This window comes from Neomonachus schauinslandi, chromosome 11 (genome assembly GCF_002201575.2).
Source record: "Neomonachus schauinslandi chromosome 11, ASM220157v2, whole genome shotgun sequence".
Lineage (NCBI taxonomy): Eukaryota > Metazoa > Chordata > Mammalia > Carnivora > Phocidae > Neomonachus > Neomonachus schauinslandi.
This window is the reverse complement of record NC_058413.1, coordinates 8739514-8811602: the sequence shown is the minus strand read 5'-3', so window position 1 is coordinate 8811602 and position 72089 is coordinate 8739514. Positions and strand designations below refer to the sequence as shown.

The 72089-nt window shown below is 38.7% G+C and overlaps 1 protein-coding gene across 1 annotated transcript; it reads left to right on the top strand.

Annotated features, from left to right (window-relative positions):
* The first annotated feature begins 20596 nt into the window (after window positions 1–20596).
* LOC110576179 (solute carrier family 22 member 10-like) lies at window positions 20597–55106 on the top strand. Its single transcript, XM_021685251.2, is given in 10 exon segments — window positions 20597–20920; window positions 20922–21002; window positions 22272–22375; window positions 46531–46685; window positions 46788–46956; window positions 48410–48533; window positions 49788–49903; window positions 51748–51960; window positions 54103–54213; window positions 54899–55106. Coding segments are annotated over 10 exon segments (1605 nt in total).
* Window positions 55107–72089: the final 16983 nt, after the last annotated feature.

The window sequence follows — 72089 nt, the reverse complement described above, 5'->3', positions numbered from 1 at the left end:
TTGGATACTAGCCCTTTATCTGACGTGTCATTTGCAAATATCTTCACCCATTCTGTCGGTTGTCTTTTGGTTTTGTTGACTGTTTGCTGTGCAGAAGATATTTATCCTTGATGAAGTCCCAATACTTCATTTTTGCTTTTTTTCCCTTTGCCTCTGGAGACGTGTCTAGCAAGAAATTGCTACGGCTGAGGTCAAAGAGGTTGCTGCCTGTGTTCTCCTCTAGGATTTTGATAGATTCCTGTCTCACATAGAGGTCTTTCATCCATTTTGAGTCTATATTTCTGTGTGGTGTAAGGAAATGGTCCGGTTTCATTCTTTGATATGGCTGTCCAATTTTCCCAACACCATTTGTTGAAGAGACTGTCTTTTTTCCATTGGCTATTCTTTCCTGCTTTGTTGAAGATTAGTTGACCATAGAGTTGAGGGTTCATTTCTGGGTTCTCTATTCTATTCCATTGATCTATGTGTCTGTTTTTGTTTGTTTTATTTTTTATTTTTTTAATTTTTAAAAAGATTTTATTTATTTGACAGAGAGAGACACAGTGAGAGAGGGAACACAAGCAGGGGGAGTGGGAGAGGGAGAAGCAGGCTTCCCGCTGAGCAGGGAGCCCGATATGGGGCTCCATGTGGGGCTTGATCCCAGGACTCCCGGATCATGACCTGAGCCAAAGGCAGACGCTTAATGACTGAGCCACCCAGGTGCCCCTATGTGTCTGTTTTTGTGCCAATACCACACTGTCTTGATGATTACAGCTTTGTAATAGAGCTTGAAGTCTGGAATTGTGATGCTACCAGTTTTAGTTTTCTTTTTCAACATTCCTCTGGCTATTCGGGGTCTTTTCTGGTTCCATACAAATTTTAGGATTATTTGTTCCAGTTCTGTGAAAAAAGTTGATGGCATTTTGATAGGGATTGCATTGAATGTGAAGATTGCTTTGGGTAGTACAGATATTTTCACAATATTTGTTCTTCCAATCCATGAGTATAGAACATTTTTCCATTTCTTTGTGTCTTCCTCAGTTTCTTTCATGAGTATTCTATAGTTTTCTGAGTACAGATCCTTTGTCTCTTTGGTTAGATTTATTTCTAGATATCTTATGGCTTTGGGTACAATTGTAAATGGGATTGACTCCTTAATTTCTCTTTCTTCTGTCTCATTGTTGGTGTACAGAAATGCAACTGATTTCTGTGCATTGATTTTATATCCTGCCACTTTACTGAATTCCTGTATGAGTTCTAGCAGTTTTGGGGTGGAGTCTTTGGGTTTCCCACATAGAGTATCATGTCATCAGCAAAGAGTGAGAGTTTGACTTCTTCTTTGCCAATTCAGATGTCTTTTATTTCTTTTTGTTATCTGATTGTTGAGGCTAGGACTTCTAGTACTATGTTGGATAGCAGTGGTGATAGTGGACATCCCTGCCGTATTCCTGACCTTAGGATGACATTTGCTGTGGGTTTTTCATAGATGGCTTTTATGATATTGAGTATGTTCCCTCTATCCCTACACTGTGAAGAGTTTTAATCAAGAATGGATGTTGTACTTTGTCAAATGCTTTTTCTGCATCTACTGAGAGGATCATATGGTTCTTGTCCTTTCTTTTATTTATGGAGTGTATCATATTGATTGATTTGCAGATGTTGAACCAAACTTGCAGCCCAGTAATAAATCCCACTTGGTCGTGGTGAATAATCCTTTTAATGTACTGTTGGATCCTGTTGGTTGGCATTTTGGTCAGAATTTTTCCATCCATATTCATCAGGAATATTGGCCTGTAATTCTCCTTTTTGGTGGGGTCTTTGGTTTTGGGATCAAGGTATTGCTGGCCTCATAGAAAGAGTTTGGACATTTTTCTTCCATTTCTACTTTTTGAAAGAGCTTCAGAAGAATAGGTATTAATTCTTCTTTAAATTTTTTGTAGAATTCCCCTGGGAAGCCATCTGGCCCTGGGCTCTTGTTTGTTGGGAGATTTTTGATGACTGATTCAATTATTTGCTGGTTATGGGTCTGTTCAAATTTTCTATTTCTTCCTGGTTCAGTTTTGGTAGTTTATACATCTCTAGAAATGCATCCCTTTCTTCCAGATTGCCTAATTTGTTGGCATATAGTCGCTCATAATATTCTCTTATAATTGTTGTATTTCTTTGGTGTTGGTTGTGATCTCTCTCCTCTTTCATCCATGATTTTACTTATTTGGGTCCTTTCTCTTTTCTTTTTGGTACGTCTGGCCAGGGGTTTATCAATCTTGTTAATTCTTTCAAAGAACCAGCTCCTAGTTTCATTGACTGTTCTACTGTTCTTTTGGTTCCTATTTCATTGATTTCTGCACTAATCTTTGTTATTTCTCTTCTCCTGCTGGGTTTAAGCTTCATTTGCTGTTCTTTCTCCAGCTCCTTTAGGTGTAGGGTTAGGTTGTGTATTTGAGACCTTTCTTGTTTCTTGAGAAAGGCTTGTATTGTTATACTTTCCTCTTAGGACTGCCTTTGCTGCATCCCAAAGATTTTGAACAGTTGTGTTTTCATTTTTATTTGTTTCCATGAATTTTAAAAATTCTTCTTTAATTTCCTGGTTGACCTATTCATTCTTTAGTAGGATGCTCTCCATGTATTTGAGTTCTTTCCAACTTCCTTCTTGTGATTGAGTTCCAGTTTCAAAGCATTGTAGTCTGAAAATACGCAGGGAATGATCCCAATCTTTTGGTACCTGTTGAGACCTGATTTGTGACCCAGTATCTGGTCTATTCTGGAGAATGTTCCATGTGCACTAGAGAAGAATGTGTATTCTGTTGTTTTGGGATGGAATGTTCTGAATATATCTGTGAAGTCCATCTGGTCCAGTGTGTCATTCAAAGCCCTTATTTCCTTGTTGATCTTCTGCTTAGATAATCTGTCCATTTCAGTGAGGGGGGTGTTAAAGTCCCCTACTATTATTGTATTATTATTGATGTATTTCTTTGATTTTGTTATTAATTGGTTTATATAATTGGCTGCTCCCATGTTAGGGGCATAAATATTTACAATTGTTAGATCTTCTTGTTGGATAGACCCTTTAATTATGATATAGTGTCCTTCCTCATCTCTTATTATAGTCTTTGGTTTAAAATCTAGTTTATCTGATGTAAGGATTGCTATCCCAGTTTTCTTTTGATGTCCATTAGCATGACAAATGGTTCTTCACCCTCTCACTTTCAATCTGGAGGTGTCTTTGGGTCTAAAATGAGTCTCTTGCAGACAGTATATTGATGGGTCTTGCTTTTTTATCCAATCTGATAGCCTGTGTCTTTTGATTGGGGCATTTAGCCCATTTACATTCAGAGTAACTGTTCAAAGATGAATTTAGGGGTGCCTCGGTGGCTCAGTCAGTTAAGTGCCTGCCTTTGGCTCAGGTCATAATCCCAGGGTCCTGGGATCGAGCCCCATGTCGGGCTCCCTGCTCAGCAGGGAGCCTGCTTCTCCCTCTCCCTCTGCCTGCTGCTCCCCCTGCTTGTGCTCTTTCTCTCTCTCTCTGTCATTAAATAAATAAAATCTTTAAAAAAAGAGAAAGATATGAATTTAGTGCCATTGTATTGCCTGTAAGTTGACTGTTACTGTATATTGTCTCTGTTCCTTTTTTGGTCTATGTTACTTTTGGGTTCTCTCTTTGCTTAGAGGACCCCTTTTAACATTTCTTGTAGGGTTGGTTTGGTGATCACAAATTCTTTTAGCTTCTGTTTGTCCTGGAAGATTTTTATCACTCCTTCTATTCTGAATAACATCCTAGCTGTATAAAGTATTCTTGGCTACATATTTTTCTCATTTAGCACCCTGAATATATCATGCCAGTCCTTTCTGGTCTGCCAGGTCTCCGTGCATAGGTCTGCTGCCAATCTAATGTTTCTACCCTTGTAGGTTACAGACCTCTTGTCCTGAGCTGTTTTCAGGATTTTCTCTTTGTCTCTGAGATTTGTAAGTTTCACTACTATATGTTGGGGTATTGACCTATTTTTATTGATTTTGAGGGTGGTTCTCTGTGCCTCCTGGATTTTTAAAAATTAATTAATTAATTTAAGAAAATTATTATGTTATGTTAATCACCATACATTACATCATTAGTTTTTGATGTAGTGTTCCATGATTCATTATTTGCGTATAACACCCAGTGCTCCATGCAGAATGTGCCCTCTTTAATACCCATCACCAGGCTAACCCATCCTCCCACCCTCCTCCCCTCTAGAACCCTCAGTTTGTTTTTCAGAGTCCATCGTCTCTCATGGTTCGTCTCCCCCTCTGATTTCCCCCCCTTCATTCTTGCCCTCCTGCTATCTTCTTCTTCTTCTTCTTTTTAACATATAATGTATTATTTGTTTCAGAGGTACAGATCTGTGATTCAACAGTCTTGCACACTTCACAGTGCTCACCATAGCACATACCCTCTCCAGTGTCTATCACCCAGCTGCCCCATCCCTCCCACCCTCCACCACTCCAGCAACCCTCAGTTTGTTTCCTGAGATTAAGAATTCCTCATATCAGTGAGGTCATATGATACATGTCTTTCTCTGATTGACTTATTTCGCTCAGCATAACACTCTCCAGTTCCATCCACGTCATTGCAAATGGCAAGATTTCATTCCTTTTGATGGCTGCATAATATTCCATTGTATATATATACCACATCTTCTTTATCCATTCGTCTGTCGATGGACATCTTGGCTCTTTCCACAGTTTGGCTATTATGGACATTGCTGCTATAAACATCGGGGTGCACATACCCCTTCGGATCCCTACATTTGCATCTTTGGGGTAAATACCCAGTAGTGCAATTGCTGGATCGAATGGTAGCTCTATTTTCAACTTTTGCCTCCTGGATTTTGATGCCTGTTTCCTTCCCCAGATTAAGGAAGTTCTCCACTATAATTTGTTCCCATATACCTTCTGCCCTCCCCCTTTCCTCTTCTTCTGGGATCCCAACTATTCTAATATTGTTTTGCTTTATGGTATCACTTATCTCCCGAATTCTCTTCTTGTGATTCAGTAATTGTTTTATCTCTCTTTTTCTCAGCTTCTTTATTCTCCATCATTTGGTCTTCTATATCACTAATTCTCTCTTCTGTCTCATTTATCCTAGCAGTTGGAGCCTCCATTTTTTATTGCATCTCATTAATAGCATTTTTTATTTCAACTTAGTTAGATTTTAGTTCTTTGATTTCTCCAGAAAGGGATTCTCTAGTGTCTTCTATGCTTTTTTCAAGAGCAGCTAGTATCTTTATAATTGTTATTCTGAACTCTGGTTCTGACTTCTTACTAATGTCCATATCTATTAGGTCCCTGGCAGTTAGTACTGCCTCTTGTTCTCTTTTTTTGAGGTGAGTTTTTCCATCTTGTCATTCTGTCCAGAGAAGAATAGATGAATGAGAGAACAAAATACTAAAATGGCCACAATGACCCCAGAGAAATATACACTAAACAAATCAGAAGAGACCTGAAACTGGGGGGGGGAAACAAGAAAGGAAAAAGAGAGAGAGAGAAAGAGAGGGGGAAAAAAAGAGAGAAAAAAAAGAGAAAAGGAAAAGAAAAAGAATATAATTAGAAAGGTGAGCAGAATAGAGCAATGCCCTGGATTCTGTGTGTATTTTGGTCTGTTTTTTAGAAAACTAGATTCCAAAATTATAAAGAAAGAAATACTTATATATGTCCAAAAATAAAATTAAATACCATGAAAGGATAGAATGTAACTGTAAAAATGGAAATTAAAAGACAAGAAAAAACAAAAGAGAAAAAAAAACAACAACAACAAAAAGGAAGGGATATAAACAGACAGGTGAACAGAACAGAGCAATATTCTATCTCCTGAGTGTATTTTGGTCAGTTTGTTAGAGGAAACTACATCTCAAAATTGTAAAGAAAGAAAAATTTATATATATAAAAATAAAATTAAATACATTGAAAGGATAGAACGTAGCTATAATGATGAAAATTAAAAAGCACTTTAACAAAACAAAACAAAACAAAAAGGCAAAAAGAAGAAGAAGAAAAAAGAGAATATGATCAGATGGGTGAATAGAACAGAGTCATACACTAGATTTTGGGTGTATTTTGGTCTGTTAGAAGAAACTGCATCCCAAAACTTTAAATAAAGAAAAAATATATATATACACAAAAGTAAGATTCAATACACTAAAGGGATAGAATGTAAGTGTAAAATGAAAATTTAAGAAGATTTAAAAAAGGAGTTGATAAAATGAGAAGTTGCTTGAAAAAAGAAAGAAAAATTTAAAAAAAGAGAAGAAAAAAAATTAAAGTTGAAAGACTAAAGAATCATGGGAGAAAAGCCATGAATTCTATGTGCTGTCTTCCCCTAGTGCTGGAGTTTTGCAGTTCTCATTGATGGGTAAACTTGGTCTTGGCTGGATGTTCTTGCTGAAATTCTGGGGGAGGGGCCTGTTGTGTTGATTATCAAGTGTCTTTGTCCCAGGCAGAATTGCACTGCCCTTGCCAGGAACCAGGCTAAGTAATCTGCTTCTATTTATTCTATGTGGCTTTTGTTCCCTGAATGCTTTCCTCACAGCTTTAGAGGATGAGAATGAAAATGGTGGCCTCCCAATCTCCAGCCCCAGAGCTGAGAGCTCGGGGCCCCACTCCTCATTGCACCCTCAGAGAAAAGCAGTCAATCACTCCTGTCCCCCTGGTCTCTGGCCACACTCCATGCTCACCCAGCCTGTGACTGAATGTTTCTATCCCAGGCACATGATAGGAGTCTCAAAACCCAGCAGACTCCTGCGGCATGCTCCTATGCCACTCCTTCTGGGGGAAGAAGGGGTGGTCTTGCTGGTTCTGCTGCTTGTTGGGCCCCTGCTCAGAGAGCAGTCTGAAACTGTGCTGCAGTTCATGGTTTATGGCAACCCTGAGCTGAGGGCCCACTCCTGGGCTCATTCTTTGCAGCTGGCTTCCCTGCTCAAATGCCTGGAAGCTCTGCTGACTCAGGTACCCCCGGTCTTCCTGTGACCCTGAGGATCCTGAGACCACACTGTTCTAGCTAGGGTTCTGTCCTGGGATAGCAGCCTGAGCGCTGTCCCTCACCGGAGCAGATGTCTAAAAGTTCCATTTTTGTGCTCTGCTGCTATATCACTTGCCGGTAGCTGGCTGATGGAATCTCCCTCCCCCTGCAGTCTATCTTCCCATAGATCTTGGATTCACTTCTCTGCACCTCCTGCCTTGCAAAAAGTGGTTGCTTTTCTATTCATAGAGTTGTAACTATTCTTTTCTTTGATCTCCAATTGAATTTGAAGGTGTTCAGATGATTAGATAGCTATCTAGCCAAATTCCTAGGACCAGATAAAATTAAGGTCTCCTACTCCTCTGCCATCTTGGACTCTCTCTCTGCCCTCAAATCTTTTGAGGCAGCTAGATAGTTTCAATAAAGTCACAGATATAATTATTTGGCAAAAGACTTAGTTGTTGACAACTAAACTTGCTTAAAAGACTACTTTGTGAATGATCCTGACCTTACAAGTTTCTGAGAAGTCAGTAGACTTTAGATGGAAATACACCTGTTCAATGATCTGCTATTATTTTCAGAAAAGGGATGTGTGAATATTCAAAGGTGAACTGCTTTGTGATGTTTCTGTGCAAAGAGCACAGAGAAGGGATTTTTCTTGATTAAGACTGAATTTTGGTTAAAAGTTAATGAAAACCATCCTTAGTTAAATTAAACAAACTGGAATGTGAATAAATGCTGACTTTTGGTAACTGAAGTTCTGCTTCAGTTCAGATCATACCATAACAGTGATTTTAAGATTTTCAAAATGAGGAAATTTTAAAATGGAGGAAGGAAATAATATTATTCTATAATAGTTTATTTTACCAGATTTATTGAGTCATCCAAATATCATCTGGTACTAACTTTCCCTGCTATCGCTATAAATAAAAGAATGTCATGTGTTTATGTGTATTTGTATATTATATATTTATTTATGTTTACAAATGAAACATGAGGTCAGTGTTTCAAGGTCTCATAATCTGGTTAATAAGAGACAGGTACATAAATAGTTACACTGCAATGTCATAAGATAGTTATAAGGAAGATTAATGTGCTGAGGAAAAATTAAAAAGGCAATGTTTAATGACTCCTGGGGAGGTGCCATGGGCCAGGGCAATGATCTTTACAGAAGTGAACTTTACTCTTGAAGGAAGATACTTGAGACAATAAAGCAGTGGGTGAATGTTTGGGGGGGGAAAAGTATCTAACCAAGAGAATAATAAGCACACAATTATAGTAAAAGTTAAGTAATATTTTTGCACTTACAAGATATTCAAAAGTTAGAACCCAAAGATATATCAGGGCAATAATGGGAGAAGGTTGGTTTGTTTGTTTAAGTAGGATCCACACTGGGTGCCAAGCTTGAACTCATGACCCTGAGATCAGGTTCAAAATTCAATGTATTTGGATAAATTCACATACTAGTGTAAAACCACAATCCTATCAACAGACAGATCAGTTGCATTATCCCAGAATTCTTCAGTCAAGGTGTCCTCTAGCCCTCACTTCTCTGCTATAAATTTTATTATGAATTAATTTTGCTTGTTTTTCCCCTCAGTATAGTATATGTGAGATTCATGCATATTTGTACCAGTATTTTATTTCTTTTTATTGTTGAATAGTATTATATAATATGGATGGAAAAATATTTACAAATCATACATTTGATAAGGGGCTAATATCCAAAATATATAAGGAACTTATACAACTCAATAGCAAAACCCCCCAATTTAAAAATAAGCAAACATTTCTCCAAAGAAGATATAGAAATGGATAGCAGGTATATGAAAAGTTGCTCAACATCTACTAATCATCAGGGAAATGCAAATCAAAACCACAATGAGATATAATTTCACACTTGTTAGAATGGTTAAAATAAAAAACACAAGAAATAACAAGTGTTGAGGGAACGCTCATGCACTGTTGGTGGGAATGCAAACTGGTGCAGCCACTCTGGAAAACAGTATGGAAATTCCTCAAAAAATTAAAATAGAACTACCATATGATCTAGTAATCCTACTACTGGGCCTTTGCTCAAATTACTCACTCATCAGAAAGGATGAATACTTCCATTTACAATGACATGGATGGAACTGGAGGGTATTATGCTGAGTAAAATAAGTCAGTCAGAAAAGATAATTATCATATGGTTTCACTCATATGTGGAATATAAGAAACAGCACAGAGGATCATAGGGGAAGGGAAGGAAAACAGAACGGAAAGAAATCAGAGAGGGAGACAAACCATGAGAGACTCTTGACTATATGAAACAAATTGAGGGTTGCTGGAGGGGAGGTTGGTGGGGGGATGAGGTAATTAGGTGATAGGCATAGGAGTTATGCCAGCATTGTCCCTCCTCTAAGGAGGCACATGCCAGTGCTAAATCAGCTAGAGTTGATTTCTCTTGCAGCAGGAAAGAGAGAGCAGATGTGATGAGCACTGGCTGTTTTTATTTATTTATTTATTTATTTATTTATTTATTTTTAAAAGATTTTATTTATTTATTTGACAGAGAGAGACACAATGAGAGAAGGAATACAAGCAGGGGGAGTGGGAGAGGGAGAAGCAGGCCTCCCACTGAGCAGGGAGCCCAATGCAGGGCTCGATCCCAGGACCTTGGGATCATGACCTGACCCGAAGGCAGATGCTTAACAACTGAGCCACCCAGGCGCCCTGAGCACTGGTTGTTATATGCAACTGATGAATTATTGAACTCTACATCTGAAACTAATGATGTAGTATATGTTGGCTGATTGAATTTAAATTAAAAAAAGAAAACAAAAACACTAATTCAAAAAGATGTATGCATTCCTATGTTTACTGCAGCATTTACAATAGTTAAGATATGGAAACAATCCAAATGTCAATTCACAGATGAATGGATAAAGAAGATGTGATATATATATATATATACAATGGAATATTACTTTGCCATAAAAATAATTGTATCTTGTCACTTGCAACAACATGCATGGATCTAGAGGGTGTAATGCTAAGTGAAATAAGTCAGAGAAAGATAAATACCATGTGATTTCACTCATATGTGGAATTTAAGAAAAAAAATGAGGGGCTCGGTCAGTTAAGCATCCAACTCTTGGTTTTGGCTCAGGTCATAATGTTAGGGTTTCAAGATTGAGCCCTGCATCAGGCTCCACGCTGAGTGTGGAGCTTGCTTAGGATTCTCTCTCTCTCTCTCTGCCCTTCCCCTACCTGCTCTCTCTTTCTTTAAAAAAAATAAAGAAACTAAACAAATGAACAAAGGAAAGAAAAGATAAACAACAACAACAAAAAGATTCTTAAATATACAGAACAAACTGGTGGTTGCCAGAGGGGAGGTGAGTTAGAGGTATCACTACACATCTATCAGAAGAGCTAAAATAAAACATAATGATAACATCAAGTGGTATTAAGGATGCAGAAAAACTGGAACACTCATATATTTCTTATAGGAGTGTAAAATTGGACAGACATTCTGGAGAGAAGTTTGGCAGTTTCTGTTAAAACTGAACATACAATTACTATCTCCCAACAATTTTCCTTTAATAAATAATATACACTTAGTATGTGACTTAGCAATAGCACTTTGGGGAATTTGTTCCAGAGAAATGAAAATTTATGTCCACCCAAAAACCTACACATGCATGTTCATAGCAGCTTTATTCATCAGTCAAAAATTAGAAACAGGAGACAGCATCATGGTGACATAAGATGTACCTCTTTTTGTCTCCCTTTTTAAACAACTAATTCTGCACCCATCCAATGAAAAGAAGTATGTCTGTGGAAGTCGTGCAATCCAACACAACATGACAAGGTATCTGGAGGGATCTTGTCCACCTGTGCATCAGATAACAGGCAGATAGATATGCCTTGGTATGGGCTGTGAAATCAGTGGGAACTTGTGAACTGGCAACAGTCCCTCTTAGGCCTGGTTGAGGAAGACCAGGAGAGTGCTGATTTGGGCAGATGCCCATAGATAAGAGAGGCTTTGTAGAAGTCCAGCCTTCCCAAGGAGAAATTCTTTTTTTTTTTTTTTAAGATTTTATTTATTTATTTGACAGAGAGAGACAGAGTGAGAGAGGGAACACAAGCAGGGGGAGGGGAGAGGGAGAAGCAGGCTTCCCGCGGAGCAGGGAGCCCGATGCAGGGCTCAATCCCAGGACCCTGGGATCATGACCTGAGCCGAAGGCAGACGCTTAACAACTGAGCCACCCAGGTGCCCCCCAAGGAGAAATTCTAATGCAAACAAAACAAAACAAAACAAAGATGTGAGTTTGGATGCATTGGAGAGGGTAAGAGGAGCTCTGCCAGCATTGTCCCTCCTCTAAGGAGGCACATGCCAGTGCTAAATCAGCTAGAGTTGATTTCTCTTGCAGCAGGAAAGAGAGAGCAGTGAGTGAGTGCCTGGCTACCCCAACTGTGCAGGACCCTGCTAAAGAAGGCTGCTTCTCTCTCATAGCACCCAGAATATTGAGGCATGAATTTCATGACTAGGGTGAGAGAGATCAGGAAGAGGCAGATAAGAATATCAAAGGGCATTAAAAGGATGCAGTTCCTGCTAGCTGCTTCCAGGGCTCCAGGAAATCCTGCCCACAAGCCACTGGGAGAACATCACCCAAGGATCCCCCTCCTGGCCTGTTCCCCCGTCCATGCCCCAAGTAATAAACCCATTCCTCCCCCAGCTCTGAGGCCAACTGCTTGTGTGGCAGAAGAGTAAGCTCTGATAAATGCGAGTGCCCTCAGAAAATAGGCCAGGTCAACAGGCAAGGGAGAATCCATAAACTTCAGCTGTAGTGCCACTTTTGGGAAAACAAAAGAGAAGTTTCCAGCAGCCAACCTGGCATGTTGTAAGAACCAGAGAAGACATAGTGAGTTTAAGAATTCTGCCACAGAAGGAAGCAAGTGTGTAACAGATGTATCCATATAAGGTTGGAGAAAGTCCCAGATATAAGCAGGACTAATGGAAGTATCTCCCACCAAAAGACAACAAGTAAGGATTTGAGGTGTTTGCAATTCAAATGTGAAAACAGCAGTGCAAAACTTTAATGAACTTGAAGAGTCAAGAAACATGTCTTCACCAAAAGATCAGAATAATCCTCCAGTAATAGAATTCAAAGACAAAATTTTGCAAGTTACCTGATGAAAAATTCAAAGTAGCTGTTTTGAGGAAATTCAATGAGCTAAAAGAAAACACAGAAAGACAATTCAGCAAAATCAGGAAAACAATACATGAACAAAATGAGAAGTCTAAGAAAAAGACAGAAATGATTAAAAAATAACAACACAGAAATTCTGAAGCTGAAATATTCAATGGATAAAATGGAAAAAAAAATGCAATAGAGAGCATCTACAGCAGAATAGATCAAACGGAGTATAGAATCAGTGAGACAAAAGATAGGAACCTTGAAAACCCAGGCAGAGGAGAATAACAACAACAGAAGAATGAAAAAGAGTGATTAAAGACTATATGATCTATAGGACACCATCAAATGTACAAATATTAGAGTAATCGGAGTTCCAGAAAGAGTGGAGGGGGAGAAGAAGACAGAAAGTCTATTTAAATAAATGATAGTTGAGAACTTCCCAAAACTGAGGAGAGACTTGGATATCCAGGTTCACAAAACTAATCACCAAACGTCTCAATTCAAACAACATTCTCAAGACATGTTATAATGAAATTGTCAAAAATCAAAGACAAAAGAGAATTCTAAAAGTATCAAGAGAAAAAAAAAGATTGTAACTTAAAAGAAACCCTCCTTATGCTATCAACAGATTTCTCAGCATAAATCTTACAGGACAGGATAAAGTGGAATGATATATTCAAAGTGTTGAAAGAAAAAAAAAAAAAAGCCAAACAAGAATACTCTATCTGGCAAGATTAACCTTCAGAGGTGAAAGAGAAACTGAGACTTATACAGAGAAACAAAGGCTGAGGCAATCTATCACCACTAGACTTACCTTCAAAGAAATATTGAAAGGAGGTGTTTTGTTTTTTTTTTAAGATTTTATTTATTTCTTTGTCAGAGAGAGAGAGAGCACAAAGCATGAGAAGCGGCAGGCAGAGGGAGAAGCAGGCTCCCTACTGAGCAAAGAGCCTGATGTGGGACTTGATCCCAGAACTCTGGGATCATGACCTGAGCCAAAGGCAGATGCTTAACTGACTGAGCCACCCAGGCACCCCTGAAAGGAGTTTTTCAAGCAGAAATGAGAAGATTCTTTTAGTAACATGGAAACATACATAAATATAAAACACATTGGTAAAAGTAAATACGCAGTCAGATTTAGAAGACTCCAATTAAAAAATATGAGGGTGTGTTAACCATTTAGCTAAGGTATTAAAATAACTATAGTTACTATAATTTGTTAACAGACACACAATATTAGTAGAGAAATACTGTGACATCAAAACATAAGAGGGGGCACTAATTGGATAGAGCTTCAATATATGATCAAAGTTGTTATCTGCTTAAAATGGACTGCTTTATCTATAAGATATTTTATGTAAGCCTCATGGTAGCCACAAAGCAAAAACTATAGTACAGTCACAAAAGATAAAGAGAGGGGAATCAGAGATTACTGCCATGGAAAATGGTAGGAAAGTAGGAAGAAAGAGAGGTAAAAAAAAAACAAAAACAAAAAACCTGTGGAAATACAAAAGAGCCAGAAAGCAATTAATAAATTGGCATTAGTAAGTCCTAATATCAGTAATTACTCTAAATGTAAGTGGAATGGATTCACCAATCAAAAGGCATGTATAAAAACCCAAGACCTAACTATATTCTACCTACAACACACTTCAAGGACACACATAAGCTCAAAGTGAAGAAATGGAAAAAAGATATTCTATGCAAATGGAAACGAAAAGAAAGCAGGATAGGTATACTTATATCAGGCAAAACAGACCTTGAGCTAAAAAAGGTAACAAGAGGGCGCCTGGGTGGCTCAGTTGGTTAAGCAACTGCCTTCAGCTCAGGTCATGATCCTGGAGTCCCTGGATCGAGTCCCGCATCGGGCTCCCTGCTCTGCAGGGAGTCTGCTTCTCCCTCTGACCCTCCCCCCTCTCATGTGCTCTCTCTCATTCTCTCTCTCAAATAAATAAATAAAATCTTTAAAAAAAAAATAATAAAATAAATAAAAAAAAAATAAAAAAGGTAACAAGAGACAGAGATCATCATATAATGATATACAGGTCAATTCATCAAGAAAATATAATAATTGTAAATATATATGCACCCAACATCAAAGCACATAAATATCTTAAGCAACTACTAATAAAATTGAAGGTAGAAAAATACAATAATACAGTAACGGACTTCAGTACTCCAATTTCAACAATGGATAGATTATCTAGACGGAAAATATAAAAGGAGTCATTGGATTTGAACTATACATTAGACCAAACGGATCTTATGACATAGATAAAACATTCCATTCAACAGCAGCAGAATAAATATTCTTCTCAAATGCACATGGAACATCCTTCAGGCTAGATCCTAACACAGAACATAAGAGAAGTTTAAGCAAATTCAAGAAGATATCAATTTTTTTAAAAGATTTTATTTATTTATTTGACAGAGAGAGACACAGCGAGAGAGGGAACACAAGCAGGGGGAGTGGGAGAGGGAGAAGCAGGCTTCCTGCGGAGCAGGAAGCCCAATGCTGGGCTCGATCCCAGGACCCTGGGACCATGACCTGAGCCGAAGGCAGATGCTTAACGACTGAGCCACCCAGGCGCCCCAAGAAGATATCAATCTTGAGGATTGATACCAAGTATCTTTTCTGACCACAATGGAATGAAACGAGAAATCAACAAAAAAAAATAAAGCTATTTTTTCTTTTTAAGTTTTTATTTAAATTCCAGTTAGTTAACATACAGTGTAATATTAGTTTCAGGTGTACAACTTAGTGATTCATCACTTCCATATAACACCTGGTGCTCATCACAAGCTCCTTAATCCCCATCACCTATTTAATCCATCCCCAGCCGGATTCTAGCATGTACAAAGCAATTATATCTGAGATCCTCTGTTTCCCTACCTATAAAATGTTAATAGTAAGACCTGCCTTATCTCACAAAGTATTTATGAGGACCAAAGCAGATCCAAAAACACAGCATAAATACTAAAACATCATATACAAACAAAAACTTGTATATGAATGTTCATAGCAGCATTATTTGTAATAGCCAAAAAGTGAAAATAACTAGCTCAAAGATCCATCAACCAATGAACGGATAAACAAAGATAGCATAGCCATATGATTGACTATTATTTGGCCAAAAAAGGAAGGAAATACTGATACGTGTTACAACATGGAAGAACCTTCAAAACTTTATACTAAGTAAGAGAAGCCAGATCACGAAAAGCCATATTATATGACTCCACTTATATGAAATATCCAGAGTAGGTGAATCCACAAAGAAACCAGATTAGTGGTTGCAGGGTGGGGCAGGGGAGGGGGGAGGGGAGAGGTAGGACTAGGGAGTCACTGCTAATGGGGATAGAGCTGATGAAATGTTTTGAAATTAAGATCATGGTGATGGCTGCAGAACTCTATGAATATACTAGAAACCACTGAATTGTACACTTTAAAAGTGTCAATTTATGGTACATGAATTATATCTCAGTTTTAGAAATTATACAATAAAAATACAATATACAAATTTTTAAAAAAGAAAGCTGGAAAATTTAAAAGCATGTGGAAACTAAGCAACACACTCCCAAACAACCACTGGATCAAAGAAAAAATCAAAAGGGAAATAAAAACAATCTTGAAACAAACAAAAATGGAAACACAACACATCAAAACCTATGGAACCTGCAAATCAGTTCTTAGAGGGAAGTTTATAGAGATACATGCATATATTAAGAAAGAGAAAAATCTCAAGCAACCTAATTTTACACCACAAGGAACTAAAAAGAGAGAAACAAATGAAGCCGAAGTTTGTAACAGAAAGAAGGAAAGAATAGAGCAGAGTAGAAATAAATGAAATAGAGACCAGAAAAACAATAGAATTCCATCCCAGAGCAACAGAATACACATTCTTCTCTAGTGCCCATGGAACATTCTCCAGAATCAGTCACATCCTATGTCATAAATCAGGTCTCAACCAAGATCGGGATCATTTCCTGCATATTTTCAGACCACAATGCTTTGAAACTAGAACTCAATCACAAGAGGAAAGTCGGAAAGAACTCAAATACATGGAGGCTAAAGAGCATCCTACTAAAGAATGAATTGGTCAACCAGGAAATTAAAGAAGAATTAAAAAAATTCATGGAAACCAATGAAAATGAAAACACAACTGCTCAAAATCTTTGGGATACAGCAAAGGCAGTCCTAAGAGGAAAGTATATAGTAATACAAGCCTTTCTCAAGAAACAAGAAAGGTCTCAAGTACACAACCTAACCCTACACCTAAAGGAGCTGGAGAGAGAACAGCAAATAAAGCCTAAACCCAGCAGGAGAAGAGAAATAATAAAGATCAGAGCAGAAATCAATGAAATAGACACCAAAAGAACAGTAGAACAGATCAACGAAACAAGGAGCTGGTTCTTTGAAAGAATTAACAAGATTGATAAACGCCTGGCCAGACTTATCAAAAAGAAAAGAGAAAGGACCGAAATAAATAAAATCATGAATGAAAGAGGAGAGATCACAACCAACACCAAAGAAATACAAACAATTATAAGAACATATTATGAGCAACTCTATGCCAGCAAATTAGATAATCTGGAAGAAATGGATGCATTCCTAGAGATGTATCAGCTACCAAAACTGAACCAGGAAGAAATAGAAAACCTGAACAGACCTATAACCACTAAGGAAATTGAAGCAGTCATCAAAAATCTCCCAACAAACAAAAGCCCAGGGCCAGATGGCTTCCCAGGGGAATTCTACCAAACATTTCAAGAAGAATTAATTCCTATTCTTCTGAAACTGTTCCAAAAAATAGAAATGGAAGGAAAACTTCCAAATTCGTTTTATGAGGCCACCATTACCTTGATCCCCAAACCAAAGACCCCATCAAAAAGGAGAATTACACACCAATATCCTTGATGAGCAGGAATATGTTCTGTCAAGATCTAAGCACTATCCATTTTTTGATTTGATTATTTATTTTTTGGGTGTTGGGTTTGAGAAGCTCTTTATAGATCTTGGATACCAGCCCTTTATCTGCAGAAGACATGGAAAGACACTTCTCTGAAGAAGACATACAAATGACTAACAGACACATGAAAAAATGTTCATCATCATTAGCCATCAGGGAAATTCAAATCAAAACCACATTGAGATACCACCTTATACCAGTTAGAATGGCAAAAATGGACAGGGAAAGAAACAACAAATGTTGGAGAGGTTGTGGAGAAAGGGGAACCCTCTTACACTGTTGGTGGGAATGCAAGTTGATACAGCCACTTTGGAAAACAGTGTGGAGGTTCCTCAAAAAATTAAAAATAGAGGTACCCTATGACTCAGCAATTGCACTCCTGGGTATTTACCCCAAAGACAGAGATGTAATGAAAAGAAGGACCATATGCACCCCAATGTTCATAGCAGCAATGTCCGCAATAGCCAAACTGTGGAAAGAGCCGAGATGCCCTTCAACAGATGAATGGATAAAGAAGATGTGGTCCACATATACAATGGAATATTACTCAGTCATCAGAAAGGATGAATACCCAACTTTTACATCAACATGGATGGGACTGGAGGAGATTATGCTAAGTGAAATAAGTCAAGCAGAGAAAGTCAACTATCGTATGGTTTCACTTATTTGTGGAATATAAGGAATAGCATGGAGGACATTAGAAGAAGAAAGGGAAAAATGAAGAGAGGGAAATAGGAGGGAGAGATGAAACATGAGAGACTATGGACTCTGAGAAACAAACAGGGTTTTAGAGGGGAGGGGTGTGGGGTGATGTGTTAGCCCGGTGATGGGTATTAAGGAGGGCACATACTGCATGGAGCACTGGGTGTTATACGAAAACAATGGATCGTGGATCACCACATCAAAAACCAATGATGTATTGTATGGTGACTAACATAACATAATAATAATAATAATAAAAAGATCTAAGCACTACTAGGTATTTACCCAAAGGATATAAAAATACAGATTCAAAGAGGCACATGAATCCCAATGTTTATAGCAGCATTATCAACACTAGCCAAATTATGGAAAGAGCCCAAATGTCCACTGACTGATGAATGGATAAAGAAGATGTGGTATGGGGCACCTGGGTGGCTCAGTTGGTTCAGCCGCTGCCTTTGGCTCAGATCATGATCTCAGGGTCCTGGGATCAAGCCCCACATCAGGCTCCCTGCTCAGCTCTGTTCTCTTTCTCTCGCTCTTACTCACTCTCTCTCAAGTAAATTAAAAAAATCTTAAAAAAAAAGAAAAAGAAAAAGAAAAAAGATGTGGTATATATATGCATGGAATATCACTCAATTGATGTCTTAATTTAGGGTATGGACTAAATGGGTGATGGTGTTAAGGAGGGCACTTGATATAATGAGCAGTGGGTGTTATATGTAAGTGATGAATCACTAAATTCTACTCCTGAAACCACTATTATACTATAAGTTAACTAACTAGAATTTAAATAAAAGTTTGGAAAAAAGAGATGTAAGCACTGGTTAATGTAAGCTTTGCCCCTTCTTCATCTCTATCTGATTCCCAGTGGTTGAGCCCTACAGTTTCCCCCGGTAATCCCATGAGATGAGACCTGACTGGGGCTTCTGGGAAGCAAATCCTAATGCTGAGGAAACTGATGTCTACCTTGGGTTCTCTTTTTCTCACTGGAGAAACTGTAGGATCGGGGTGGAGGCTTCTCGGTGTGGTGTTGTGTTGGCATGGAGGAGGGGCAATATGGTCAGAGTGTAGCCACTCCTCTTGCTCTTCTAATGTGATCTTGTCAGTCCCTGTGGTTCAAAGATTGCTTCAGCCTGACCTCTGGGTTCTGGGATTTTCACAACGGTGTCTTTCTATGGACAGTTGGTAGTTGGTCTTCTTTTGAGGCGGACTGAAGGTAAGAACAACCTATGTTACCATCTTGATGATATCACTCCCCTATATTATTATTTGTATATAACAATTTTTAATTAGCAGAAGTTGAAAAAAGTGGAAAATAGTTTAGTAGTTGCCAAAGGTAGAAAAGAAAATGACAGGAGCAGGAGGGAGTTGCGTATACACGAGGGATGCCAGTGGAGATAGAACTGTTTGGTATTTTGATTGAGCTGGTGAGAACACTAACCTGCACATGTGATAAAACCATATAGTACTAAATACACACACATACACATAAGTACTGGTGAAACTGAGGAAATCTGAATAAGATTAGTGGATTTGATTAGTATCAATATCCCAGTGTGATATTATACTATAGTTTTGCAAACTATTACTATTGGGGGAATCCAGGGGGGCTGCACAGAGCTTCTCCTTATTTCTTACATCTGCATGTGATTTTACAATAATCTCAATAAACATGTCAATTAAAAAATACCTAAAGGATTAGAAGTTTATACCATACAAACTGTAGGTACAAGAAACTTGGAATGGCTATATTAGTATGAGAAAACACATGCTTCTAAAGAAGCCTCATTCATAATGATGAAATCACCAATTAAGGATTCTAAACACGAGCACAGAAAAGATCCTCAAATATATTATGTAAGTGAATAAATAAACCTGAGGAAAAAAAACCCTTGCATGGACTTACCATGTCCTTCCTCCTGTATCTACTTTGCAAGGAATCTAAAATTACCATGAGTTCCTGGTGTGATTTATTTTATTTAATTAATTTATTTTTTTAAAGATTTTATTTATTTTTTTGAGAGAGAGAGAATGAGAGACAGAGAGCATGAGAGGGAAGAGGGTCAGAGGGAGAAGCAGACCCCCGCTGAGCAGGGAGCCCGATGTGGGACTCGATCCTGGGACTCCAGGATCATGACCTGAGCCGAAGGCAGTCGCTTAACCAACTGAGCCACCCAGGCGCCCATCCTGGTGTGATTTAAACAGAAGTGCATTATCAGTCACTTTTCAGTAGTAATTGCACCACATTCCACTTTGTTCTAATTAAAAACAAAGGATAGTATATCTTAACTATTTTAATTTAAATTCAGTACCAAGCAAGAAAAACACTTGCTTTTTATTCTTTCCACAGAAAAATCACACAGCCATTCACTTTTTGTCTCTCAAACTCCATATTCTGGAAATGACTGAAGATTGCATGGCAAGCTTATTTTAGTTTATTTGGAGAGTTGTGTACATGCCAAAGTCCAATGCTCACTCAGAAGATCACTGAGGACAAGCACAGAGTAAAATTTTCAAAGAGTAAAATTTTAAACAGATTTCTTTGTCAACGTTAGAAGTGTCTCAGGTAAATAAATTTCTCTGTGACTTTATTAAAAAATTAACATCTCCTGATTCTAGGACTGGGGATACTGCTTCCACTGCTCTGTTGTAGGAATGATTGATAAGAAACTGGCACTGACTTAGTGTGAATTAATGAAAGGAAACTGTTTTCTCTCTTTGAACTTCTCTCCATAAAGTCTCCTCTTGAGGACAACCTGTGTTCACACTCAATGGCCTTTCAGGAGCTCCTGGATCAAGTTGGTGGCCTGGGGAAATTCCAGATCCTTCAGATGGTTTTAATTCTTCCCTCTTTTATGATGATAATCTGTCAAATATTGTTGGAGAACTTCACTGCAGTCATTCCTAGTCATCGCTGCTGGGTGCACATCCTTGACAATGACACAGTTTCTGATAATGATACTGGGATCCTTAGCCCTGATGTCCTCCTGAGAATCTCCATCCCACTGGACTCAGACCTGAGGCTGGAGAACTGTCACCGCTTTATCCATCCCCAGTGGCAGCTTCATCATCTGAAGGGAACCTTCACCAACATGACTGACCCAGCCAGACAAAGAGACTTGTCTGGATGGCTGGGTGTATGACCAAAGCTCCTTCCCATCCACCATTGTGACTGAGGTAAGAGGCCCCATTTACCTCTTATGAATATACAGTCTGGGTGTTTATTTTTTTGTTTATTTATTCATAGAATTTCTTTTCTTTTCTTTAAGATTGTATTTATTTATTTGATAGCGAGCGAGCGAGAGAGAGAGTAAGAGAGAAGGCAAGCACAAGCAGGGGGAGCAGCAGAGGGAGAGGGAGAAGCAGGCTCCCCCCTGAGTATTGGGGCTAGAAGTGGGGCTAGATCTCAGGACTCCTGAGTCATGACCTGAGCCAAAGGCAGATGCTTAACTGACTGAGCCACCCAGGTGCCCTGGGTGTTTAGAATAACAGGATAAATATGGTTCAAGTCTTTTAGTTATTGTGTAGATACTGTAGTCAGCTCTCTTTCATTCTTTCAGCAAATAGTGATTGTTTTATCTTTTTTTTTCATTTAAATTTTAGCTAGTTAACATATAGTATAATATTGGTTTCTGGAGTAGAATTCAGTGATTCATCACTTACATACAACACCCAGTTTTCATCACAACTAGTGCCCTCCTTAATACCCATCATCCTTCTAGCCCACCTCCCACCCACCTCCTTCCATCAACCCTCAGTTTGTTCTCTATAGTTAAGTGTCACTTATGGCTTGTTTCCCTCTCTCATTTTTTTCTTTTCCCCTTTCCCATATGTTCATCTGTTTTGTTTCTTAAATTCCACATATGAATGAGAGCATATGGTATTTGCCTTCTTAACTGCCAAGCACTTACGTTGAATTTGAGGCCAGTGAAATCAACCAACTAGACATGAATTCCACTAAATATAGTGTGAATACTAATGATTAGACAAGTAAATACTTGATAAAATGTGTGAAAAGTTATTTTTGGTCACTTGTTCTCAGCCTAGTTGCAAATTGGAAGTACCTGTATTAATTAAAAAAAAAAATCTCCATGCCCTGGCTACTTCTCAGAGAAGAAAACCAGGGTGTTACACTCAAGGTAGGAAATGTAGGCATCAGTATTTTAGACAATCTCCTCAGTGTTTTTAGTGTGTGGCAAAGATTGAGAACCACGGAGGTATGGAGTGCTAAGCGAGTATAAAGATTGGCCCTAATATAACCTAGAAGATTTAGTTGAGGATTTCTAGAGAAAGTCATGCTTAAATTGAGACTTGGGTGATACAGGTAAGTAAATGTAGGGAAGGGAGGCTGGACAGTGTGTCCACTGACTGCTGTTGCAGCAGGTGAACACTGAGGGACTGTAAGCTGCTGTGAAACTCCTCTGTGCTGATTTCCTTCTCTTCCAGTGGGACCTAGTATGTAATTTTCAGTCACAGAAATCAATTGTTCAATTCTTATTCATGGCTGGAATGCTGGTGGGAGGCCTCATAGGTGGTCATCTTTCAGACAGGTGAGTGTCTCCCGATCACTACTGCCCTTATTCTATGGTGTTTTCATCAGCTTATGATTAACTCTTTCATAAAGAAGTGTTTATTGGGTTCCAATATGCAATTTATACTGTTGTGGGTGGCCTTGGTTCCCATGGAGCTAGAGAAGGAAGTGGAGAATTAGAGTCTGTATGATAAGTGCCATTTTGTTGCCACAAATATCTTTGTACAGGACATAGAAATGATATCTCCATAAAACCCATGGGCATTTCAGAACAGTACTTATCAGGAGGTACCATAATACTTCATTTAGAAAGATGAGAAGGAGTTACCTATGGGCAGGGAAAGAAAGATACTCCAAGACAGGGCGTTCAGCTTATTTAAAGGCTCAGATATGGAGAATAGCATTGAAAGCCTTCACCAGGGCTTCTGTGTTAAGTCCCTACTGGACCCACTGAGTTAAGTGCTTGTAAGTTTTCAGACTGATCATCATGCCATGGTTGCCTCACTGTAATTAGTAGACATTTGTATAAAACATAATGAGGTGGTATTGAATTTATATTAAGAAATAATTGTGGTTTGGGGCGCCTGGGTGGCTCAGTCATTAAGCATCTGCCTTCGGCTCAGGTCATGATCCAGGGTCCTGGGATCGAGCCCTGCATCACTCTCCCTGCTATGCTGGAAGCCTGCTTCTCCCTCTCCCACTCCCCCTGCTTGTGTTCCTGCTCTCACTGTCTCTCTCTCTGTCAAATAAATAAATAAAATCTTAAAAAAAAAAAAAGAAATAATTGTAGTTAAATCTGGCTGTTTGATTTTGTAAAAAAAAAAAAGAGGGGGGAAGTGAGGCTTTTTAGAGGTAAATTTTTGCAACCATATGAAGTCATTAATCTAAAGACCTCGGGTGTCATGATTTGTGTTGTGAGAAATTTGAGGTATCCTGTGCCTGGCAATGCCCATCAAGAAGTGGCAGCCAACCATGGCAGGCACACACTCAGGTCTCCCATAGAGGAAATGGGAGACTTAGAGTATCCCTTATCAGCTATTAGAAAAACTTAACTTAATCTTTCAGCTGAAAATTGAGAACTCTGGGTATATCACCCTAAATGTAATTCATAAAATATTACAGGGTCAAAGTGTTGATATTGACCAATCTTTTGACTGAGTCCTTTTTGATAATTCACCATAAAATGCTGATTGATGAGTTTATATGAGCATAGGGTAGTAGATGTGTGTGTGTGTGGGGGGGGGGAGGAAGTGGATATGGCAGGATAGGAGAGTAGAAAATTTGGTGAAGAAGACTGAGCCTTACAGCTAAGCCACAGATTTTGAATTAAACATAGGTAAAAAGCTTCTGAGAGGGGGGGAAAGATGGCGGAGGAGTAGGGGACCCTATTTCAACTGGTCCCCAGAATTGAGCTGGATATCTACCAGACCACTCTGAGCACCCATGAAATCAGCCTGAGATGTAAGATCTGGATCTCTACAAGCAGAATATTCACAGGCGGTTGGTTTTGAGGTACAAAGCGGGCAGCCGTGATTCCACGGGCAGATATTGGAGGATAAACGGCAGCGGGAGGGAGCCCGGCCGTGGGGATCCTACACCGCCGGTGAGTAACAGCCTCGCGCGCTGCGGACGGGCACAGACTCGCAGACCGGTAGCATCATGAAAGGACTTTAGGGCAGCCCCTGGGGCAGAAACCCGGAGTGGCGGGGTCCTGCGGGCAAACTGCAGCCCCCGGGGTGGGAACCCGGATTGATGGGGTCGCGCGGGCGATCTGGGAGCGGCTGGTGGTTTTAGAAGCACAAAGGGCAGAGACAAGCCCAAATCTGGAGGCAGGACTGGGAGTGCTGCAGAGGGGCACACAATCCAGGACGCTGCAGTTTATAGCAGCACGGACAGAAACACAGACGGTGTGGCCTGGAGAGCTCACTGAAGAACAGACTGCAATCTCTCTGCTCTGAGGCAGAGGGTTGGAAATGGTCTCTTCTGCTCTGACTCGTGGAAGAGACATGGAAAGCCGCCAGAGAACAAAAGCCCCCAAAACTGATTCCCGCTGAGCCCATCCCCCACCACAGGGGCACAGGGCAACTCCACCCAAACAGGGTTGCCTGAGTAACAGCGCAGCAGGCCCCTCCCGCAGAAGACAGGCTGGGAAAACAAGAGGCCAGCAACCCTAAGGTCCCAAGAAAACAGGTGCATCTTGCTTGGGTTCTGGTCAATAATTTGGACTCTATACATTCCCTCAAACACCCATCAACAGAATGACTAGGAGGAGGAGCCGCCAAAATAGAAAAGGCTCAGAGATTATGACTTATGCTGCAGATTTACAAATGGATGCAGATATAACCAAGATGTCGGAGATGGAATTCAGGCTAGCAATTGTGAAGACAATGACTAGAATGGAGAAATCAATTAATGGCAACATAGAGTCTCTAAGGGCAGAAATGAAAGCTGAATTGGCAGAACTTAAAAATGCTATCAATGAGATCCAATCCAATCTAGATAATCTAATAGCTAGGGTAACTGAGGCAGAAGAGCAAATAAGCGACCTGGAAGACAATATAATAGATAAAAAGGGAAAAGAGGAGGTCAGGGAAAAACAACTCAGAATCCGTGAAAATAGAATCAGAGAAATAAGTGACACCATGAAGTGTTCCAATGTCAGAAAAATTGGAATCCCGGAGGGAGTAGAGAGAGAGAGGACTAGAAGATATATTTGAGCAAATCATAGCTGAGAACTTCCCTAATCTTGGGAATGAAACAAATACTCGCATCCTAGAGGCAGAGAGGACCCCTCCCAAGATCCAGGAAAACAGACCAACACCCCGGCATGTAATAGTAAAACTTGCAAATCTTAGAACCAAGGAAACCATCTTAAGGGCAGTTAGGGGGAAGAGATTCCTTACGTACAGAGGGAGGAACATCAGAATAACATCAGACCTATCCACAGAGACCTGGCAAGCCAGAAAGGCCTGGCAAGACATATTCAGGGTACTAAATGAGAAGAACATGCAGCCAAGAATACTTTATCCGGCAAGGCTTCATTTAGAATGGATGGAGAGATGCAGAGCTTCCACGACCGGCAGAAGTTGAAAGAATATGTGACCACTAAGCTGGCCTTGCAAGAAATATTAAGGGGGGTTCTATAAAAGAAGAAAGACCCCAAGAGTGATCTACAACAGAAATTTACAGGTACAATCTATAAAAACAACATCTTCACAGGCAACATGATGATAATTAATTCATATCTTTCAATAATCACTCTCAACGTGAATGGCCTAAACGCTCCCATAAAATGGCACAGGGTTGCAGATTGGATAAAAAGACAGGACCCATCCATATGCTGCCTACAAGAGACTCATTTTGAATCTAAAGATACATCCAGACTGAAAGTGAAGGGATGGAGATCCATCTTCTATGACAGTGGGCCTCAAAAGAAAGCTGGGGTAGCAATTCTTATATCAGACAAATTAGATTTTAAACTAAAGTCTGTAATAAGAGACACAGAAGGACACTATATCATTCTTAAAGGGTCTATCCAACAAGAAGATCTAACAATTGTAAATATCTATGCCCCCAACATGGGAGCAGCCATCTACATAAGCCAACTGTTAACCAAAATAAAGAGTCATATTGATAACAATACGTAAATTGTAGGAGACCTCAATACTCCACTCTCAGCAATGGACAGATCATCGAAGCAGAAAATCAACAAGGAAACAAGAGCTTTGAATGATACATTGGACCAGATGGACCTCATAGATATGTACAGAACATTCCACCCTAAAACAACAGAATACTCATTCTTCTCGAGCGCACATGGAACTTTCTCCAGAATAGACCACATACTGGGTCACAAATCAGGTCTCAACTGATACCAAAAGATTGAGATTATTCCCTGCATATTCTCAGACCACAGTGCTTTAAAACTGGAACTCAATCACAAGAAAAAATTTGGCAGAAATTCAAACACTTGGAAGCTAAAGACCACTCTGCTCAAGAATGTTTGGGTCAACCAGGAAATCAAAGAAGAACTTAAACAATTCATGGAAATCAATGAGAACAAAAACACATCGGTCCAAAACCTATGGGATACTGCAAAGGCGGTCCTAAGGGGGAAATACATAGCCATCCAAGCCTCACTCAAAAAAATAGAAAAATCCTGAATTCACCAACTAACTCTACACCTTAAGGAACTAGAGAAAAAGCGACAAATGATGCCTAAGCCATGCATTAGAAGAGAAATAATTAAAATTAGAGCAGAAATCAATGAATTAGAAACCAGAAACACAGTAGATCAGATCAACGAAATTAGAAGTTGGTTCTTGGAAAGAATTAATAAGATCGATAAACCACTGACCAGACTTATCCAAAAGAAAAGAGAAAGGACCCAAATTAATAAAATTATGAATGAAAGGGGAGAGATCACGACTAACACCAAGGAAATAGAAACAATTATTAGAAATTATTATCAACAACTATATGCCAATAAACTGAGCAATCTGGATGAAATGGAGGCCTTCCTGGAAACCTAAAGCTGCCAAGACTGAAATAGGAAGAAATTGACAACCTGAATAGGCCAATAACCAGTAACGAGATTGAAGCAGTGATCAAAAACCTCCCAAAAAACAAGAGTCCACGGACTGATGGATTCCCTGGGGAATTCTACCAAACATTCAAAGAAGAAATAATACCTATTCTACTGAAGCTGTTTCAAAAAATAGAAACAGAAGGAAAACTTCCAAACTCATTCTATGAGGCCAGCATTACCTTAATCCCCAAACCAGGCAAAGACCCCTTCAAAAAGGAGAATTTCAGACCGATATCCCTGATGAATATGGATTCCAAAATCCTCAACAAAATCCTAGCTAATAGGATCCAACAATACATTAAAAGGATCATCCACCACGACCAAGTGGGATTTATCCCCAGGATGCAAGGGTGGTTCAACATTCACAAATCAATCATTGCGATAGAACACATTAATAAGAGGAGGGAGAGGAGGTGGAGCAAGATGGCGGAGGAGTAGGAGACCTGGATTTCGTCTCCTCTCAGGAATTCAGCTGGATAGGGATCAAACCATTCTGAACACCTATAAACTCAACAGGAGATCGAAGAAAAGAATAGCAACAACTCTCTGAACAGAAAAGCGACCACTTTCTGGAAGGTAGGACATGCGGAGAAGTGAATCCGAGGTGATATTCGGGAGGATAGACGGCGGGGGAGGGGCCTCCGTCGGCCGCTTCTGGCAAGTGATAGAGCCGCGGAGCACAAAATCAGAACTTTTAAAAGTCTGCTCCGCTGAGGGACGTCACTCTGGTGGCTAAGTGGGGGGTGGAACCCTCCGGGACAGTGTGGTCTCAGGACCCTGGGGGTCACAGAAAGACCGGGGGTGCCTGAGAGTGGCAGAGCTCCCAGGTAACGGAGCAGGGAAGCCGGCTGCAGAGGCGGAGCCCAGGCGCGGGCTCTCAGCTCGGCGTTGCCATAAACCGTGATCCACGGCACAGTCGGGCCACTGCTCCTCCAGCAGCGACCCAACAAGCGGCAGATCCGGGGAGACTCACCTTCCTCCCCTGGGAGGAGCGGCACGAGAGTGCGCCGCAGGGATCTGCTGGGTTTGGAGACTCCACCCGGGGTCGGGTGCCAGAGATAGAAACGCGCGGTCACAGGCCGGGTGAGCATGGAGTGCAGCTGGAGACCGGGGAGCCGGGAGTGACTGACTGCTTTTCTCTGGGGGCTCACTGAGGAGCGGGGCCCGAGTTCTCGGCTCCTCCAGGGCGGAGATTGGGAGGCCGCCATTTTCACTCTCCGCCTCCAAAGCTGTACGGAAAGCTCGCAGGGAACAAAAGCCCCGGAGAGCAAACCCGAGCAGATTACTTAGCTGGGAGGGGGCAAGGGCGGGGCAATTCTGCCTCAGGCAAAGACATTTGGAAACCACGGCAACAGGCCCCTCCCCAGAAGATCAGCGAGAACAGCCAGCCAAGACCAAGTTTACCGATCAATGAGAACGGCAGAACTCCAGCGCTAGGGGACTACTGCACATAGAATTCATGGCTTTTTTACCATGATTCTTTAGTCTTTCAAAGTTAATTTTTTTTAACTGTCTTTTTAAAAAAATTTTTCTTTTTCCCCTTTTCAACCAACATCTTATCAATCCCTTTTTTAAAAAACATTTTTATTTTTCATTTTTAGAGTCATATTCTATCCCTTCATAGTAGTTACCCATATTTTTGGCATATATATACAAGTTCTTCTCTCTTTAAAATTTTGAGATAGTTTCTTCTAACAGATCAAAATATACCCTAAATCTCTAGTGTATGGTTTTTTTCTACTCCCCTGCCTGATCACATTCTCTCCCTTTTTTCTTTTTTTTTTAAATCCTCTTCTTTCTTTTTTCAAACAACTTATCAATTCCTTTTATAAAATTTTTAATAATTTTCATCTTTACAGTCATATTCCATCCCTTCATCATATCAACCCTTATTTTTGTACATATATAAGTTTTTCTTTCTTTAAAATTTTGGGAGGCACTTTCTTCTAACAGACCAGAATACACCCAAAATCTAGTGTGTGGCACTGATCTATGCACCAGCCTGATCATATTTGATCATATTCTGTTTTTTGTTGTTGTTGTTTTGTTCTGTTTTTGTTTGTTTTTATCTTTCTCTTTCTCTTTCTCTTTTTTTCTCTTTTTCTCTTTTTCCCTTTCTTTTCCCCTGTTTCAGGTCTTTTCTGATTTGTTTAGCGTATATTTTCTGGGGACGTTGTTACCCTGTTAGCATTTTGTTCTCTCATTAATCTATTCTCCTCTGGACAAAATGACAAGACGGAAAAAATCACCTCAACAAAAAGAACAAGAGGTAGTACCAACTGCCAGGGACCTACTCAATACGGACATCAGTACGATGTCGGATCTAGAGTTCAGAATCATCACTTTAAAGATACTAGCTGGGCTTGAAAAAAGCATGGAAGTTATTAGAGAAACCCTTTCTGGAGAAGTAAAAGAACTAAAATCTAACCAAGTCGAAATCAAAAAGGCTATTAATGAGGTGCAATCAAATATGGGGGCGCTAACTGCTAGGATAAATGAGGCAGAAGAGAGAATCAGTGATATAGAATACCAAATGATGGAAAATAAAGAAGCTGAGAAAAAGAGAGATAAACAACTACTGGATCACGAGGGCAGAATTTGAGAGATAAGCGATACCATAAGACGAAACAACATTAGCATAATTGGGATCCCAGAAGAAGAAGAGAGAGAGGGGCAGAAGGTATATTGGAGCAAATTATAGCAGAGAACTTCCCTAATTTGGGGAAGGAAACAGGCATCAAAATCCAGGAAGCACAGAGAACCCCTCTCAAAATCAATCAAAATAGGTCAACACCCTGAAATCTAATAGTAAAACTTATGAGTCTCATAGACAAAGAGAAAATCCTGAAAGCAGCTCGGGAGAAGAGATATGTAACCTACAATGGTAGAAACATTAGATTGGCAACAGACCTATACACAGAGACCTGGCAGGCCAGAAGGGACTGGCAGGATATATTCAGAGCACTAAATGAGAAAAATATGCAGCCAAGAATACTATATCCAGCTAGGCTGTCATTGAAAATAGAAGGAGAAATAAAAAGCTTCCAGGACAAACAAAAACTAAAGGAATTTGCAAACATGAAACCAGCCCTACAAGAAATATTGAAAGGAGTCCTCTAAGCAAAGAGAGAGCCTAAAAGCAACATAGACCAGAAAGGAACACAGACAATATACAGTAACAGTCACCTTACAGGCAATACAATGGCACTAAATTCATATCTTTCAATAGTTACCCTGAATGTAAATGGGCTAAATGCCCCAATCAAAAAACACAGGCTATCAGATTAGATAAAAAATAAGACCCATTGATATGCTGTCTGCAAGAGACTCATTTTAGACCCAAAGACATCCCCAGATTGAAAGTGAGGGGGTGGAAAACCATTTACCATGCTAATGGACACCAAAAGAAAGCTGGGGTGGCAATCCTTATATCAGACAAATTAGATTTTAAACCAAAGACTGTAATAAGAGATAAGGAAGGACACTATATCCTACTTAAAGGGTCTATCCAACAAGAAGATCTAACAATTGTAAATATCTATGCCCCTAACATGGGAGCAGCCAATTATATAAGGCAATTAATAACAAAAGCAAAGAAACACATTGACAACAATACAATAATAGTGGGGGACTTTAACACCCCCCTCACTGAAATGGACAGATCATCTAAGCAAAAGATCAACAAGGAAATAAAGACTTTAAATGACACACTGGACCAAATGGACTTCATGGACATATTCAGAATATTCCGTCCCAAAGCAATGGAATACACATTCTTCTCTAGTGCCCATGGAACATTCTCCAGAATTGATCACATCCTAGGTCATAAATCAGGTTTCAACTGGTACCAAAGATTGGGATCATTCCCTGCATATTTTCAGACCACAATGCTTTGAAACTAGAACTCAATCACAAGAGGAAAGTCAGAAAGAACTCAAATACATGGAGGCTAAAGAGCATCCTACTAAAGAATGAATGGGCCAACCAGGAAATTAAAGAAGAATTAAAAAAATTCATGGAAACCAATGAAAATGAAAACACAACTATTCAAAATCTTTGGGATACAGCAAAGGCAGTCCTAAGAGGAAAGTATATAGCAATACAAGCCTTTCTCAAGAAACAAGAAAGGTCTCAAGTACACAACCTAACCCTACACCTAAAGGAGCTGTAGAGAGAACAGCAAATAAAGCCTAAACCCAGCAGGAGAAGAGAAATAATAAAGATCAGAGCAGAAATCAATGAAATAGAAACTAAAAGAACAGTAGAACAGATCAACGAAACAAGGAGCTGGTTCTTTGAAAGAATTAACAAGATTGATAAATGCCTGGCCAGACTTATCAAAAAGAAAAGAGAAAGGACCGAAATAAATAAAATCATGAATGAAAGAGGAGAGATCACAACCAACACCAAAGAAATACAAACAATTATAAGAACATATTATGAGCAACTCTATGCCAGCAAATTAGACAATCTGGAAGAAATGGATGCATTCCTAGGGATGTATCAGCTACCAAAACTGAACCAGGAAGAAATAGAAAACCTGAACAGACCTATAACCACTAAGGAAATTGAAGTAGTCATCAAAAATCTCCCAACAAACAAAAGCCCAGGGCCAGATGGCTTCCCAGGGGAATTCTACCAAACATTTCAAGAAGAATTAATACCTATTCTTCTGAAACTGTTCCAAAAAATAGAAATGGAAGGAAAACTTCCAAACTCATTTTATGAGGCCACCATGACCTTGATCCCCAAACCAGACAAAGACCCCATCAAAAAGGAGAATTACAGACCAATATCCCTGATGAACATGGATGCAAAAATTCTCACCAAAATACTAGCCAATAGGATCCAACAGTACATTAAAAGGATTATTCACCACGACCAAGTGGGATTTATCCCTGGGCTGCAAGGTTGGTTCAACATCCACAAATCAATCAACGTGATACAATACATTAACAAAAGAAAGAACAAGAATCATATGATCCTCTCAATAGATGCAGAAAAAGCATTTGACGAAGTACAGCATCCTTTCTTGATCAAAACTCTTCAGAGTATAGGCATAGAGGGTACATACCTCAATATCATAAAAGCCATCTATGAAAAACCTACAGCGACTATCATTCTCAATGGGGAAAAACTGAGAGCTTTCCCCCTAAGGTGAGGAATGCAGCAGGGATGTCCACTATCACCACTGCTATTCAACATAGTATTAGAAGTCCTAGCCACAGCAATCAGACAACAAAAAGAAATCAAATGCATCCAATTCGGCAAAGAAGTCAAACTTTCACTGTTTGCAGATGATAGGATACTTTATGTGGAAAACCCAAAAGACTCCACCCCAAAACTGCTAGAACTCATACAGGAATTCAGTAAAGTGGCAGGATATAAAATCAATGCACAGAAGTCAGTGGCATTCCTATACACCAACAACAAGACAGAAGAAAGAGAAATTAAGGAGTCGATCCCATTTACAATTGCACCCAAAACCATAAGATACCTAGGCATAAATCTAACCAAAGAGACAAAGGATCTGTACTCAGAAAACTATAAAATACTCATGAAAGAAATTGAGGAAGACACAAAGAAATGGAAAAACGTTCCATGCTCATGGATTGAAAGAACAAATATTGTGAAGATGTCAATGCTACCTACAGCAATCTACACATTCAATGCAATCCCCATCAAAATACCATCCACTTTTTTCAAAGAAATGGAACAAATAATCCTAAAATTTGTATGGAACCAGAAAAGACCTCGAATAGCCAGAAGAATGTTGAAAAAGAAAAGCAAAGCTGGCGGCATCACAATTCCAGACTTCCAGCTCTATTACAAAGCTGTCATCATCAAGACAGTATGGAACTGGCACAAAAACAGACACATAGATCAATGGAACAGAATAGAGAGCCCAGAAATGGACCCTCAACTCTATGGTCAACTAATATTTGACAAAGCAGGAAAGAATGTCCAATGGAAAAAAGACAGTCTCTTCAGCAAATGGTGTTCGGAAAATTGGACAGCCACATGCAGAAGAATGAAACTGGACCATTTCCTTACACCACACACAAAAATAGACTCCAAATGGTTGAAAGACCTCAATGTGAGACAGGAGTCCATCAAAATCCTAGAAGAGAACATAGGCAGGAACCTCTTTGACATTGGCCTCAGCAACTTCTTTCAGATATATCTCCAAAAGCTAGTGAAACAAAAGCAAAAATGAACTTTTGGGACTTGATCAAGATAAAAAGCTTCTGCACAACAAAGGAAACAGTCAACAAAACAAAAAGGCAACCCACAGAATGGGAGAAGATATTTGCAAATGACACTACAGATAAAGGGCTGGTATCCAAGATCTATAAAGAACTTCTCAAACTCAACACCCAAAAAACAAATAATCAAGTCAAAAAGTGGGCAGAAGAGATGAAAAGACACTTCTCTGAAGAAGACATACAAATGGCTAACAGACACATGAAAAAATGTTCATCATCATTAGCCATCAGGGAAATACAAATCAAAACCACATTGAGATACCACCTTACACCAGTTGGAATGGCAAAAATGGACAGGGAAAGAAACAACAAATGTTGGAGAGGTTGTGGAGAAAGGGGAACCCTCTTACACTGTTGGTGGGAATGCAAGTTGGTACAGCCACTTTGGAAAACAGCATGGAGATTCCTCAAAAACTTAAAAATAGAGCTACCCTATGACCCAGCAATTGCACTACTAAGTATTTACCCCAAAGACACAGATGTAATGAAAAGAAGGGCCATATGCACCCCAATGTTCATAGCAGCAATGTCCGCAATAGCCAAACTGTGGAAAGAGCCGAGATGCCCTTCAACAGATGAATGGATAAAGAAGATGTGGTCCATATATACAATGGAATATTACTCAGCCATCAGAAAGGATGAATACCCAACTTTTACATCAACATGGATGGGACTGGAGGAGATTATGCTAAGTGAAATAAGTCAAGCAGAGAAAGTCAATTATCATATGGTTTCACTTATTTGTGGAATATAAGGAATAGCATGGAGGACATTAGGAGAAGGAAGGGAAAAATGGGGGGGGGGATTGGAGGGAGAGATGAACCATGAGAGACTATGGACCTGAGAAACAAACAGGGTTTTAGAGGGGAGGGGGGAGGGGGGATTGGTTAGCCTGGTGATGGGTGTTAAGGAGGGCACGTACTGCATGGAGCACTGGGTGTTATACGAAAACAATGGATCGTGGATCACCACATCAAAAACCAATGATGTATTGTATGGTGACTAACATAACATAATAAAATTTAAAAAAAAAAAAAAAGCTTCTGAACAATGGTCTTGGCACCAAAAGCACAGGCAATGAAGGCAAAAATAGACAAGTGAGATTACATCAAACTAAAAACTTCTGAACAACAGTGGAAACAATCAATAAAATAAAAAGAAAATCTACAGAATGGGAAAAATATTTGCAATCCATATATTTGATAAAGGGTTAATATCCAGAATATAAAGGAAACCACTCTAATCAAGAGCAAAAACAAAAACAAAACAAATAACTTGATTAAAAAATGGGCAAAGGAACTCAACAGATACTTCTCCAAAGAATACATTGAAATAAGCAACAGGTATATGAAAAGGTGCTTAATATTACTGACCATCAGGGAAATGGAAATCAAAACTGCAATGCAATATAACCTTACAACAGTTTAAATGGTTAGTATATCCAAAAATTTGTTGCCAAGACCAATGTCAAGGAACTTTTTCTCTGTTTTTGTTTTGTTTTGTTTTGGTTTGTTTGTTTCCTAACTGTTTTATGGTTTCAGGTCTAATGTTTAAGTCTTTAATCCATTTTGAGTTAATTTTTGTTAGTGGTATAGATAGGGGTCGAATCCATTTTAAGTTAATTTTTGTAAGTGGTATAGATAGAAGTCAAATTATATTTCTGCATGTAATTATCCAGTTTGCCCAGGACCATTATTGAAGAGACTATCTTGTCCCCATTTTGTATTATTGGCTCCTTTATCAAATATTAGTTGACCGTGTTACTGAATTTTTTGATTAGCTTTAATAATTTTTTGGTTGAGTATTTAGGATTTTCACTATATAAGATCATATCACCTACAAACAGAGACAATTTAATTCTTCATTTCTGATCTGATGTCTTTTATTTATTTTTTCTTGCCTAATTGCTCTGGCTAGGACTTCCACTACTATGATGAATAGGAGTGGTGCAAGTGGGCACCCTTGTCTATTCCTGAATTTAGAGGAGACTCTTTCAACCCTTTACCATTGAGTATAATGTTAGCTATGGGCTTGCCATATATAGGTTTTATTTATTTCATAGGTTTTGGTATGTTGTGTTACCATTTTTATTTGTTTCAAGATTTTATTTATTTCTCTTTTGATTTCTTCTTTGACCCATTAGTTTTCCAGTTGTTTAATTTCCACATATTTGTGAATTTTCCATCTTTTCTTCTCTATTTCTAGTTTCATCCCATTGTGGTTGCAAAAGACACTTGATATAATTTCAATCTTCTTAAATTTGCTAAGACATTTTCTTGACCTAACGTATAGTCTGTCTTGGAGAATGTTCCATGTGCATTTGAGGAAAATGTGTATTCTGCTGTTGTTGGGTGAATGTTCTATGTGTATTTATTATGGTCATTTTTTCTAAAGTACAGTTCAAGTCCAATGTTCCCTTATTGATTTGCAGTCAATTTATTTATTGTTGAAAATGGAGCTACTATTTTTGTGTTTTTGTCTGTTTTTACCTTCAGATCTGTTAGTATTTACTTAATATATTTAAGTGCTCTTATGTTAGGTGCATATTTACTTATGATTGATATATCTTGTTGATGAATTAAGCTCTTTATAATTATATAATAACCTTCTTTGTCTCTTTTTTTTAATTGGAGAATTCAATCCATTTGTATTTAGAATAATTATTGATAGGTAAGGCTCAATAATTTCATCTTATTAATTAATTATTTACTGGCTATTTTGTATGCCCCTTACTCCTTTCTTCCTCTTTTGCTGTCTTCTTTTGTGAAGGATCATTTTTCTTAGTGGTATACTTTGATTCTCTACTCTTTATACTTTGTGAATCTAATGTAGCTTTTGTTTGTGGCTACTATGAGGCTTACAAAAAATATAGATACAATAGCTTATTTTATAAGTATAAAATAAATGAATGAAATAAATAAATGAACCTTGGGATGCCTGGGTGGCTCAGTTGGTTAAGCGGCTGCCTTCGGCCCGGGTCATGATCCCAGGGTCCTGGGATCCAGTCCCGCATCGGACTCCTTGCTCGGCAGGGAGCCTGCTTCTCCCTCTCTCTCCTTCTGCCTGTGCTCTCTCTGTCAAATAAAATCTTAAAAAAATAAAATAAATAAAATAAATGAACCTTAAGTTCATTCACATACAAACACTACCTTTTTACTTCCTCTCATCTATGTTTTTGTTAAGTGTTCTTATAAAAAATAAAATATAAGTTGGTGAGAGAAACCTTTTGCAGTTAATATGTATGGCATAGTTTGTAGTGATGATTTCACAGGTGTATACTTAATTCCAAACTCAAGTTGTAAACATTAATTATGTACAGGTTTTGTATGTCAAAACAGAAAATCAAAAAATTAAATAATATATGAGCACTAAGTCTGGTCTTTGATCTGGAGTGCCATTGTTTCTAAGTCCTCTTAGCTGACAGAACAAGGAACTGCATGTGTGTATTCTAACCCATGTATATAAACGTGTATAAATATTTCTATGTGTAACCATCTGCATGTATATTAAGATACACATGAGTTCATACTAACGTCCCCACTCTAATCTGTTACTATAATGACCATTCTAGTCTCCTTCCTTTGCTTCTCTGTGAATTCCCTCTCCAAAAGTGAAAAACTTGTGTTCTACCAACCACCATCCACATAGTCATTTGTTCAATTCCAGTATACACATGCATCAGCATCAGAATTGTTAACCTGTAACCTCCTTGGGAAACAACTTTTATCAACTAGATTACAGGACATATGTGTAGTTTCTTTACCCTTGTATATTTTAGGCATGTCAAAAATCATTTAGAAATTTGCATGCTATTGAAGTTGGCATTAATTCAAACTACATTGTTTTAAATTTTGGATGTTAAATGTCATCACCATGGTAACCACAAAGAAATATCTCATAATACACACAAAAGGAAACAAGAAGAGACTCAAAATGGTTCATAACAAAAAATCAAGTAAACATAAATGAAGGCAGTAATGGAAGAAATGAATGATGAAAAAGGTGTAAGACATACAGAAAACAGCAAAATGGCAGTAGTTCCTGATCGAAACTAATTTAAATATGAATAGATAAAATCTTCCTAACAAAAGGCAGAGATTAGCACAATGGATAAACAAAACATGATCCAGCCATAATAAAACATGGTGCAACCATATGCTGTGTACAAGAGACTCATTTTAGATCTATAAACACAAATAGATTCAAAGTGAAAGGATGCAAAGAGATATTCCTTAAAAAATTGTAATCAAAGAGAACTGGGTTGGTTATAATAACAGACAAAATAGACTAAGTCAAAAATTGTTACAAGAGAAAAGGACATTATATATTGATACAAGGGTCAGTTCATCAAGAAGCTGTAACAATTATAATCATATATGCATCAAAGAAAAAAGTCCCCCAGGGCGCCTGGGTGGCTCAGTCGTTAAGCGTCTGCCTTCGGCTCAGGTCATGATCCCAGGGTCCTGGGATTGAGCCCTTCGGCAGGGAGCCTGCTTCTCCCTCTCCCACTCCCCCTGCTTGTGTTCTCTCTCTTGCTGTGTCTCTCTCTCTGTCAAAATAAATAAATAAAATCTTTAAAAAAAAAAAAGGAAGAAAAAAGTCCCCCAATATATATAACAATCATTGGCATAATTGAAGGGCAAACTAATTCTCTAGTAGTAGTTGAAAACTTCAATGCCTCAATTTTTTTTACTTTGTTATTTTTATTTGTTTGTTCATTATTTGTTTATTTATTGCAAATTATGTAGAATTTAAAATGAATGCATTTTAAGCATGTTGTTTGATAAGTTTTGACAAAGGCATAAACAAGTGTAACTACCAGCTCAACCAACCATGATGGAAATATGGAGATTTCCATCAACCCAGATGAAACTCTTGAACACTTTTCAGGCAATTTGCATCCCTCAGACACTATGCTGATTTATATGAGCATAGAATTTTATCTGTTCTAAGACTTCATAAAACTGAGTATTTTTTTTGTGTTTGGCTTCCCTAGCTGAACTAAAAAATTGACATTCCTACATTTGGTTGCATTTAGCTGTAGTTCTTTTTTATTTTTTTTAACTTCTGAACTTCAGCTAAAAGCATTCTCTTTCAGGATATAAGTTTTCATTTTTCTTGGATAAGTGTCTAAGAGCAGAATTGTTGCATTACAGGTCTATTTTTAACTTTATAAAAATACCTGATTTCCAAAGTGGTTGCTGCATTTGTAACTTACACTGAAAAATTATGAGACTTTAGTTGTTCTGTTTCTTCAAGAGTATTTGGTAATGAGATTTCAGTATTTATCAATACTAGTGGCTGTGAAGTGATATTTCATAGTTTGAATTTGCTACTTTCTGATATCTAGCAATGGCAATCTCTTTTAAATGTGCTTGTTGGTTATTATTTTATCTTACTTTGTGAAGTCATAAGTGTTTTGCATTTTTGGATTGTTATCTTTTTATTCATCTGTAGAAGTTATCAATATATTCTGATAAAGTCCATCAGAGATATCTAGGGAAATATTTTTTCTCAATCTGGCTTATAGTTTTTTTCTTGTCTTTAAATGATTTATTTGGAAGAGCAGATGTATTTAGTTATAATATAGTTGTCTATTATTTTTTTCCTTTTATTCTTAGTCATTTTTTGTCTTATTTAAAAAAATCTGTTTATCACAGTGTTACATAATATTTTACTATACTTTATTTCTTATACTTCAGCTTTTATTTGTGTATGATGTCAGGTAGAAGGTTGAGGGATTTTTGTTTGTTTGTTTGTTTTTCTTTCATTCAGATACTCAGTTTTTCCCACATCCTGTGTTGAACTTTTTTTCTTTCCAGGTACTTGCCTTGATACCTTTGTCAAAAATTAACAAAGTTTGGACAAATAAAGATGTGGATTAGTTTGCAAATCTTTTGTTGAGATTAATTGTATTCATGAGGTTTATTTCTGTTAAATATAATTTTCTTATACTTTACAGATTTTTAGTAATATTTCCACTTTCATTTCTAATCTTGGAAGTCTTTATTTTCTCTCATCTATTCTTTATCATTCTTCCTGTTTTAAAAAAAATTTTTTTTTATTATTAACATATAATGTATTATTTGTTTCAGGGGTACAAGTCTGTGATTCATCAGTCTTACCCAACACACAGCACTCACCATAACACACACCCTCCCTAGTGTCCATCACCAAGCCACCCCACCCCCCCACCCCTCTCCCCTCCAGCAACCCTCAGTTGGTTTCCTGAAATTAAGAGTCCCTTACGGGGGTGCCTGGGTGGCTCAGTCATTAAGCGTCTGCCTTCGGCTCAGGTCATGATCCCAGGGTCCTGGGATCGAGCCCCGCATCGGGCTCCCTGCTCGGCGGGGAGTCTGCTTCTCCCTCTCCAACTCCCCCTGCTTGTGTTCCCTCTCTCGCTGTGTCTCTCTCTGTCAAATAAATAAATAAAATCTTCAAAAAAAAAAGTCTCTTATGGTTTGTCTCTCTCCCTGGTTTTATCTTGTTTCATTTTTTCCTCTCTTCCCCTATGATCCTCTGCCTTCTTAAATTCCACATGACAGTGAGAACATATGATACTTCTCTTTCTCTGATTGACTTATTTCTTTTTTTTTTTTTTAAGATTTTTTATTTATTTATTTGACAGAGAGAGACACAGAGAGAGAGAGAACACAAGCAAGGGGAGTGTGAGAGGGAGAAGCACGCTTCCCGCCGGGCAGGGAGCCCGTCGCGGGGCTCGATCCCAGGACCCTGGGATCATGACCTGAGCCGAAGGCAGACGCTTAACGACTGAGCCACCCAGGCGCCCCTGATTGACTTATTTCTCTTAGCATAATGCCCTCTAGTTCCACCCACATCGTTGCAAATGGTGAGATTTCATTTTTTGATGGCTGCGTAATATTCCACTGTATATATACACCACATCTTCTTTATCCATTCATTTATTGATGGACATCTGGGCTTTTTCCATAGTTTGGTTATTGTGGACATTGCCACTGTAAACATTGGGGTGCAGGTGCCCCTTCGGATCACTACATTTGTACTTTTGGGGTAAATACCCAATACTGCAATTGCTGGGTCATAGGGTAGCTCTATTTTCAACTTTTTGAGGAACGTCCATACGTTTTCCATAGTCAGTGCCTCAGTTTTAATAATGGAGTAAACATATAGAGAGAAGAACAGTAAGGAGATAGAGGACTTGAGCATAAACTAGCATGGCTGACAGACATTTGCAGAACTCTCTATCTGACAACAGCAGAATATACATGCTTTTTGAGGGTATGTGGAATGTTATTTAGACCAGACTGCATTATAAGGCTCAAAACCAGGAATCAACAGAGTTCAAAAGATCAAAATTATATAAAACATTTTCTCTGATTACAGTAGAGTGAAACTAGAAATCAATAGCAGAAACAAAACTGGAAAATTCAAATTCATGGAAATTAAACAGCACACTTACAGACAACAAATGGGTCAAAGAAGAAATCACAAAGGCGATTAGAAAATACTCAGAGATCAATTAAATAAAAAATTCAACATAAAATTTATGGGATGTAGTGAAGACAATGCTCAGTGGGAAATTTATAGCTATAAATACCTACATTAAAAGAGGAAAAAGAAGGTAATGATGTCAGCAAGAGGGCAGAATAGGAGGTCCCCAGCCTTATCCTCATATTGAAACAATGATTTAGCAGTCATTCACACACAAAAATGCCTTTGTGGGAACCTTGGGATTCAGGTCAGAGATTTCAAAATCTCAGTAGAGCTAAGACTGAGAAGGGTAGCCTTGAGAAGCACTCTAGTACCAGGCCCACTGATTGTGGTCTTAGATGTAGACCTGAAAGGAATCTGCCCCCTGCAGATCCAGTTCCAACCTAACTTTTCTGTGACTCTGACACAGCCCCATCCACCAAGGGACCCAGGAAGTGTCATGCTCATTGGTGACCTTGATTACAGACCCACTGATCTCAGACCTTACTGAGGACCTTGAAGTGGACCTGTGACCCTGCACACCAAGGTTCAGAGCAGTCTTGCCAGTCCAGGGCCCTGGCAGGAGCCACACCAACCCATACTACCAGTAAAAGGCCCACTAACTGGGCCTGATCATGGAACACACAGCAGCCACACGACCCAGCTCCAGCCTCACCCAACCATGATCCTGGAGGCAGTCTCAATAGTCTGCGTACTCAGGAGGAGAAGGTATTTACCTGCCAAAACCAGTCTATAAAGTCAAGAAGTGTCTGCTACTTCAAATGCAGAGACAAAAATGCAAGGCTATACTATCATGAAGAATCAGACGAACATGGCACCACCAAAAGAAACTAATAAAGCCCCAGTAACCGTCCCTAAAGAAATGGAGATCCATCAACTTCTTGAGAAAGAATTCAAAATAATTATCTTAAAGAAGCTCAGTGAAATACAAGAGAGCACAGATGGACAACTAAATGAAATCAGGAAAACAGTACATGGACAAAATGAGAAGTGTAATAAACAAAAAACAAAAAAATAACCAAATAGGAATCCTGGAACTGAAGAATCCAGTCACTGAACTGAAAAATTCAATAGAGAGCTTCAACATCAGGCTTGATCATGCAGAAGAAAAAGTAAGTGAACTCCAGGAGAGGTCTTTTGAAATTATCCAGTGAGAGGAACAGAAAGAAAAAAAAAATTGAAAAAGAGTTCGGAAAGCATATGAGACTTATGGGACAAAATCCAGTGAGACAATGTATGCATTATGGGTGTCCTAGAAGGAGGAGAGAGAGAGAGAGAAAATGGCAGAAAGCTTATTTAAAAAAAATAATGGCTAAGAACTCCCCAAATCTAGGGAGAGAAATGGACATCTTGATTTAAGAAGCCCCAAAGTTCCCAAATAGGTAGAATCCAAAAGGGTTTATGCCAAGTCCAGTAGAGCTAAATAATCAAATAATCAAAAGTTAAAGAGAGTATTTGTAAAGCAGCAAGAAGAAAGTGATTTGTCAAAGACAAGGGAGCTCCCAGAAGACTATAGGTAGATTTCTCAGAAACCTGCAGTCCAGAGGAGAGTGGGAGGAAATATTCAAAATATTGAAAGAATAACCTGCCAACCAAGAACACTTTATCTGGCAAAACTGTCTCTTTATACCATATGATTTTATTCACATGTGGAATTTAGGACACAAAACAAACAAACAAAGGGAAAAAAAGAGATAAACCAAAAAACAGACTCATATTTATAGAGAACGAACTGATGGTTATCAGAATGGAGGTGAGTGGGGGGTGGGGTAATTGGGTGATGGGCATTAAGGAGGGTACCTGATGTGTGAGCACTGAGTGCTGATAAATTATTGAACACGACATCTGAAACTAATGATGTACTATAAGTTGGCTAATTGAATTTAAATTAAAAAAAAAAGAACCAGTCAGAGTTGAAGAATGCAATAATTGAAATAAAAAACACATGAGAGGGCATCAACAGTAGATTAGTGGATGCAGATGAACATATCAGTGATCTGGAAGACAGGGTAATGAAAAGCACCCACATGGAACAGCAAAAAGGAAAAGAATTTTTTAAAAATGAGGATAGGTTGGGTCACGTGGGTGGCTCAGTCAGTTAAGCGTCTGACTCTTGATTTCAGCTCAGGTCATGATCTCAGGGTTGTGAGGTTGAGCCCTGTATTGGGGTCCACGCTGGGTGTGGAGCCTGCTTAAGATTCTCTCTCTCTCCCTCTCTAAAAAGAAAATTAAAAAAAAGAAAAAGAAATTAGGGAAGACCTAAATAAATGGAAAGGTATCCTATGTTAATGAGGTAGGAAGATGTAATATTAGCAATGTCAGTAGTACTTAATGCAATCTATAGTTTTAATGAAATCCCTATCAAACTCCAACATTGTTTTTTGCAGAAATGGAAAAGCTGAACCTCAGATCCAGATGAGATTCCAAGGGGATCCAAATAGTCAAACAATGTTGAAAAAGAAGAATAAATTCAGAGGACTTATGCTTCCTGGTTTCAGAATTACTACCAAGCTACAGTAAATGATTACTACGGTTTTGGCATATGGATAAACATATAAACCAATGTAATAGAACTGAGGGTCCAGAAGTAAACTCATACATTTATAGCCAACTGACTTTTGAACAAGGGTGCCAAGACCATTAAATGTGGGGAAGAACAGGCCCTTCAGCAAATGGTGTTGAACAACTAAATTTTCACATACAATAGATTGAGGTTTACCCTACGTGCACCCCAATGTTTATAGCAGCAATGTCCACAATAGCCAAACTACTGTAATATGGAAAGAGCCAAGATGTTCATCAACAGATGAATGGATAAAGAAGATGTGGTATATATATATACAATGGAATATTATGCAGCCATCAAAACCCCCCCGAAATCTTGCCATTTGCAATGACGTGGATGGAACTAGAAGGTATTATGCTAAGGGAAATAAGTCTATCAGAGAAAGACAAGTATCATATGATCTCACTGATATTAGGAATTCTTAATCTCAGGAAACAAACTGAGGGTTGCTGGAGTGGTGGGGGTGGGAGGGATGGGGTGGCTGGGTGATAGACATTGGGGAGGGTATGTGCTATGGTGAGCACTGTGAATTGTGTAAGACTGATGAATCACAGACCTGTACCTCTGAAATAATACATAATGCATTATATGTTAAACATATAACAAATAATACATTATATGTTAAAAAAAAGAAGATAGTAGGAAGGGGAAAAGAAGGGGGGGAAATTGGAAGGGGAGATGAACCATGAGAGACTATGGACTCTGAGAAACAAACTGAAGGTTTTAGAGGGGAGGGGGATAGGGGATGGGTTAGCCTGATGATGGGTATTAAGGAGGGCACGTATTGCATGGAGCACTGGGTGTTATATGCAAACAATGAATCATGGAACACTACATCAAAAACTAATGATGTAATGTATGGTGACTAACATAACATAATAAAATAAAATTTTAAAAAATGGTAAAAGAAAAAAAAAAGAATGAGGTTTACCCCTACCTGATACTCTATGCAAAAATTAACTCAAAATGAATCAATGATCTGTAAAACTCTTAAAAGAAAGCATAGAAGTAAATGTTTACAAAATAATGCAATATATGTTAAGAAAAAAAAAGAAGAGGAAGAAGAAGAAGAAGAAGGTAGCAGGAGGGGAAGAATGGAGGGGTGAAATCGGAGGGGTAGATGAACCATGAGAGACGATGGACTCTGAAAAACAAACTGAGGGTTCTAGAGGGGAGGGGGGTGGGAGGATGGGTTAGCCTAGTGATGGGTATTGAGGAGGGCACATTCTGCATGGAGCACTGGGTGTTATGCACAAACAATGAATCATGGAACACTACATCTAATACTAATGATGTAATGTATGGGGATAATATAAGAATAAAAAAATTAAAAAAAAAAAAAGAAGTAAATGTTTACAACCTTGTGTTTGGCAATGATTCTTAGACCCCAAAAGCACAAACAACAAAAGAAAAATAGGTAGATTGGATTTCATAAAAATTAACATTATCATTATCAAGGAAGTTAAAAGACAACCTACAAATGGATGAAAATATTTGCAAATCATATATCTGAAAAGGGCTTACTATCCAGAATATATAAAGAACTCCTACATCTCAACAACAAGATGATAAATCATAAAAAATCAGCAAAGAACTTGAATAGCTATGTGGAGAAATTGAAACACTTGTGCATTGATGGTGAGAATAGAAAGTGGTGCAGCCACTGTGGAAAACAGTTTGGCAGTTCTTCAAAAATCTAAACAGAATTGCCATATGAACCAGCAATTCCCTTCCTAGGTGCATACTATAAAAAATTGAAAACAGGGACTTCAACAGGTAGTTGTACATTGATGTTCATGACAGCATTATTTATAATAGCCAAAGGTGAAACAATCCAAGTATCCATCAACAGATTAATGGATAAACAAATATGGTATATATACACAACGCAATATTATTTATCCAGAAAAAAAGAATGGCACATCATACAACACAAATAAACCTCAAAACAACTGTGCTATATGAAATAAGACAGGCACAGAAGGACAAATGTATAAATCACCTTCTATGAAATATCTAGACTAGGCAAATTAATGGAGATAGAAGGTAGATTAGAGATTATTAGAAGGATAAGAGGGAAGGGGAGAATGAGGAATTATTGCTTAATGGTTATAGAGTTTTTGTCTGGGGTGATGAAAATGGAAATTGTAGTGATGATTTTGAAACATGATGACTGTGGGCGCCTGGGTGGCTCAGTTGGTTAAGCGACTGCCTTCGGCTCAGGTCATGATCCTGGAGTCCCGGGATCGAGTCCTGCATCGGGCTCCCTGCTCGGCAGGGAGTCTGCTTCTCCCTCTGACCCTCCTCCCTCTCATGCTCTCTGTCTCTCATTCTCTCTGTCTCAAATAAATAAATAAAATCTTTAAAAAAAAAAAAAGAAAAAAAGAAACACGATGACTGTAATTAACCACTGAATTGTTTGTCTCCAAATGATTAAAATGGCAAATTTTGTATTATATATTTCTTACCACAATAAATATATTCAAAATTGTCTCCAACTATCATTGTGAATTGTGTATCTAATTTTGTCAAATTTGTTTCATGTGTTTTGTAATTTTTTAAGTGTATATACATTTGACATTTTCAGCATTATTTCTGGAAATGTATTCTGTTTTGAAATTTATTTTATTTGATATTAATATAAAGACTGCAGTGTTCTTCTTATTACTATATGAATTGTATATCTTTTTCTATCACTTTACTTTCAACATATAGTATTTTAAGTATGATTCATGACAGCATATAATTTCTTTTTTTAACCTATTCTGGTAATCTCTATTATTTGATAGAGTGTTTGGGCTATTAACAATTAATTTGATTAATTGTGGTTGTTATGGTTTTGTTTCAGTCTAATTTTTTTTTTGTTTTCTATCTTATTTCTTGGATGATGATAATGATCATGATGTGGGATCATTTGTTTGGGATGATTCTTTTTTTTTTTTTTTTTTTTTTAAGATTTTTTTTATTTATTTGAGAGAGAGAGAGCACATGAGAGGGGGGAGGGTCAGAGGGAGAAGCAGACTCCCTGCTGAGCAGGGAGCCCGATGTGGGACTCGATCCCGGGACTCCAGGACCATGACCTGAGCCGAAGGCAGTTGCTCAACCAACTGAGCCACCCAGGCGCCCAGTTTGGGATGATTCTTAACAAAGAATCACTTGTTAAAATATTCTCTAAATTTCAGAGTATGCTTTTGGTTTTCTTAAGTTTTGTTTTTGTTTTTGTTTTCCCCCCCACAAATTCTTATTGCTCCCATAATCTAATCTGACTCTCTGTTTCTTAGGTTTGGGAGAAAGTTGATTCTCAGGTGTTGTCTCCTACAGCTTACCATCTTTGGGACCAGTTCAGCTTATGCTCCCACCTTCTTCATTTACTGCTCACTACGCTTCTTGTCAGGTTGTTCTTCCATTGTCATCCTGACAAATGGTGCTATGCTCAGTAAGTCAACAATTTTGATCTTCTCCATTTTCCAAGCCTTGACTTTGACCTTGAAATTTCACCTTTATCTGACATTAATATCCCAGTTGGGTTTTCTTTCAGTCATAGAATGGATAAGGCCCCCATCTAAAGTCATGGCAATAACACTGATGTCCTGTGCCTTAAGTATGGGACAGATACTACTGGGAGGACTGGCATTTGCCTTTCAAGAGTGGCGCACTCTGCAGCTGGTGGTGTCTGTACCTTTCCTTGTCTTCTTTCTCTCCTCAAGGTATGGCCTTCTTTCTCATTTTGCCTTATGGAAACCTGGGAAGAAAATGAGGACTGAATTGGGATATATTGATTTTCTTATTTCCTGGACCCTTTCTTATTGTCTGGACCTAAAACTCATGTCTCTCATCTGTTCAGGCTATGTAGTTTGATAAGTAGAACAGGAAGTAGTAATGACCTTTCTGTGTGGGATTCCTAGGTATTTTTTGTTTTGTTTTGCTTTAAGTCTTACCCAGTATAGCAGTCATAGAGTTATTCCAATATTATTTTCCTTAATATAAAATACAGACTCAACTATTTCAAAAAGAAATATTTTTAATTCATTTTTTGGCTTTGGAATGAATCAGGTTATGGTAGTTTTCAGATTTTCATTTTTGTAGGTGAAGTTGGGTAAAAGGAATAAGGCAGCAAATTTATTCATAAAAGAGCAGCATGGTTTCTTCAGTACTAAAGATTGGCATGCAGATTGGATGATTGACGTCTTGTGTTTAGCAATCCCTTTTCCCTTAAATAATTTTAACAAACATTTATTTATGGAAAACTTCATCCCTGTACTTAAAACCATCTAAAGGAGAGTGAGCTTTATTTCATCATGGAGACACTATAGATTTAATGCAATGAGATGAGTTCAGAGAGAGAGGAAAGTGTAATCCATGCCAAATGCAGTTCAGAGAGAGAGGAGAGTGTAATCCATGCCAGACTTATCCATTATGTCATTATATCCTACAAGGAAGATGGTACTACGGTCCCCATTTTATTGATGAGAAAACTGAAGCAGATGTAAATAAGTGACTGACTTATGTGTAAGTTACCAACATAGCTGGTAGTGGCAGGAGTACTTCTAATCTTTGTTGGGCTTTAAGCTTACATAATCTGGGGACTTTTTTTTTTTTAAGATTTTATTTATTTATTTATTTATTTGAGAGAGAGTGAGAACTAGAAAGAGAGAGAGCACACACACAGAGGGAGAAGGGGAGAGAGAAACAGACTCCCCATTGAGCAGGGAGCCTGATGCAGGGCTCGATCCCAGGACCCCAGGATCATGACCTGAGCTGAAGGCAGGTGCTTAACGACTGAGCCACAGGTGCCCGGGACTTCTTTTTTTAAAAGACTATATATTATGAGCACAAATTTGATAGAACTATGACAAGCTTTGGAAGGGAGTTATGCATGAAGAACTCTCAAGCTTAAGCTTCATACCTTCTTTGAAAATCTGTTGAGTAAGCAGAGAGGTGAGTTCCCTCCAAAGTCTGTGTTCCTGACCATGAAGATGTACTGCAATGGATTTGTCTTTCTTTTATTTTCCTAGTATTTGTGAAACAAAACTCGAGTTTTTATTCCTAACCCAACAAGTGGTGGATATTAGATGGAAGGCAAAAAGCATCTGTAGTCAATAATCATATGACAAATAAGCAAGAGAGAGTTGATTGCACTGTGTGCTCTTCTTCCATCAGGTGGATGGTGGAATCTGCTCGATGGCTGATTGTCAACAATAAACCAGAGGAGGGCTTGAAGGCACTTAGAAAAGTTGCACACACAAATGGAATTCAGAATGCTGGAGATGCCCTGACCTTGGAGGTGAGCAGGAAATGGAAGGTGGTTACTGGGTTAGAGGGAAGACATAAGCTGACTCCACCTTCTTCTTATTGAGATAGACAAACTGTTTTCCTAAAAAGCGTAGCCAAGAAGGTGAGTTCAGTTCCCTAGCCTTTCATGGCCACCTTACACAGAAGCTGTTTTGAGCACTGTGCAACCACCTCTTCCTTTAGTTCACTTCCTGATCTGAATCTATAATCTATAACTCTTGTGCATATCCTGCACCTTTCCATGGCCTCATTTTCTTTCTTTTTTTCTTTTCCTTTTCCCAAATTTTTATTTAAATTCTGGTTAGTTAACATATAGTGTAATGTTGGTTTCAGGATTCATATGACACCCAGTGCTCAACACAACAAAGGCCCTCCTTAATATCATTTTTGCTGCCAAGGTCAAAGAGGTTGCTGCCTGTATGCTCCTCTAGGATTTTGATGGATTCCTGTCTCACATTTAGGACTTTCATCCATTTTGAGTTTATTTTTGTGTATGGTATAAGAAAGTGGTCCAGTTTCATTCTTCTGCATGTGGCTGTCCAACTTTCCCAACACCATTTGTTGAAAAGACTCTTCTTTCCATTGGATATTCTTTCCTGCTTTGTCAAAGATTAGTTGACCATAGAGTTGAGGGTCCATTTCTGGATTCTCTATTTTGTTCCATTGATCTATGTGTCTGTTTTTATTGAAATCTTGATATTTACAAGGATGTGGATGGAACTAGAGGGTATTATGCTAAATGAAATAAGTCCATCAGAGAAAGACAAATACCATATGATTTCACTCATTTGTGGAATTTAAGAAACAAAACAGATGAACATAGGGGAAGGGAAGGAAAACTAAAATAAGATGAAAATTGAGAGGGAGACAAACTGTAAGAGATGTTGAACCCTAGGAAACAAACTGAAGGTTGCTGGAGGGGAGGTGGGTGGGGGGAGGGATAACTGGGTGAAGGGCGTTAAGGAGGACACTTGATGTAATGAGCAGTGGGTGTTTTATGCAATTGATGAATCACTAAATTCTACCTATGAAACTAATAAAAAATATCATTTTTTGCTGTTTAATATCCTGGAGTCTCCTTTAACTTTCTACATCTTCTTTTATATCCCTTTCACACCTGTGATTTCATGTATAATAAGTTATGCTGGAAAGAAAGGGAGCATATCTCTCCTGTCCTGTTGGGTACTGGGGCTCACCAGTACCTGGCACTGTGTTGGCAAATGAAACATGTTTGTTGCTGTTTAAGAGTTTGAGATCCAGCATGCAAGACGAGCTGGAGGCAGCACAGACCAAAGCTACTGAGTTTGACTTGTTCTGCACCCCCAACTTGCGTAAGAGAACTTGTCTCCTGCTATTTGTGAGGTGGTTTCACATAGTGCATGACAACCTTAAAAAGGGGGAGACATGAATCTATTTATTTCAAAGGTTCTAACAGTGTGGTGGGGGTGGGTGTGCTGATTTGGATATAAAAGATGAGGAAAACAGACTGAATACTGTTGTGCTGGGAGATGGGCAAAAGGTTATAAAAAGACTCACCATATGATGAGGAGTTAATTGTGTCATATTACTCCATAGTCTCATCCTTGGAGATTGATGCTGGGACTTCCACCACAGTACAGATTTGGCCTTTAGTTTCCTTCATTTTTTTCTTCCAATTTTTTTCAAATTTTTATTTAAATTCACTTAGTTAACATATAGTGCAATAAAATCTTACTAACACTAATGTGTTAGTAATAGATTGTGAATAGATTGTGAATATATACAGCTCAATAAACACTTCAGTGTGTGAAAATGTAACCAGCACCTGGATCAAGAAAATCCTAATTCCTGTCATAGATCCCCTACAGTGACAACCACCATTACACTGGCTCCACTCTCATTTCCTCCTCACTGTCTGCTTGAATGCCCATTAAACTTACCAACTGTCCTGCTCCCCATCACCACTGAGAAGTGTTGCCTGGTTTTGACTTTCACATAATATAAATAATAAAATGGTTTTGTGACAGCACCCTCTCCTCAAGCTTATTTATGTAAGATTCATCCATGAGATGAACACCCTACAATTTCTTGATGTACTTCAATATTGCTGAACTTGTACTTGTTTCAAATTTGGGGTGTTAGCACTAGGAGTTCCCTAGAAAATCTTGTATTTTATCTCTTGAAGGATGTAAGTACTTACTTTGGTAGGATTGGGGGGGGATTTTAAATTTAATTCTGAATTTTTGAAGATTTACCAAAAAAAAAAAAAAGCATATAGAACAATATATACCCACTGCCAAGCTTAAGAAAATAACTATTGAATTTTACTATTTACCTCTTCCTAGACATAAACTAGGAGACTATGTCTTCATTTCACTGGATTGTGATTTTTCACTTTTCTCTTATCAACTAGGTCACAGGCTCAAGTTTCTGAGTCCTAGACAACTTGAGCAGAAAGGAAAGCAGAGAAAATTGTCAAGAAAGGACTTACTTGGTTAGAATTGCTGTGATCTGTGGTGGCTTCTTGGGCTGTAATGTCTAAATGTAGCTCTCTCTGGGTATAGCAGATCACTAAAGTGGACTCCTCTCCCTTAGATACTTTCTGGGTAAATTGTAGATCCCCAGTGGGAACCTCTGATTATATTTCCTATGGTACAGTTGGTGCATATTTGCTTGAATTCTGACATTTTCTCTCAGCCCTAGAAAATCATATATGGGCCTTAAATTCCCTAGAACTGTGTCAGACCTCAGGACATTGTGCCCCCAGATAAAGGGGACTTGGGTAGTCTCTTCGCAGCTTCAGTCACTGGTTGAGCAAGCTGAGCAAGAAGTAGTTGAGTTTTTCACAGTATTGGGGTTGAAAAGAGAAGGAGGACTCACAGCATACTGACTACTCTCAAAAAAGATCTCCTTACCCCCAGGTTTTAATCCTTCTCTATATCATCCAGTTTGGTGATTGGGACAGGTTATATTTCCCAGTCATTGCCAACTCTTTACTTAGGGACTCAGATGAAAGAACGACAGAAGGAATATTGTTTTTATATATTGCCAGGCAATTATTTATGGTAACTTTAAAATTATACCTTAAAATAATGTATTATACAAATCAGACTGGGCCTTTGTTCTTTAACACTGACCACTAGCTGTCTGGGTCAATATAGTCATCAACTGCAGCATGTAGGCTTTAAATCTTATGGCATGTGTCTTTTCTCCTTTGTTCATTACAGATTCGCAATCACAATACCCTTTTACGGCATCATGATCAATCTACAGCACTTTGGGAGCAATATTTTCCTGTTCCAGATAGTCTTTGGAGCTCTCACTGCCATAGTCCGTTGTCTTCCTCTTTTAGTACAGAATCATATGGGCCATCGAACAACCCAGACACTTTTCATGTTCCTGGTGGGACTTTCTGTTTTGGTCAACACCTTTGTGCCCCAAGATGAGAGAAGGCTGGACTTTGGGGGAAAGAGGTGTCTTTTCCCCATCCTTTAGGGATTGTATTGGTCACACTTGCTTGAAGCTAGGAGAAAAGAGAAGTGCCAATTAAGAGCTAAATATTCCCCCAAACCAATCTGAGGGTTTAAAGCAAATCCTGCTAAGAAGCTAACTCTAGGACTGGTTTTTCTGGTGATATTTTCAGAATATGTGGCTAATAGTGTCCATTCTATTCTTTGGCCTAAATTATCTAAAAATTTAAGGTAATAATAACTCCAATAATAACTCCAGTATTTTCACCCTAATGATCTCATTTAAGCACAAAGCAGAATCCAGGGTCTAACTTGCCAATTGTATGCCTCTCTGTCCACAATGTATTATAATCTAGAGACAAAGTGAGGGATACCAATCGCTGCTTCTCTATAATGTACACACCACAAAGAGTTGGCTCAATCACAGAACTGTCCAGAATGAAGTTCTCCCTTTATAGAAGAGAGCTGTCATTACACAATTGTCATTACTAACTTTTCACCACTTTGCATGGGAATGTGTGTTTGTATGACAGTAAAAGTGATTAAATAACTAAGTAGAAAAAATAAGTTGTTGGGAAAAGAGCCAAAGGTCCACAAGGGGCAGCTCAGACATATTTCTCTTCATCACATCCTGGAAGTATCTAGAAACTGGTGCCATTTATTCCTGACAGTTTCTTTAGGATAGCAATTGATCACTTGCCTTTTGGACTTTCACATTTTTAGTAACAAGCATGAAGGGCCTAGGTTTTGCAATTACATCTCATGTGAGGACACAGTGTGATCACTTGCTCTGCTTGGGCTCTTCATTACCAGCTTTGATGACTGTCTACCTCCTGATTGCTCTGTATCCACATGCGAGTGTGGTGTTAGGTCACCATCACAATAGCTCTTGCTTATGGGAGTCTTCTAGACTTCCAGGAAATGAAAATTTCCCCCTTTTTTCAAGTAGTGAAGGAGTATACAATAGGAAAAAGGAATTAAGCAGATTAAAAGCCTAGTATTGCATGGAGCACTGGGTGTTATACACAAAAAATGAATCATGGAACACTACATCAAAAACTAATGATGTACTGTATTGTGACTAACATAATGCACTAAAAAAATAAAATAAAAGCCTAGTTCATTCCAGTTAGATGACTTTGTAAGTTAATAGAATGATGGTATGTGATGACCAGGAGAACCTTAGTGGGCACTAAGCTTCAGCTATGTCCCAATGCAGGAATGTACCTTACAGCATTACAGATTGGTGGACTCTACTCCTTAGAATATCATTAATGATACAGGCTTATTCCCTTACAATAGAATCTTTTCCAATATTATAAAGCTATAATTAGTTTTCTTTTTATATTGGGCAGAAAATCAATTATCTGAAACTTTCCTTTATTGGTTCCCAAATTCTGACATTTTTTTCCCCAAATAGAAGTTTCCATTCTTGGTTTCTTATGTCTAACATTTTTCTAGATATGGCTTCTCTTCAGCCTGTCTGCTAACAGAGTAGTCTTGTTTTTTACTACTCCATCATGCCATACCCACTCCATAACCATGCGATATCTATACTAGGTTGATTGACACATCCAGGCTTACCTGGGATTTTCCTGGTTTTGTCAATGAAAATCCCTATTGCTAAAACCCCCTAATTCCCAGGAAAACCAGGATCACCTGTCACTTTAAATTCTGCACTTTAATTTTAAAATTTAGACAACTATAAAGTTGTCGAGTTTAAAGCTGAGTCTTAGACTCAGTAATTGTCTACATGACTGTCCCACCTTCTACAATAAAGATATAATACTGGACAGAGTCAGTAAAAGCAAATTTCTGCCAGATTCACCTCTTCCTCTCCTTCTTTAGAAAATCTCACATATGCAGAGATATTTGCTGCAATTAACCCAGATAATTTTGTGTGCTTTCTAGCACCTATGTTGACAATTCTATATTTCTCAGCTTATCAACCACTCCATGCTCTCTGACACTATAGAATTTTCTACAGTATAGCTCAAACAAACCAATAACCTACAAGGTTTTGTTTTTTGGTTTTTTTTTTTTCTGGTTAAATTTGGTGGATGCTGATTCCTTCAGCCCAAATTTCTTAGTTTCACTGGTCTTTCTGTCTCCAGAAATGCAGACCCTGCGTGTGTCTTTGGCAAGTGTGGGAATCAGCTTTGCTGCTGCTTCTGTCACAAGTTTTTCTGTCCACCTCATTGAACTCATCCCCACAGTCCTCAGGTATGAGTTTTTGAATGTTCTGCCAGGGCATAAAACAGGACATTCTCAGCTAATTGGCACTTATTACAGAAATAAACACAATGAGGCCTATTTATTATAGGGGTGTCTGGGTGGCTCAGTTGGTTGAGTGTCTGACTCTTGATTTTGGCTCAGGTCATGATCTCAGGGTCATGAGCTAGAGCCTTACATAGGGCTCCATGCTGAGCATGGAGACTGCTTGAGAATCTCTGTCTTTCTCTCTCCCTCTGCCCATCCCCTCCCACACACTTTCTCTCAAAAAAAAGACCTGTTTATTATAAAAGCAATCATTTGTAATTGTAAATGTAATAATATGCTAACAACATTTTAGCCAAAGTTTATTGAAAACTGACTTTGTGCCATGCACTGTGCTGAGCAATACTTTAATGCGTCATTTCATTAATCTTTCAGACAACTCATCAGGGTAGGTGCAATGTATAATATTTTGTGTAAAATTATGAAAATGAGTCTTAACACACTTTGAGCCTGACAAAGACAGCTAGAAAATCATAGAGCAAATCTAAAAAATAAGTGTTTGTCATCAAAGCCCATGTACTTAATAATTGTGTTCTAGCATCTTCCATCTTTTATCAAGTCAAAATAATGTATCTCAAATTACATGCATAGATTTTTACCAGATTATTATGTATTGTTGTTTACTCCTCAGGGCAAGAGCTTTAGGACTAGACACAATGGCTAGTAGGTGTGGGGCAACACTGGCTCCCCTCTTGATGACCCTAATGGCCTATCTTTCCACTTTGCCCTGGATCATCTATGGAGTCTTTCCCATCATTGCTGGTCTTGTTGTCCTTTTCCTACCTGAATCAAGGAATCTTCCTCTGCTCAACACCATCCATGATGTGAAAAATAAGTGAGTAAATCTTCTAGCCATCTCCTGGGAGGAACTGTGTGCCTGAGGTCTGTGGGTGAGAAAGGCAAAACACCACATGAGTCCTTCAGATCATTGAGAAGGTTCAGCTTTGCCTGGGATACTTCCATCTCAGGCCACTGCCTTTCATTAGTGGCAGGGTCACTTCTATCCCCTGTGAGTTCCAATCTAGATTGCAGAAATCCCCTCTGCCCAGATCTCATCAGTAGTTTCAGTGGTGAAGAGATGAAAATCGGCTCTGTTGTGATGGCACACACATTCATGATGGTATTTCATGATTCTGAGATCCACAGGAGACTCAGATATGAAGGGAAAAGAAATGCCATGGCTAGTAAAGGAATAATGTTAGGAAGATCACACAGAGTTAAATTTTTTTTGAAAAGATAATAGAAAGAAATCTTGTTTAGGTGCCTTGGTATTCAGAGAATTTTGCTGCTACAAGTAATGGAAAGATTGAGGATAGAGAAAATAAGAAACTAGCAAAATATTTTAAATGAGAAAAAATGGTAAACTAGTTTCCTAGGGCTTCCATAATCAAGTTCCACAAACTGAGTGACTTAAATTTTTTTAATTTTTTTTTTAAGATTTTATTTATTTGCAAGAGAGAGAATGAGAGACAGAGAGCATGAGAGGGAGGAGGGTCAGAGGGAGAAGCAGACTTCCTGCTGAGCAGGGAGCCCGATGTGGGACTCGATCCCGGGACTCCAGGATCATGACCTGAGCCGAAGGCAGTCGCTTAACCAACTGAGCCACCCAGGCGCCCAAACTGAGTGACTTAAACAGCAGAAATTTATTTCCTTACAGGTCTGGAGGCTGGGAGTCTGACCTCAAGTGTCAACAGGGCCACATTCCCTCTGAAGACCTTAGGGAAAGGTCTGTTCCAGGCCTCTCTTCCAGCTTCTGGTGTATCTTTGGCTTGTGGCAACATAACTCCAATCTTCACATGGCATTCTCCCAGGCATACCTCTGTGTTGAAATTTTCTCTTTTGTGATACTAGTCATATTGATTAGGGGCCCATCCTACTCCAGTATGACCTCATTTTAACTAATTATATCTTCAACAACTATATCTGAATGTGATAATTTCACATTCTGAGATACTGAGAGTTAAAACTTCAATGTAGTAATTTGGGAGGGGGCAACACAATTCAACACAAACAAATGAAGAGTTCCCTTAAGATTGTCAATCCACTTCTTGACTTTCCAAAGATGTCACTGGCCAGAGGTCTGAAAAGACCAAGTGAGAGTAGCAACTTTTAAAACTGCTTTCTTCGGTCTTATTGCAGGAATTTCTCAGATCTGCACAGGCAGCAGGGACTTTTCCAACATTAATATCAATGTGCCATGAATTTTATTGGATTGTAAAAAGCCAATAGTTGGAGGATCAATTTGTGCTTGTGCAGGGAAAGCACACAAACTTATTTTTATCTTTTCTTTTTTTAATATTTGTTTTTGTTTGTTGGTTGGTTGATTGATTGGTTGTCTCTGTTTTGTTTTTCCAGCAAAGAATTCTCAAGAAAAGTAAATGAAGTAAATGAAATAAATTCCTCTGTAAAAGAAACAAAAGTTTAAGGTGTTTTCATGAGCTGATTGGTGAGGAAAAGAAAACTATGAAAGAAAAATAAAACACAGGAATTTTCTTTTATATCTACAAACTAGCAAGCAAATATACTGGAAAATGAATCTCATTTACATTTATTGTATTAATTTGCAGTTAAATAAATAATTTGTGGGAACATGTAATTCTATGAACAATCTAATCTTTTTGGAAAGTAGTTGAAAGTTTCAAATTTATTGGCAAATTATTAATACACAAGATGATTCAGAAACAAAGGAAAACCACAGAATTAAGATGTAGCTGGCTGATAGAAAAAAGATTACATGGGTGATGGGTATTAAGGAGGGCACTTGTTGTGATGAGTACTGGGTGTTGTATGTAAGTGTTGAATTACTATATTGTACACCTGAAACTAATATCACACTGTATGTTAACTAACTGGAATTTAAATAAAAACATGGGAAAAAAAAGAAAAGGGGCAGACAATTTATTTGAAAACATGATAGCCGAAAACTTCTCAAATCTGAAGGAAACAGATATCCAGATCCAGGAGGCACAGAATTCCTACCCACCCCACCCCAAATTCAACCCCGGAAGTCCACACCAACACACATAGTAATTAAAATGGCAAAAAGTAGTAGTAAAGAAAAAAAATTAAAGCAACAAAGCAAAAAGAAGATAGTTACCTACAAGGGAAACCCCAACAGGCTATCAGTAGATTTTTCAGCAGAAACTTTCCAGGTCAGAAGAGAGTGACATGATATGTTCAAAGTACTGAAAGGGAAAAATCTGCAGCCAAGACTACTGTATCTAGCAAGGCTATCAATCAGGATAGAGAGAGTGATAAAAAGTTTCCCAGACAAACAAAAACTAAAGGAGCTCATGACCACTAAACCAGCCCTGCAAGAAATATTAAAGGGGACTCTTTGAGTGGAAAGGAAAGACCATAAGTAAGATTATGAAAAGTAAAAAACACAAAAGCAGTAAAAATAAGTATTTCTGCAAAAATCAGTCAAAAGATTTATAAAATAAAAGGTTGTAAAATATGACATGACATACTTAAAAGGTGGGGGGGGGGAGGGGAATAAAGAATAGGTTCAAATTTAAGCAACCAGCTACTTAATATAGACTGCTATATGCAGAAGATGTTGTATACAAACCTAATGATAATCACCATTCAAAAACCAGTAATAGATATGCAAAGAATACAGAGAAAGGAATTCAAGTATATCACTATAGAAAGCCAACAAATCATGAAAGAGAACAAGAGAAGAAAGGATAAGAGAGAATCTATAGAAACAACCACAAAACAAGTAACAAAATGGCAATAAATACACACCTATCAATAATTACTTTGAATGTAAATGGACTAAATGCTCCAGTCAAAAGACATAGGGTGACAGAGTGGATAAAAAAGGTGATCCATCTATATGCTGCCTACAAGAGACTCATTTCAGACTGAAAGACACCTGCAGATTGAAAGTGAGGGGATGGAGAAATACTTATCATTCACATGGACATCAAAAGAAAGCCAGGGTAACAGTACTTATATCAGACAAAATAGACTTCAAAACAAAGACTGTAACAAGAGAAAAAGAAAGGTACTATATAATAATAAAGGGGACAATCCAACAAGAGTATATAAAAATTGTGAATATGCACCCAATATGGGAGCATCCAAATACATAAAACAGGTAATGACAAACATAAAGGAAATAATTGATACTAATACAATAACAGTAGGGGACTTTAATACCCCACTTACATTGATGGACAGATCATCTAAGTGGAAAACCAACAAGGAAACAGTGGCTTTGAATGATACACTGGACCAGGTGGCTTTAACAGACATATTCAGAACATTCCATCCTAAAACAGCAGAATACACATTCTTTTTCAAGTGCACATGGAACAAGTTTCAACAAATTCAAAAAATTGAACTCATACCATGCATCTTTTCTGATCACAATGCTCTGAAATTAGAAATAAACCACAAGAAAAAATCTGAAAAGAGCACAAATACATGGAAGTTAAATAACATGGTACTAAGCAATGAATGGGTGGACCAAGAAATTGAAGAAGAAATAAAAAATTACATGAGAACAAAAATGAAAACACAGTGGCCCAAAATCTTTGGGATGCAGCAAAAGTGATTCTAATAGGGAGGTTTATAGCAATACAAGCCTACCTCAAGGAGCAAGAAAAATCTCAAATTGAAAACCTAACCTTACACCTAAAGGAGCTAGAAAAAGAACAAACAAAACCCAAACCCAGCAAAAGGAAAGAGATAATAAAGATCAGAGCAGAAATAAATGACATAGAAACTAACCACCCCCCCCCCCAAAATAGCACAGTAGAACAGGTCAAGGAAACCAGGAGCTGATTGTTTGAAAGATCAACAAAATTGATAAAACTCTAGCCAGACTCATCAAAGAGAGGACCCAAATAAACAAAATCACTAATGAAAGAGGAGAAATAATCAACACCACAGAAATACAAACAATTGTAACAGAATATTATAAAAACCCATATGCCAACAAATTCAATAACTTAGAAGAAATGGATAAATTCCTAGAAGCATATTATCTACCAAAACTAAAGCAGGAAGAAATAGAAAATTTGAACAGACTGATTACCAGCAATGAAATTGAATCAGTAATCAAAAAACTCCTCAAAAAACAAAAGTCCGGGACCAGATGGCTCCACAGGTGAATTCTACCAAACATTTAAAGAAGACTTAATACCATTCTCAAACTGTTTCAAAAAATAGAAGAGGGAAGAAAACTTCGAAATTCATTCTATGAAGCCAGTATCACCTTGATACCAAAACCAGATAAAGACACCACAAAACAAAACAAAAAGAGAGAGAGAGAAATACAAGTCAATATCTCTGGTGAATATAGGTTTGGGTTTCAAGTTCAGATGGCAGAGTAGTAGGGGGATCCTATGCTTGCCTCATCCCTCAAACACAGCCAAATAAATATCAAATCATTCTGAACACCCCAAGAAATTGATGTGAAGGCTGAGAGAGCAAACTGCTCAGCTAGAGGGAGAAAAACGGCCACATCAGAAGGTAGGAGCTCTGGAGAGTTGATTTTGGGGGAGAAAAGAATCGTGGGTGCCGGGGAGGGGAGGAAGCCCTCATCATGGAGAGAGGAGCGCAAGAGGAGAGAGAGAGAGCGCGCGTGCAGGGGATTGCACAAGAAAAAGTCTTCCCCAAAACCATTGACTGGGAAAAGGAGAGGGGCTGACTACCACAAGTCTTTAGAAGCAGCAAGCTCAAAATCTGAAGTTTTAGAAGTTGCTAGGGTCCTGCCTGCCGTACCTAGCCGTGCTCCAGTGAGGAAGGCGAGTGGAGACACGGGAGTAGACAGCGTGCTCCTGAGGATGCCTTGGGTCGTTCGGGGAGAAACAGTTCCCCTTCTTGGAGTGCATTTGGGAGAGGTGGCCCTGCCTCTCAGGGGACAAAGGAGAAGGCAGGTACCCTGAAGGGGCTCCACACCGGGCCCCAAATTTTGGAGTTTTGAAACTCAGCCCTGCATAAAACATAAAACACAGAACTGTGCTGCCTGCTGGGCAGACAGCTCGGACACAGACAGGGTGAAGGCAGGGATCTGATGGAAGCTGGGGACACAAGAGGGGAGATTGTTAGCTCTTCTGTGAGGGCTTCCTGACCAGCAGCGAAGGGGAACGCCCTGCTCCTGGGATGAGAGAGCAATCCTGTCCCTCCCTTCCCCCCATCAACACAGATCAGATTTCAGTGAGCAGCACAGCGCTCCCGGTGAGGCCTTAGCTGCTTACATCAAGCCCTGTGCCCTGCAGGTGCATCTTTACTAGGGCGAGTCAGCCTGAGAACCATCATAGCAGGCCCCTCCCCTAGAAGACCAGCACAAACCCCCTGCACACACCAAGTTTACTGATCCTAAGAGTGCTGCTGCAAAGCTTCAGCTTTAGGGGAAATAGGATCTAGCTTTTTTTAACAAGCAGACCAAAACACACCTAATTAAAACTTGCCATGCAGTTGACAAGGTCTAAACCCTCCTCACTACAGGCAAGGAGAAACTCTGAAGAGGACTGACTCAAGGGAAGGAGCAGGCAAAACACAACAGCAGAGTGCAAACTCTGAAACACTTCCTGAAGCATCAGGCCTAAGACAGTATAGGACCTCTTCTTAATACAGCCATTACTCTCAGGAGCAGGAATATAACAGGCTTTCCTAACACACACAGTGACCTAGACAAAATGACAAGATGGAGGAATTCACCCCAAAAGAAAGAAGAGGAAGAAATTACTGCCAGGGATTTAATCTGATGAATATAGATGTAAAAATTCTTAATAAAATATTAGCAAATCAAATTCAACAATACATTAAAAAATCATACACCACAATCAAATGGGATTTATTCCCAGGACTCAAGGGTGGCTCAATATTTGCAAAACAATCAACAGGATATGCCACATCAATAAGAGAAAGAATAAAAACCATATGACCATTTCAGTAGATGCAGAAAAGGCATTTGACAAAGTACAACATCCACTCATATAAAAACCCTCTGCAAAGTAGATCTGGAGGGAACATACCTCAACATGTCTTATATGAAAAACCTACAGCCAACATCATACACAATGGTGAAAAATGAGAGCTTTTCTCTTAAGGTCTGGAACAAGACAAGGATGTCCACACAGGTTAATTTTTCTTCAACATAGTCCTGGAAGTACTAGCCACAGCAATTAGACAACAAAAAGAAATAAAAGGCATCCAAATTGGTAAGGAAGACGTAAAATTCTCACTATCTGTGGATGATATGATATTATATATAGAAAACCCCAAAGACACTGCCAAAAAACTACTAGAACTGATAAATGAATTCAGTAAAGTCACAGGATACAAAATCAATGTATAGAAATCTGTTGCATTCCTATGCATTCCTCTGTTGCATTCCTACTAATAATGAAACAACAGAGAGTAAAATTAAGAAAACCATCGTATTTACAAATGCACCAAAAACAATATTGAGGAATAAACTTAACAGACCTGTACTCTGAAAACTATAAAACACTGATGAAAGAAATTCAAGATGGCACAAAGAAATGGAAAGACATTCCCATGTTCATGGATTGGAAGAACAAATACTAAAATGTCCATACTACTCAAAGCAATCTACAGACATAATGCAATCCCTATCAAAATACTAATAGTATTCTTTACAGAACTAGAACAAACAATCCTAAAATTTGTATGGAACTACAAAAGGCCCTGATTAGCCAAAACATTCTTGAAAAAGAAAAACAAAGCTGGACATCAAGTTTTATTACAAAGTGGTAGTAATTAAAACAGTATGGTATTGGCATTAAAACTAGACACATACATCAAAAACTAATGATGTACTATATGTTGGCTAATTGAACCTAATAAAAAATTAAATAAAAATAAAAACAAAACAAACAAACAAAACCCCCAGACACATAGATCAAAGGAATAGAATAGAAAACCGAGAAATAAACCCATGATTATATGATCAGTTAATCTTTGACAAAGGAGGCAAGTACATGCAATGGGAAAATGACAGTCTCTTCAAAAAATGGTGTTGGGAAAACCAGACAGTTATGTGCAAAAAAGAACGAAACCAGACCATTCTCTTTCACCATACACAAAAATAAAGTAAAAATGGATTAAGGACCTAAATGTGAGACCTGAAGCCGTAAAAATCCTTGAAGAGGCAGTAATTTCTCTGGCATCAGTTGTAGCAACATTTTTCTAGATATGTCTCCTGGGGTAGGGGAAATAACAGCAAAAATAAGCTATTGGGATGACATCAAAATAAAAAGCTTCTGCACAGCAAAGGAAAAAATCGACAAAACTAAATGGCAACCTACTGCATGGGAGAAGATATTTGCAAATGACATATCGAATAAAGGGTTAGTATCCAAAATACATAAGGAAATGATACAACTCAACAACCAGAACACAAAATAATCCAATCAAAGAAAGGGGCAGAAGACATGAATAGACATTTCTCCAAAGAAGACATTCAGGTGGCCAACAGATACATGAAAAGATGCTCAATATCACTCATCATGAGGGAAACGCAAATCAAAACTACAATGAGATACCCCCTCACACTTGTCAGAATGGCAAAAATCAATAACACAGGAAGCAACAAGTGTGGAAAAACAGGAACCCTCTTGCACTGTTGGTGGGAATGCAGGTATGTACCTTACAGCATTACAGATTGGTGAACTCTACTCCTTAGAATATCATTAATGATACAGGCTTATTCCCTTACAGTAGAGTCTTTTCCAATATTATAAAGCTATAATTAGTTTTCTTTTTATATTGGGCAGAAAATCAATTATCTGAAACTTTCCTTTATTGGTTCCCAAATTCTGACATTTTTTTTCCCAAATAGAAGTTTCCATTCTTGGTTTCTTATGTCTAACATTCTTCTAGATATGGCTTCTCTTCCTGCAGAAGACATGAATAGACATTTCTCCAAAGAAGACATTCAGATGACCAACAGACATAAAAAGATGCTCAACATCACTCATCATCAGAGAAATGCAAATCAAAACTACAGTGGGATATCACCTCACACCTGTCAGAATGGCTAAAATAAAAAAGAAGAAACAAATGTTGGTGAGGATGTGGAGAAAAAGGAACCCTCTTGCACTGTTGGTGGAAACACAAACTGGTTCAGCCACTCTGGAAATCAGTATGGAGGTTCCTCAAAAAATTAAAAATAGAGGGGCACCTGGGTGGCTCAGTTAGTTAAATGTCTGACTCTTGATTTCCACCCAGGTCATGATCTCAGGGTCATGAAATCAAGCCCCTCATTGGGCTTAAGATTCTATCTCCCTCTCCCTCTTCCCCTCCCCCCTCTAAAAAGATTAAAAATAGAACTACTCTATGATTCAGAATTGCACTATTGAGTAAAAATACAAAAACACTAAGTCAAAGGGATACATGCTTCTTTATGTTTATTGCAGCATTATTTACAATAGCCAAACTATGGAAGCAGCCCAAGTGTCCATGGATAGATGAATGGATAAAGAAGCTGTGACATAAGGGTGCCTGGGCACTCAGTTGGTTAAGCATCTGCCTTCAGCTCAGGTCATGGTCCCAGGGTCCTGGGATCGAGCCCCACGTTGAGCTCCCTGCTCGGTGGGGAGCCTGCTTCTCCCTCTCCTCCCCGCTCTTGCTCTCTCTTAATATCTCTGTCTCTCATTCTCAAATTAAAAAAATTCTTGAAAATTGTTGAAAAAGAGGCTGTGATATATATATGGAATATTATTTAGCCATAAAAAGAATGAAATCTTGCCATTTGCAACAACACAAATGGACCTAGAGAGTATAATGCTAAGTGAATTAAGTCAGACAGAGAAAGACAAATACCAAATGATTTCACTCATTTGTGAAATTTAAGAAACAAAACCAATGAGCAAAATAAAAAAAAAAGAGAGAGAGAGAGACAAACCAAGAAACAGACTCTTAACTATAGAGAACAAACGGATGGGTACCAGAGGGTAGGTAGGTGGGGGGATGGGTGAAACAAGTGAAAAACAATTATTGATTCAATGACTCCTGTAGCTATTGTATCTTTGGAGTTTAATTTTTAAAAAAAGAAGTTAAGGGCGCCTGGGTGGCTCAGTTGGTTAAGCGACTGCCTTCGGCTCAGGTCATGATCCTGGAGTCCCTGGATCGAGTCCCGCATCAGGCTCCCTGCTCAGCAGGGAGCATGCTTCTCCCTCTGACCCTCCCCCCTCTCATGTGCTCTCTCTCTCTCATTCTCTCTGTCTCAAATAAATTAAAAAAAAAAATCTTAAAAAAAAAAAAAGAAGTTAAAAAAATGTAGCTGGCTAATGTATATGGAGCATCATATGGTAAACTCCATCATAAATCTACAACAATTAGAACAATGTAGTATCTGCAACCATAAATCAGAAGAAATCCAGAAACAGATACCAATATATATGCACTTAATACATGATACTTTTTGTTGTTGTTGTTATGGGGTAGAAACTGGTGTTACTTTTTTTTTTTTTTTTTTAAAGATTTTATTTATTTATTTATTTGACAGAGAAAGACACAGTGAAAGAGGGAACACAAACGGGGAGTGGGAGAGGGAGAAGCAGACTCCCCGCCGAGCAGGGAGCCCGATGCGGGACTCGATCCCGGGACTCCAGGATCATGACCTGAGCCGAAGGCAGTCGCTTAACCGACTGAGCCACCCAGGCGCCCTGGTGTTACTTTTGATATAAGCTCATTTAAATAATTTAGGGTTGAGTTGACAGCTTGTGTTTGTCTTGATATCATAAATCACTGGCAAATAGAAAGATTATGTGCCCTTCGGAAAAGCATTTATTGAAATGATAACCATGGTGATCTTTCAGTGGTGGAATTTTAGGTGATTTTTACTTTTTCTTTATAGCTTTCCTTTTTCATAATCTAAATAATTACCATATGTCATTTTAGATATTATAAAATATTATCAAAATTGAAGGGTAAATAATAGGATAAGCAATTTTCAAAATGTATATATATTTAATAAAATCACTAAATTAAAAATTATATTCCTGGGCTCCTGGGTGGCTCAGTTGTTTAAGAGACTGCCTTCGGCTCAGGTCATGATCCTGGAGTCCCGGGATCGAGTCCCGCATCCGGCTCCCTGCTCAGCGGGGAGTCTGCTTCTCCCTCTGACTCTCCCCGCTCTCATGCTCTATCACTATCTCTCTCAATAAATAAATAAAAATCTTAAAAAAAATTATATTCCAAATGACATGGATGCTTATATGGAAAGCTGTTCAAATATAATAGTAATTTAAGACAAGCCCACTTTGGATATAAGCTTTCATTTTCATGACAGCAGATTTTTTTTAATTTAATTTTATTTATTTGAGAGAGAGAGAGAGAACGAGCAGGAGTAGAGGGAGAAGGAGATGCAGACTCCCTGCTGAGCAGGGAGCCCAATGTGATACTCGATCCCAGGACTCTGGAATCCTTAACTGACTCAGTCACCCAGGTGCCCCTATGACAGCAGATTATAAAGTGCTAATTATTCTCTTTGCGGGTGAGGGCTTGCTGCAGTGGGCATTCATAAAGATGAAAGCATGCTATAATAAAAAAAATCAAGCATGCATTATATTACAATCAGCATTATATTAAGAGTTTTATTCAATTTTTAGTCCGGCAAACACTTGTTAAGCATGTACAACTTACAAAGGACTTGGCTTATTCCTGTGGATACAGAGATTTGATGAGACAAAAAGCATAAAACCAGAAATATCAGGCAGTCCACAAATGCAGTTGGCATGTTACTGTGATGATGTTCTACAAGTGTGTGTGATTTTAACTCAGAGGCTCAGTTCTAAGTTGGCAGGATTCCAGGGTGATTTGGTGGGCGTATACTTCAAAACCTCTCCATCTGAGGTATCAAGATTCTAGCAGCTCTATACAACTCCAAAATTATAGGCTGGAGAACAAAGAGGGGGTGCCAGTGATTTTCACGTTTTTGTTCAGAAAGATTCCTGGGTCTCCAGAAAAGCACCCTTTGTCCAGCTTCACTTTGCAGTTCTACAAATCTTCACATTTTCCAGTAGATTTTGAGATGAGATTGTTGAATCACAGATCTGTACCTCTGAAACAAATAATACATTTAATACACTATATGTTAAAAAAAGAAGAAGAAGAAGAAGCAGCAGCAGAAAATAGCAGGAGGGGGAAAATGAAGGGGGGGAAATCGGAGGGGGAGATGAACCATGAGAGATGATGGACTCTGAAAAACAAACTGAGGGTTCTGGGGGGGGAAGGATGGGTTAGCCTGGTGATGGGTATTAAAGAGGGCATGTTCTGCATGGAGCACTGGGTGTTAAACGCAAACAATGAATCATGGAACACTACATCAAAAACTAATGGTGTAATGTATGGTGATTAACATAACAATAAAAAATAAAAATAAAAAAATTGATGACATGAACATATGGTTTTTCTTGCTTAGTTTCATTAAGTGGTGAATTACATTTATATATTTTTAAATGTTAAGCTAACCACTAAGATATACCTACTTGGTTAGGATGTAGTAAACTTTAAAATAAAACTATTTGATTTGATTTGCTAAGATGTTAGTAAGAATTTTGCATCCATGTTAATGAGAGTTATTGGTCTGTACTTTACTCTTCTATCTTCATCTACTTTGGATACCAGAATAGTGCTGGCTACACAGAATGTTGGGGAACATTCTTTTCTACTCCTGAAGGAGTTTGTGTACAAGTGGAATTAATCTTCTTTAAATATTTGGTAAAAGTTTTCAGTGAAGATACCTGTAGTTTTCTTTGTAGGAGGATGTTAAACTATAAACTTATTTTATGTACTAGATATAGGATTATTCAATTTACCTATTTCTTCTTGAGTGATTTTTTTCCTTACCATGGATCTTATTTTCTTATTTCTGTGTTTGCCTGGTAATTTTTGATTGGAAGCCAAGCACTCTAACTTTATCTTTCTGGGTGCTGGATATTTTTGTATTCCTAAAAATATTATTGAGCTGTATGGGTGATACTTAAATTACTTGAAAACACTGATCTTGTTGGGTCTTGCTTTTAAACGTCTTTAGGTGACACAAGAGGAGCATTTAGCTTAGGGTTCATTTTTTCCTCTACTGAATCAAAGCGTTCTGAGAATGCTACCAAAACCCTACTTGAATTATGAGGTATTTTTACTCTGGATAATAGGAGCAGGCATTATTCCCATGTTGGTATGAAATCCAGGGACTATAACCTCTAATCATCTAGGGTAGATTTTTCTCCATCCTTACATATTTTTCTCACATGCACAAATACTTAACTGAGTACTTGTGAGGGGCCCTCTGTGAATACTAAGAGGAGTCTCTGTAAGTCTCAGAATCAAAATAATTTCTAGCAAATCTATAGAACAATTTTGTTCAGGAAGACTCCCCGGCATATACAGAAAAATTTATGATATGATATCGGTGAAGTTAGAAAGAGTGAGGAAAGAAAGTATAGTTCTAGAAAAAATTATTTTGAAGTCTTTTGAGGAAATAATATTATAGCTTTATATTACACCAGAATAAATTCTAATTAATTTAAGAGCTAAGATTTTAAAGAAGAACAAGTCATAAAAAATACTATATGAAAATACAAACATCAGATCTTCAGAAGGTGAAGGGTTTTCATACCATAAATGCAATTTAAGTAATCAAAGATGTAAAGATAAATTGCTCACATTAACATTTAAATATTTCTGAAGAGAAAACATTTAATTAGAAATTAATTAGGAAGAATAAACGGGAAGACAAATACCATATGATTTCACTCATATGTGGAATTTAAGAAATAAAACAAATGAGCAAAGGGACATAAAAGGGGAGAGAGAGGCAAACTGAGAAACAGACTCTTTTTTTTTTTAAAGATTTTATTTATTTATTTGAGAGAGAGAGAGCACAAGCAGCGGGGAGCAGCAGAGAGAGAGGGAGAAGCAGGCTCCTTTTGAGTAGAGAGCCTGTCACGAGGCTCGATCCCAGGACACTGGGATCATGACTTGAGCTGAAGGCAGACGCCTAACTGACTGAGCCACCCAGGCACCCCCAGACTCTTGATTACAGAGAAAAATGTGATGGTTGTCAGAGAGGAAGGGAGTCTGGGGGTTTGGGTGAAACAGGGGATGGAGCATAAGAAGGACGATTGTTGTGATGAGCACCTAGTGATATATGGAAATGTTTAATCAGTATACTGTACACCTGAAACTAATATTACATTATATGTTAACTCACTGGAATTTAAATAAAAACTTTTTAAAAACTATAAAAAAATACCAGTTTTTATTTATATGTCATGGATATTTGGGTAATTTTTACATTGCTTGAAAAATTTCTCTTAATTGTATGACTTTTAAAAACACACACACTTTGTGAAATAAAATAGTGCAACAATTAAAAGCCAACAATTAATGAGAAAGCTATTTGTAACATCTATAAGAAACTATTACTAATATTCCAAAATCATGAGCTCTTTCAAGGCAACAAGTATAACAAACACTGAATTAAAGAAAGTGCACAAGGAACATCACTGAACAATTACTGAGAGAAATACAAGACACCAATAAATATGAAAATATGTTCGAATATATTCAGAGGTATGGAGTAAATGTTTTAGACTCTGAAAAGTATATTCTATTAACATATTAGTATGCCTAGGGGTGCCTGGGTGGCTCAGTCAGTTAGGTGTCTAACTCTTGATTCTGGCTCAGGTCGTGATCTCAGGGTGGTGAGTTTGAGCCTGCTTGGGCTCGCACTGGGCGTGGAATCTGCTTGAGATTCTCTACCTCTTCCCCCTCAAAATAATTAATTAATTAATTAATTAAATCTTTTAAAAAAACATATTAGTGTGCCTGATAATAATAGCACAAAAATGGTTAAGGGAAGAAATAGAGCTACAGCAGAGTGAAGTTTCTATATCATAATGGAATCCAGGGAGTAGAAACATAAAATTGTTTCTGATAGGTTATGACATGTACTGTAAGCTCTAGAGAGACCTCTGAGCAACCACTGATAAAACGATAGTTAAAAATCCTTACATGAATTTAATGATGTCCTAGAAATAGTCACTTGAAACAAAAGGTGATTTTGAAAGAGGATCAGAGGAACAAAATAGTGAGGAGGCATAAAGAAAAAGAAAAGCAAAATAATTGATGTGATTCCAACCATATCGATAACATTTACAATGCAATCAAGTGGATAAAAACAATACCCAGCAGCATGCTGTCTTCAGAAAATATACTTTTGATTCAAAGATACAGATTAATAGGAAGTAACAGGATACAAAAAAGACATACCATTCAAACAACAGCTACAAGACAGCTAGTATGGCTGTACAAATTTCACAAAAATAGACTTTAAGATAACAACTAAGGCAAGATGCCTGGGTGGCTCAGTCATTAAGCATCTGCCTTCGGCTCAGGTCATGATCCCACGGTCCTGGGATCGAGCCCCGCATTGGGCTCCCTGCTCAGCAGGGAGTCTGCTTCTCCCTCGCCCTTTGCCCTCCCCCTGCTCACACGCTCTCTCTTTCAAATAAATAAACAAAATCTTTAAAAAAGTAAAAAACATAAAAGCTTGAGGAGCATGTCTCTGAGTAGGCCATTGTGTCTCTCTATGTCTGGCCATGGGGGGCCCCTAATGTAGGTGGAAATTCCATGAGATCCCATGTTCTAGAGCCCATGATTGAACACTTGGGAGGTGAAATGGGCACCTTGATCTGAATCTATAATGTCTGGTGGGTCGAAGGGGATGAACACATATCTGGTTAAGAAGGAAATCACCTGATAGGAGGCAGCATGCTGGAGAGAGCTGCCTGCAGGAGTCCAGGGAAGGTATCAGTGATGGTGGGTACATACCTAATAGCTCCAGCAGGAGGCAGCAGTGGCCCAATGAAACACATTTTCATCCCTAGCAGTGTCTATCACCCTGGGGCCCAAGGCTCCACCTGGAGACTTTCAGGGTTTTGTTTGGGAACAAAGGAGGCAATTATCTACCACAACTTTGGCTAGAACCCAGGTGAAGGCTCCATATGGGCTGTGTCTGCACACCCAGTCAGTGAGGGCTGTCACTCCCCAGTGGCCTGATGTAATATGGGTCCCCTCCACTAGTGGGTATGCCATCTCAGAAGGAATAGTCGTGTCTGGGGCAATGTCTGGTACTCTGGGAGGTTGTTCATGTGGGGTGTTGAAACACGCATGTCTTTTGGATAAGGATCTGCAATGTAGTCATAATATGTTTCTCGCGTCTGTTGGCATGCATATGCATGTGTGTGCGTGTGTGTGTGCGTGTGTGTGCATGTGTGTACATGTGTGTGTATGTGCACATATGAATGACCATAATCAGCATGTGTGAGTTGGCTATTTGTCTCCAAATGAGGCACCCCAGATAGGCTTTCCCTGAATCATGAAACTGCCCTTTTGCCATTGTCTAGGCCAGACGATGAGCCCATTGGCTACTGCCCAGAAGTCAGAAAAAAGGAGTGTCCTTGGGAGTCTCATTTTTGTGGCCTGTGTGGAGCCAGGCACATCGCTACTGATTCTGCTAGTTGGACCGAGCCAGGAGAGCCCTCCCAACTAGAGATAGGCCACTAGCAGGATGAGATGTTACAGTCTCCCAGCGGGCTGCCTTGCATACAAGGAGGTTGCTGCTCTCAGTGAAAAACTCCAATTCCTTTTCCACTTTAGATAGTTGGTTCCAGTGGGCTCCCCAGACCGCTAGAGGAGCTGGCAGTGGGGAGGGTGCTAGCTGCGTCTCAGTGCCAGTGGGCAAGGCGCTCAGCATGGGGGAGGCCACATCATCCTATAATTTGGAAAGGCCCTTAACATGAGGTTTAGCCCTTTCCTGAAGGGCCCAGTGAGGCCTCAGGGGCCGTGCCAAGGCTCTGCTGGGTTGATTCTCTGACCCAAAGCAGGATAGCCCTTGTGCATGAAGCAGTATGAACTGTGAGCACATTAATGCCTCTTTAAAAGGGCCCGGTAGGCTGCCAAGATTTGGTGCTCACGTGGTGCATACCAGGCTGCTGTCTAGGGCGGACAGTTGGTCCAGAACTCATGGGCAATCAGATGGAGCCATGTTTAGACAGCGACTCCACCAGGTATAATCGGGTGTCTCTAGTAACTCAACTCAAAAGTCTGAGCTCAGACGGACTATTGGCAGGGCCTGCTGTAAGGTCCTCCCCGATGGAAAGAGGCTGATTTGCTTGCAACGGCGTCAGTGGGCCTAAGTAGAATGGATATGTGTGGAATGTGTTGCCCCCCAAAGGGCACACCTCACACGTGTTATGCCTGCCGAAACAGGAGGCTTGATGGTGCGGGGTTGATGTGCTCCAGAGAGAGTGACTCTGTGGCCCTCAGCTGACCACACTCTGCACAGAAACCCAGTAGAAGTGGCCAGTCCTTGGATCATACCCAGGACAATGGCATGTCCTCTCTGCTATAAATGTTGTGTCACCAGATGTAAGTTTTCCTGCGTGGCGTTTTCAGAACACCTCCATGGCAGAATGTCATCTATATGATGTTGAAGGTGGCAATGGGTTAGTTTGAGTGGATTTGGATCTTGTCTGCAGAAGCTATGTGTGACGGGGGAGCTATTCAGATCCCTGTGGGCAGCTGAGGAAAGGTATACTGGGTGGCCTCAAAAGTGAAAGCAAATTGAGACTGTTAGTCTTTGGTAATTGGAACCCAGTAAAACACATTGACGACAGCTAGGACAGCAGAGAGAGGCCCTGAGCCTTTGCATACCATCTGTTAACTCTACAATACAGGGAATGGGGTCTTAATGGCAGGAGCCTGTGCGTTTAAGTTTGGATAGTCAATCGTTAGTCTCTATTCATTGGTGGTTGGTTTTAACAGTGTCCAGG